This window comes from Phoenix dactylifera, unplaced genomic scaffold (assembly GCF_009389715.1).
Source record: "Phoenix dactylifera cultivar Barhee BC4 unplaced genomic scaffold, palm_55x_up_171113_PBpolish2nd_filt_p 000561F, whole genome shotgun sequence".
Lineage (NCBI taxonomy): Eukaryota > Viridiplantae > Streptophyta > Magnoliopsida > Arecales > Arecaceae > Phoenix > Phoenix dactylifera.
The window spans coordinates 84375-156463 of record NW_024067967.1 but is presented as its reverse complement, the minus strand read 5'-3'; the positions used below and the strand labels follow the sequence as shown (position 1 = coordinate 156463).

At 40.8% G+C, this 72089-nt stretch overlaps 3 protein-coding genes and 2 long non-coding RNA genes across 6 annotated transcripts; 4 read left to right on the top strand and 1 right to left on the bottom strand.

Moving 5' to 3' along the window:
- Positions 1 to 13892: 13892 nt before the first annotated feature.
- LOC120106534 lies at positions 13893 to 14270 on the top strand. The gene has a single exon (XM_039119488.1). The coding sequence runs from the start codon at positions 13893 to 13895 to the stop codon at positions 14268 to 14270; it is 378 nt and encodes a 125-aa protein (XP_038975416.1).
- A 16520-nt stretch (positions 14271 to 30790) lies between these two features.
- LOC103698879 (premnaspirodiene oxygenase-like) lies at positions 30791 to 32658 on the top strand. The gene is made up of 2 exons (XM_008780928.3): positions 30791 to 31746; positions 31859 to 32658. Exons 1-2 carry the CDS (start codon positions 30853 to 30855, stop codon positions 32471 to 32473), a joined length of 1509 nt encoding a protein of 502 aa, XP_008779150.2. The 5' UTR covers positions 30791 to 30852; the 3' UTR covers positions 32474 to 32658.
- Positions 32659 to 38956: 6298 nt separating this feature from the next.
- Positions 38957 to 41467, bottom strand: LOC120106540. The gene is made up of 3 exons (XR_005508676.1): positions 40937 to 41467; positions 40246 to 40314; positions 38957 to 39185 (listed from the first exon to the last, which is right to left on the bottom strand). It is a non-coding gene; the product is annotated as an uncharacterized LOC120106540 (long non-coding RNA).
- A 10173-nt stretch (positions 41468 to 51640) lies between these two features.
- LOC120106539 lies at positions 51641 to 52634 on the top strand. Its single transcript, XR_005508675.1, has 3 exons — positions 51641 to 52204; positions 52310 to 52422; positions 52509 to 52634. It is a non-coding gene; the product is annotated as an uncharacterized LOC120106539 (long non-coding RNA).
- A 59-nt stretch (positions 52635 to 52693) lies between these two features.
- LOC103715061 lies at positions 52694 to 56793 on the top strand. 2 transcript variants are annotated; one of them, XM_039119493.1, is made up of 9 exons: positions 52694 to 53110; positions 53244 to 53305; positions 53511 to 53608; positions 53785 to 54205; positions 55520 to 55723; positions 55802 to 55894; positions 55995 to 56096; positions 56183 to 56512; positions 56616 to 56793. In XM_039119493.1, the coding sequence occupies exons 5-9, from the start codon at positions 55628 to 55630 to the stop codon at positions 56664 to 56666; spliced, it is 672 nt and encodes a 223-aa protein (XP_038975421.1). In that variant the 5' UTR covers positions 52694 to 53110; positions 53244 to 53305; positions 53511 to 53608; positions 53785 to 54205; positions 55520 to 55627; the 3' UTR covers positions 56667 to 56793. The 2 variants fall into 2 exon arrangements, with proteins under 2 accessions (XP_038975421.1, XP_008800791.2); XM_008802569.4 differs by lacking the exons at positions 52694 to 53110; positions 53244 to 53305; positions 53511 to 53608; positions 53785 to 54205 and adding an exon at positions 55227 to 55402.
- The last annotated feature ends 15296 nt before the right edge of the window (positions 56794 to 72089 follow it).

The following is a 72089-nucleotide window of genomic DNA, read 5'->3' as shown; positions in this document are numbered from 1 at the left end:
TCCAATCCCCCTATCTTTCTTCCGGATGGCCCAGCTGGATCAGGAGTAATGTGAGGGAAGGAAAACCAAGACCAAAACCAAAAAAGAGAAGGGATGAAAGATAAAGAGTGGCTTCAGGAGTCTATCAAGCCAGCCAAATCCCTCCTCTCTCTCTCTCTCTCTCCCCACCCAAAACAAAACTGTGAGATACGGGGCTGAAGTCGGCAGCCCTCGCCGACTTCAGCCCCGATTCAATTCGGGAGGAACCGGAACAGAGGATCGCGATTGCGATCCTCTCCGGCTCCTCCGGGGGACAAACGGGGCAAGGGCACCGCGGGTATCTCGCGGCGCCCCCCCCAGTCCATCCGCGGCCAATTCACGGCCGCGGATCTCACTCGACCGCCGCGATTTTCGCGGCGGAGGGCTATTACGATGGGGAGATAAAGCCCATCTTTCCCTCCCTTAGGGCCACCACCGAGCTCCCTCTTCTTCCTCCCCCTCTCCTCCCTCTCCTTCCTCTGCCCTTGCCTCCCAAGTGGCTGGCGTACCGCCGGATCCACCACCATCACCACCCGTGCCTTCCCTTGTTTTGGAGATTCGCATCCCTCGGTTCCGAGCACCGCCGCCACTGCTTGACCTCCGGATCGAGCCTCCCTCGGCCGAGATCCGCCACTTCCGTCGACTGCCGGTAAGCCCTCTTCCCTTTGTGCTCTTCGATCTTAGCCGATGCATGCTTTCCTCCCTTGGTTTTGGCCCCATGAACCGAGACCATTCTTGGTTGATTATTGACCCCGGCCACCGCAACGACCGCCGGCCGCCACTGCGGCCGGCTGGCCGTAGACCGAGAGGTGGCCGGACCCATGAACCTAGACCATTCTCGGTTGATTATTGACCCCGGCCACCGCAACGACCGCCGGCCGCCACTGCGGCCGGCTGGCCGTCGACCGAGAGGTGGCCTCCGGCCACCCAGGCCGGCCACCCCGCCGATTCCCCCCTGGGTCCTTTCTTCCTCTTCATCTTCTTCCCCTGTCCGTGGGGGCTTGGGGAAGAAGAAGGGCCTTGTCACGGGTCCTGTTCACTGCGGGCCCAACTTGGGCCCGGTTCGAATCCGGAACCCGAAACAAAAAAAAAGAAAGAAAAAAAAAGAAAAAAAACCCGAAACCTGAAACCCAGTTCAGATCCGAACCCGGAACCCGAAACCCAAACCCATTTGGCCAATAAATGGAATTTTACAGTTAAGCCCTTGGCAGTATATTATTTCACAAAAAGGGTCTTCTGTAATTTGTATTTGATCCCTATAGGAAAGATTTATTACATAAATAAACCAATTAGAAGCCAACCTTGGGGGCCCTATTGGGCCGGGTCTATGCGGGCCCATTGGGCCGTGTTCGATGTGGGCCCTATCGGGCCATGCCCATTATGGGCCAACTCTGGGCCCTGTTGGGCCGTGTCCAGTAGTATTATTTTTAGATTTTGTTTAGCTCTGAAATTTACAAAGAAATTAATTAAATGTTAACAGGTGAACCTGATCCGCCTATCTGAAGTAGGAATTAAGCGAGAAGAGGTAAGTAACTTAATACTTCAAGTGTGATTTATAAATTATTTGATAAACTGATTAAGTTTTGACATATGTTTTGCATTCAGTAAATTGGGTCAGGCATGTTAAATTTTTTAAAAAAATCATCTTATATGCTCTGAAATCCATGAAATATGACTGGATAATTTATGAAAGCTATTTTTATATATATGCATTCTCAGCATGGATATGATCTGTTATATTCTGTTCTGGCCCCGCTAATGGGGATTATACGTTGGACCTGTCGACTTGTAATCTGTGAGGAACCGGTTTCGACACCGCGCCACCGGTGATTAGAATAGTAGTTTCTAGACACCGTTGCCACCGGTGACTAACAATAGTGGTTTCTGGCACTTTGTGCAATCCATGCCACTGGGTTACGTGGCCGTAGCCTATCATGTTGAGATTCTGGTATCAGAGTTTTTGGAAAAATGATAATAAGTTTTGAAAACAGTAAAACGATGTTATTTATGATTTATTCTAGTCATTATCCTGTATTTTGATCTCATATGCTCTGACCCCCACTTTGGAGTATTTTGTTGCTTACTGGGCTAGTGTAGCTCATTATTTTATTTTCTCTGTTTTTCAGATCCAGAAGCTTGATCGCACGGGATTGGGGAGTGCGTTAGATTTTTCGATAATTTTTCAGTTATTGGCATTTCAGTTAGATTAGTTTGGACATTTGAATTATGTTGGCATAGTTATTCTGAAATTTTGTAAGACTACTTTTGAATGATTTTAAGTATTTTGTCAATTTTAAGCATCTGCTATTAATCCTTAAATAAGTCTTGAACATCTGTATTTGCTTTGATGTAATCCATTGCCTTGCATGCCTGCGCGGCCCGTCGTGCGGGCGTGCGGCGTCTGCCACGCCTCGAGCTCGGGGCATGATAGATTTGGTGGTATCAGAGCTCAGGTTTCAGATTCATAGGGATTATGTTTGAAACAGTCATATTTGAGCCTAAGTTTTAAGATCCTTAGGATTCGTTGGAAAGTTAAGAGATGGGGTAGTAACTAGACAAAGGGATAATGTTCATTTGTTTTGTTAACTATTTTGTATTATTCTGTTTGGATAAATTTTTAAAATTTATATATTTTCACTGAATCAGGATGCCGCCTCGCCGTGTCCGTAGCTTGAATCGGATGGTTGGGCGCTCTCGGGGAAGAGCCCCCACTAACCAAGCGGGCGAGGCATCGCATAACTCAGGGCCCCAGGGTCAATCAACTCCAGAAGCTGCCGCCGGAAATCAAACTCGGGTGCTCGAACTGATCGAGGAGGTCGTCGGGTTAGTACGCCAACAGAGGCAACAACGTCAGCAACCAATCCAGCAGGATGTTGCTCCTCCTGAGCAAAGAAGAAGTATAGCAGAATTCAAGAGAATAGCACCTTCGGCTTTTAAAGGCACTACTAGTCCTCAAGAGGCCGAAACATGGATAGATGAAATGGGGAAAACCTTCAGGGCAATGGAGTGCACCGATGAAGAGAAGGTTAGATTTGCCACCTATATGCTTCAGGATCGAGCTCATCATTGGTGGATGTCTGTGGAGCGCACATTGGCACCCGAGCAGGAGGCACTTACCTGGCAAAGATTCTGCACAGCATTCTACTCCAAGTATTTTCCCTCCAGTTGCCTGAGGGAGCTAGAGAGGGAATTTCTCAATCTGAATCAAGGAACTACGACTGTGGATGAGTATGAGGCAGAGTTTGACAGGCTATCTCGGTTTGCTCCCACCCTCATCATGGATGCGGAGTCCCGGATGAGGAGATTTGAAGAAGGATTGAAGCCTCACTTACGTCGGAGTTTGGACGCAATACACTCGACGAACTATGATGATCTGGTAGACAAGGCTAAGAATCTGGAAATTGTCTGGAAAGAAACATATGATGCCAAAGATAGGAAACAAAAGAAGAGAAGCAGAGATTATGATGCTCGCAGTAGACAGAATTCTAGCAAGACTGCAAAATCACATAACCAATCTTGGCAATCAAGGAAGCAAGGATCTTATGGAAAGACTATTCAGCAAGAGAAGCATAAGTGTGATGCATGTGGTGGTATGCATAAGACCGAACACTGTAGACGATTATCTGGTGCTTGTTTCAGATGCAGCCAGCAGGGTCATAAGGTAGCTGAGTATCCTCAACAGGACCTTCGATCAGTTCAGAGGCCTCAAACTACAAAAAACCAGCAAGTGCAAGCTTCTCCTGTTCCGGCTCAGTCAGCTCAGCCTTCTTCTCCTAAGCAGCAGAAAGGGGGGAGACTGCGCACACACTGTCGTATTTACGCACTGACTCAGCAGGATGCTCAGGCATCCAACACGATGGTGTCAGGTACATTGTCAGTTGCTTCTGTTTATGCTCATACACTAATTGATTCTGGTGTTAAGCATTCCTTTGTGTCATCTACATTTGTGCAAAAACATGAGCTGCCTTGTGTGCAATTAGAGTATGATCTGCATATTAGCACTCCTGTCGGAAGTGGGATGATTGGTAATCAGGTCTGCAAGACTTGTCCAGTTCAGATAGTAGGTAGAGACTTGCCTGCTGACTTAATAGTTATAAATATGCATGACTTTGACATAATCCTCGGTATGGACTGGTTAGCATCACATTTTGCCACCATTAACTGCCATGAAAAATGGATAAACTTCCGGACCCCAGGAGATACTGAATTCAGCTTTATGGGCAGTGGTGCATATACCTCCCCTCGAATTGTCTCCGCTATGCAAATTGAGCGACTACTTAGAAAGGGGAGTATGGCATATATTGCCACAGTGGTTGACACTAGACTATCATATCAAAGATTTGAAGATATTCCAGTAGTAAATGAATACCCCGATATCTTTCCGGAAGACCTTCCTGGCTTGCCACCAGATAGAGAAATTGAATTTGCAATTGATTTGATTCCCAGTACCACACCAATCTCCAAGACCCCTTATAGAATGGCTCCAGCTAAAATGAAAGAATTAAAGGAGCAGTTGCAAAGATAAGGGTGTCTCAGACCTAGTGTCTCATCTTGGGGAGCTCCAGTCTTATTTGTAAAGAAGAAGGATGGTAGCATGAGATTATGTATTGATTACCGAGAAATAAATTGGGTAACGGTAAATAATAAGTATCCTCTACCAAGAATAGATGACCTTTTGATCAGTTAAAGGGTGCTCAGGTATTTTCCAAAATTGATCTTCGTTTTGGGTACCATCAGTTAAAGATAAGAGCTGAAGATGTGCCAAAAACTGCTTTTCGTACTCGGTATGGGCACTATAAATTTTTGGTCATGCCTTTTGGACTGACAAATGCCCCTGCAGCTTGTATTGATCTGATGAACAGGGTGTTCAGACCCTTTCTGGACAAATTTGTAGTGGTCTTTATTGATGACATCTTGATCTATTCTGGGAGTCAGGCCGAGCACGAGTAGCATTTGAGGTTAGTACTGGAAATCCTAAGGCAAGAGCAGTTGTATGGTAAGTTGAAGAAAAGTGAATTTTGGCTAGACAGTGTAATGTTCCTAGGGCATGTAATATCTAAAGAGGGTATCTATGTGGATCCAAAGAAGATCGAGACAGTGGTCAACTGGAGCAGGCCCAACAGTGTTACTGAGATTCGCAGTTTTTTGGGCCTAGCAGGATATTACAGACGATTTGTTGAGGGTTTTTCCTCTATTGTTGCACCTTTAACTCGACTAACTCGTAAAGAAGTTAAGTTCGAGTGGTCAGATAAATGTGAATAGAGCTTCCAGGAGCTTAAACAACGTTTGGTGTTAGCTCCCATCCTTACCCTTCCTTCTAGTGGTGAAGGTTATACAATCTACAGTGATGCCTTAAAGAAAGGATTGGGTTGTGTGCTGATGCAGAATGATAAGGTGATTGCCTATGCTTTCCGACAATTAAAGTCATATGAGGAGAACTACCCTGTTCATGATCTTGAACTTGCTGCTGTTGTGTTTGCATTAAAAATTTGGAGACATTATTTATATGGTGAATCTTGTAAGGTGTACACTGATCACAAAAGTTTGAAATACCTTTTTACCCGGAAGGAACTAAACATGAGACAGAGAAGATGGTTAGAGTTACTGAAGGATTATGATTTGTCTATTCATTACCATCCGAGAAAAGCTAATGTGGTAGCAGATGCACTGAGCAGAAAATCCACTGGTAGTATTGCTGCCTTACTCACCTCTCAGAGGAAAATTTTGGAAGATCTAAGAAGAGCAGAAATCGAGGTATGATGGCATGATCCTGATGCACTTTTGGCAAACCTACGTGTCCAACCTACCTTGATAGAGAGGATCAAGATTGCTCAAGCAGATGACCCTCAGTTGCAAAAGCTTAGAAGTGATATTGAATCAGGTTCTCAATCAGAATTCAGACTTCATGAGGATGGATCATTGAGATACAGGAACAGAATTTGTATTCCAAATAACTCTAATTTAAAGAATGAAATTTTGAGGAAAGCTCATAATACTGGATATACAGTGCATCCTGGGGATACTAAGATGTATAAGGATTTAAAAGGTACATTTTGGTGGAATAATATGAAGAGAGAAATTGCATAATTTGTGGCTCGGTGTTTGACATGTCAGCAAGTTAAAGCAGAGCATCAAAGACCGGCAGGGTTGTTGCAGCCCCTACCACTTTCTGAATAGAAGTGGGAACACATCACTATGGACTTCGTCTCCGGGTTGCCCCACACTCCTAGAGGTTATGATGCTATATGGGTGATTGTTGGACAGATTGACAAAGTCGGCACAATTTTTGGCATTCAAAGTAGGAATGACCTTGGAAAAGTTTGCAGAGCTCTACATTGAACAAATAGTGAGGTTGCATGGAGTACCCGTATCCATTGTTTCCGACAGGGACTCGCGGTTTGTATCTCACTTTTGGGGTAGTTTGCATAAAGCCTTGGGGACCACTCTGAGCTTCAGCACAGCTTTCCACCCTCAGACTGATGGCCAATCAGAAAGAACCATTCAGACCTTGGAAGATATGCTAAGAGCTTGTGTAATGGATATGAAAGGTTCTTGGGACCGTCACTTGCCTTTGGTTGAGTTTGCATATAATAATAGTTACCAGGCAAGTATTCAAATGGCACCTTATGATGCTCTATATGGAAGAAAGTGTAGATCACCTATCTATTGGGATGATGTTGGTGAAAGAAAAATTATGGGCCCCGAGATTGTGCAACAAACAGTAGAGAAGATCTAGCTGATCAGGGAACGCCTCCGGATAGCTCAGAGCAGGCAGAAAAGTTATGCAGATAATAGAAGAAGGGAATTGGAATTTCAGGTCGGAGATCATGTGTTTCTGAAAGTGTCTCCTACTAAAGGGGTGATGCGATTTGGAATACGTGGAAAACTCAGTCCACGCTATGTGGGCCCCTTTGAGATTCTGGAAAGAGTAGGAGCTGTGGCATACAAATTGGCACTCCCACCTTCACTGTCTGGAGTTTACAATGTTTATCATGTTTCCATGTTAAGAAAGTATATTCCAGATATGAGCCATGTGGCAGAGGTGGCTCCCCTACAGCTTAGAGAAGATTTGACATATCCTGAGCAGCTTGTACGTGTGGTTGATAGAAAAGAACAAGTGTTGAGGAGGCGCACGATTCCTTAAGTTAAGATTCAGTGGAGCAATCACTCAGAACGAGAGGCTACGTGGGAGTTGGAGGACGAGATGAAGGAAAAATATTCGGACCTTTTTGCAAGCTAAGGTATGTTAAATTTCGAAGACGAAATTTTTTTTTTTAGGGGGGGAGAATGTGAGATACGGGGTTGAAGTCGGCAGCCCTCGCCGACTTCAGCCCCAATTCAATTCGGGAGGAACCGGAACAGAGGATCGCGATTGCGATCCTCTCCGGCTCCTCCGGGGGACAAACGGGGCAAGGGCACCACGGGTATCTCGCAGCGCCCCCCCCAGTCCATCCGCGGCCAATTCATGGCCGTGGATCTCGCTCGACCGCCGCGATTTTTGCGGCGGAGGGCTATTACGATGGGGCGATAAAGCCCATCTTTCCTTCCCCTAGGGCCACCACTGAGCTCCCTCTTCTTCCTCCCCCCCTCCTCCCTCTCCTTCCTCTGCCCTTGCCTCCCAAGTGGCTAGCATGCCGCCGGATCCACCACCATCACCACCCGTGCCTTCCCCTGTTTTGGAGATTCGCATCCCTCGGTTCCGAGCACCGCCGCCACTGCTTGACCACCGGATCGAGCCTCCCTCGGCCAAGATCCGCCACTTCCGTCAACTGCCGGTAAGCCCTCTTCCCTTTGTGCTCTTCGATCTTAGCCGATGCATGCTTTCCTCCCTTGGTTTTGGCCCCATGAACCGAGACCATTCTCGCTTGATTATTGACCCCGGCCACCGCAACGACCGCCGGCCGCCACTGCGGCCGACTGGCCGTCGACCGAGAGGTGGCCTCCGGCCACCCCGCCGATTCCCCCCTGGGTCCTTTCTTCCTCTTCATCTTCTTCCACTGTCCATGGGGGCTTGGGGAAGAAGAAGGGCCTTGTCACGGGTCCTGTTCACTGCGGGCCCAACTTGGGCCCGGTTCGAACCCTGAACCCGAAACAAAAAAAAGAAAGAAAAAAAAGAAAAAAAATCCGAAACCCGAAATCTAGTTCAGATCCGAACCCGGAACCCGAAACCCAAACCCATTTGGCCAATAAATGAAATTTTACAGTTAAGCCCTTGGCAGTATATTATTTCACAAAAAGGGTCTTCTGTAATTTGTATTTGATCCCTATAGAAAAGATTTATTACATAAATAAACCAATTAGAAGCCAACCTTAGGGGCCCTATTGGGCCGGGTCTATGCGGGCCCATTGGGCCGTGTTCGATGTGGGCCCTATCGAGCCATGCCCATTATGGGCCAACTCTGGGCCCTGTTGGGCCGTGTCCAGTAGTATTATTTTTAGATTTTGCTTAGCTCTAAAATTTACAAAGAAATTAATTAAATGTTAACAGGTGAACCTGATCCGCCTATCTGAAGTAGGAATTAAGCGAGAAGAGGTAAGTAACTTAATACTTCAAGTGTGATTTATAAATTATTTGATAAACTGATTAAGTTTTGACATATGTTTTATATTCAGTAAATTGGGTCAGGCATGTTAAATTTTTTTTAAAAATCATGTTATATACTCTGAAATCCATGAAATATGACTGGATAATTTATGAAAGCTATTTTTATATATATGCATTCTCAACATGGATATGATCTGTTATGTTCTGTTCTGGCCCCGCTAATGGAGATTATACGTTGGATCTGTCGACTTGTAATCTGTTAGGAACCGGTTTCGACACCGCGCCACCGGTGATTAGAATAGTTGTTTCTGGACACCGTTGCCACCGGTGACTAACAATAGTAGTTTCTGGCACTTTGTGCAACCCATGCCACTGGGTTACGTGGCCGTAGCCTATCATGTTGAGATTCTGGTATCAGAGTTTTTGGAAAAATGATAATAAGTTTTGAAAACAGTAAAACGATGTTATTTATGATTTATTCTAGTCATTATCCTGTATTTTGATCTGATATGCTCTGACCCCACTTTGGGGTATTTTGTTGCTTACTAGGCTAGTGTAGCTCATTATTTTATTTTCTCTGTTTTTCAGATCCAGAAGCTTGATCGTACGGGATTGGGGAGTGCGTTAGATTTTTCGATAATTTTTCAGTTATTGGCATTTCAGTTAGATTAGTTTGGACATTTGAATTATGTTGGCATAGTTATTCTGAAATTTTGTAAGACTGCTTTTGAATGATTTTAAGTATTTTGTCAATTTTAAGCATCTGCTATTAATCCTTAAATAATTCTTGAACATCTGTATTTGCTTTGATGTAATCCATTGCCTTGCACGCCCGCGCGGCCCGCCGTGCGGGCGTGCGGCGTCTGCCGCGCCTCGGGCTCGGAGCATGATAGATTTGGTGGTATCAGAGCTCAGGTTTCAGATTCATAGGGATTATGTTTGAAACAATCATATTTGAGCCTAAGTTTTAAGATCCTTAGGATTCGTTGGAAAGTTGAGAGATGGGGTAGTAACTAGACAAAGAGATAATGTTCATTTGTTTTGTTAACTATTTTGTATTATTCTGTTTGGATAAATTTTTAAAATTTATATATTTTCACTGAATCAGGATGCCGCCTCGCTATGTCCGTAGCTTGAATTGGATGGTTGGGCGCTCTCGGGGAAGAGCCCCCACTAACCAAGCGGGCGAGGCATCGCATAACTCAGGGCCCCAGGGTCAATCAACTCCAGAAACTGCCGCCGGAAATCAAACTCGGGTGCTCGAACTGATCGAGGAGGTCGTCGGGTTAGTACGCCAACAGAGGCAACAACCTCAGCAACCAATCCAGCAGGATGTTGCTCCTCCTGAGCAAAGAAGAAGTATAGCAGAATTCAAGAGAATGGCACCTTCGGTTTTTAAAGGCACTACTAGTCCTCAAGAGGCCGAAACCTGGATAGATGAAATGGAGAAAGCCTTCAGGGCAATGTAGTGCACCGATGAAGAGAAGGTTAGATTTGCCACCTATATGCTTCAGGATCGAGCTCATCATTGGTGGATGTTTGTGGAGCGCACATTGGCACCCGAGCAGGAGGCACTTACCTGGCAAAGATTCCGCACAGCATTCTACTCCAAGTATTTTTCCTCCAGTCGCCTGAGGGAGCTAGAGAGGGAATTTCTCAATCTGAATCAAGGAACTACGACTGTGGATGAGTATGAGGCAGAGTTTGACAGGCTATCTCGGTTTGCTCCCACCCTCATCATGGATGCAGAGTCCCGGATGAGGAGATTTGAAGAAGGATTGAAGCCTCACTTACGTCGGAGTTTGGCCGTAATACACTCGACGAACTATGATGATCTGTAGACAAGGCTAAAAATCTGGAAATTGTCTGGAAAGAAACATATGATGCCAAAGATAGGAAACAAAAGAAGAGAAGCAGAGATTATGATGCTCGCAGTGGACAGAATTCTAGCAAGACTGCAAAATCACATAACCAATCTTGGCAATTAGGGAAGCAAGGATCTTATGGAAAGACTATTCAGCAAGAGAAGAATAAGTGTGATGCATGTGGTGGTATGCATAAGACCGAACACTGTAGACGATTATCTGGTGCTTGTTTCAGATGCGGCCAGCAGGGTCATAAGGTAGCTGAGTATCCTCAACAAGACCTTCGATCAGTTCAGAGGCCTCAAACTACAAAAAACCAGCAAGTGCAAGCTTCTCCTATTCCGGCTCAGTCAGCTCAGCCTTCTTCTCCTAAGCAGCAGAAAGGGGGGAGACTGCGCACACAGGGTCTATTTATGCACTGACTCAGCAGGATGCTCAGGCATCCAACACGGTGGTGTCAGGTACATTGTCAGTTGCTTCTGTTTATGCTCATACACTATTTGATTCTGGTGTTACGCATTCCTTTGTGTCATCTACATTTGTGCAAAAACAAGACCTGCCTTGTGTGCAATTAGAGTATGATCTGCATATTAGCACTCCTGCCGGAAGTGGGATGATTGGTAATCAGATCTGCAAGACTTGTCCAGTTCAGATAGTAGGTAGAGACTTGCCTGCTGACTTAATAGTTATAAATATGCATGACTTTGACATAATCCTCGGTATGGACTGGTTAGCATCACATTTTGCCACCATTAACTGCCATGAAAAATGGGTAAACTTCCGGACCCCAGGAGATACTGAATTCAGCTTTATGGGCAGTGGTGCATATACCTCCCCTCGAATTGTCTCCGCTATGCAAATTGAGCGACTACTTAGAAAGGGGAGTATGGCATATATTGCCACAGTGGTTGACACTAGACTATCATATCAAAGATTTGAAGATATTCCAGTAGTAAATGAATACCCCGATGTCTTTCCGGAAGACCTCCCTAGCTTGCCACCAGATAGAGAAATTGAATTTGTAATTGATTTGATTCCCAATACCACACCAATCTCCAAGACCCTCTATAGAATGGCTCCAGCTAAAATGAAAGAATTAAAGGAGCAGTTGCAGGATCTTCTTGATAAGGGTTTCATCAGACCTAGTGTCTCACCTTGGGGAGCTCCAGTCTTATTTGTAAAGAAGGAGGATGGTAGCATGAGATTATGTATTGATTACCGAGAAATAAATAGGATAACGGTAAAGAATAAGTATCCTCTACCAAGAATAGATGACCTTTTGATCAGTTAAAGGGCGCTCAGGTATTTTCCAAAATTGATCTTCGTTTTGGGTACCATCAGTTAAAGATAAGAGCTGAAGATGTGCCATAAACTGCTTTTCGTACTCGGTATGGGCACTATAAATTTTTGGTCATGCCTTTTGAACTGACAAATGCCCCTGCAGCTTTTATTGATATGATGAACAGGGTGTTCAGACCCTTTCTCGACAAATTTGTAGTGGTCTTTATTGATGACATCTTGATCTATTCTGGGAGTCAGGCCGAGCACGAGCAGCATTTGAGGTTAGTACTGGAAACCCTAAGGCAAGAGCAGTTGTATGGTAAGTTGAAGAAAAATGAATTTTGGCTAGACAGTGTAATGTTCCTAGGGCATGTAATATCTAAAGAGGGTATCTATGTGGATCCAAAGAAGATCGAGGCAGTGGTCAGCTGGAGCAGGCCCAACAGTGTTACTGAGATTCGCAGTTTCTTGGGCCTAGCAGGATATTACAGACGATTTGTTGAGGGTTTTTCCTCTATTGCTGCACTTTTAACTCGACTAACTCGTAAAGAAGTTAAGTTCGAGTGGTCAGATAAATGTGAATAGAGCTTCCAAAAGCTTAAACAACGTTTGGTGTTAGCTCCCATCCTTACCCTTCCTTCTAGTGGTGAAGGTTATACAATCTACAGTGATGCCTTAAAGAAAGGATTAGGTTGTGTGCTGATGTAGAATGATAAGGTGATTGCCTATGCTTCCCGACAATTAAAGTCATATGAGGAGAACTACCCTATTCATGATCTTGAACTTGCTGCTGTTGTGTTTGCATTAAAAATTTGGAGACATTATTTATATGGTGAATCTTGTAAGGTGTACACTGATCACAAAAGTTTGAAATACCTTTTTACCCAGAAGGAACTAAACATGAGACAGAGAAGATGGTTAGAGTTACTGAAGGATTATGATTTGTCTATTAACTACCATCCGGAAAAAGCTAATGTGGTAGTAGATGCACTGAGCAGAAAATCCACTGGTAGTATTGCTGCCTTACTCACCTCTCAAAGGAAAATTTTGGAAGATCTAAGAAGAGCAGAAATCGAGGCATGTTGGCATGATCCTGATGCACTTTTGGCAAACCTACGTGTCCAACCTACCTTGATAGAGAGGATCAGGATTGCTCAAGCAGATGACCCTCAGTTGCAAAAGCTTAGAAGTGATATTGAATCAGGTTCTCAATCAGAATTCAGACTTCATGAGGATGGATCATTGAGATACAGGAACAGAATTTGTATTCCAAATAACTTGATTTAAAGAATGAAATTATGAGGGAAGCTCATAATACTGGATATACAGTGCATCCTGGGGGTACTAAGATGTATAAGGATTTAAAAGGTACATTTTGGTGGAATAATATGAAGAGAGAAATTGCACAATTTGTGGCTCGGTGTTTGACATGTCAGCAAGTTAAAGCAGAGCATCAAAGACCGGCAGGGTTGTTGCAGCCCCTACCACTTCCTGAATGGAAGTGGGAACACATCACTATGGACTTCGTCTCCGGGTTGCCCCGCACTCTTAGAGGTTATGATGCTATATGGGTGATTGTGGACAGATTGACAAAGTCGGCATACTTTTTGGCATTCAAAGTAGGAATGACCTTGGAAAAGTTTGCAGAGCTCTACATTGAACAAATAGTGAGGTTGCATGGAGTACCCGTATCCATTGTTTTCGATAGGGACTCGCGGTTTGTATCTCACTTTTGGGGTAATTTGCATAAAGCCTTGGGGACCACTCTGAGCTTCAGCACAGCTTTCCACCCTCAGACTGATGGCCAATCAGAAAGAACCATTCAGACCTTGGAAGATATGCTAAGAGCTTGTGTAATGGATATGAAAGGTTCTTGGGACCGTCACTTGCCTTTGGTTGAGTTTGCATATAATAATAGTTACCAGGCAAGTATTCAAATGGCACCTTATGAGGCTCTATATGGAAGAAAGTGTAGATCACCTATCTATTGGGATGATGTTGATGAAAGAAAAATTATGGGCCCCGAGATTGTGCAACAAACAGTAGAGAAGATCTAGCTGATCAGGAAACGCCTCCGGATAGCTCAGAGCAGGCAGAAAAGTTATGCAGATAATAGAAGAAGGGAATTGGAATTTCAGGTCGGAGATCATGTGTTTCTGAAAGTGTCTCCTACTAAAGGGGTGATGCGATTTGGAATACGTGGAAAACTCAGTCCACGCTATGTGGGCCCCTTTGAGATTCTGGAAAGAGTAGGAGCTGTGGCATACAAATTGGCACTCCCACCTTCACTGTCTGGAGTTCACAATGTTTTTCATGTTTCCATGTTAAGAAAGTATATTCCAGATATGAGCCATGTGGCAGAGGTGGCTCCCCTACAGCTTAAAGAAGATTTGACATATCCTGAGCAGCCTGTACGTGTGGTTGATAGAAAAGAACAAGTGTTGAGGAGGCGCATGATTCCTTATGTTAAGATTCAGTGGAGCAATCACTCAGAACGAGAGGCTACGTGGGGGCTGGAGGACGAGATGAAGAAAAAATATTCGGACCTTTTTGCAAGCTAAGGTATGTTAAATTTCGAAGACGAAATTTTTTTTTAGGGGGGGTGAATGTGAGATACGGGGCTGAAGTCGGCAGCCCTCGCCGACTTCAGCCCCGATTCAATTCGGGAGGAACCGAAACAGAGGATCGCGATTGCGATCCTCTCCGGCTCCTCCGGGGGACAAACAGGGCAAGGGCGACCGTGAGGTGGCCTCCGTTCACCCAGGCCGGCCACCCCGCCGATTCCCCCCTGGGTCCTTTCTTCCTCTTCATCTTCTTCCCCTGTCCGTGGGGGCTTGGGGAAGAAGAAGGGCCCTGTCACGGGTCCTGTTCACTACGGGCCCAACTTGGGCCCGGTTCGAACCCGGAACCCGAAACAAAAAAAAGAAAGAAAAAAAAAGAAAAAAAACCCGAAACCCGAAACCCAGTTCAGATCGGAACCCGGAACCCGAAATCCGAACCCATTTGGCCAATAAATGGAATTTTACAGTTAAGCTCTTGGCAGTATATTATTTCACAAAAAGGGTCTTCTGTAATTTGTATTTGATCCCTATAGGAAAGATTTATTACATAAACAAACCAATTAGAAGCCAACCTTGGGGGCCCTATTGGGCCGGGTCTATGCGGGCCCATTGGGCCGTGTTCGATGTGGGCCCTATCGGGCCATGCCCATTATGGGCCAACTCTGGGCCCTGTTGGACCGTGTCCAGTAATATTATTTTTAGATTTTGCTTAGCTCTGAAATTTACAAAGAAATTAATTAAATGTTAACAGGTGAACCTGATCCGCCTATCTGAAGTAGGAATTAAGCGAGAAGAGGTAAGTAACTTAATACTTTAAGTGTGATTTATAAATTATTTGATAAACTGATTAAGTTTTGACATATGTTTTGTATTCAGTAAATTGGGTTAGGCATGTTAATTTTTTTTAAAAAATCATGTTATATGCTCTAAAATCTATGAAATATGACTGGATAATTTATGAAAGCTATTTTTATATATATGCATTCTCAGCATGGATATGATCTGTTATGTTCTGTTCTGGCCCCGCCAATGGGGATTATACGTTGGACCTGTCGACTTGTAATCTGTGAGAAACCAGTTTTGACACCGCGCCACCGGTGATTAGAATAGTGGTTTTTGGACACCGTTGCCACCGGTGACTAACAATAGTGGTTTCTGGCACTTTGTGCAACCCATGCCATTGGGTTACGTGGCCGTAGCCTATCATGTTGAGATTCTGGTATCAGAGTTTTTGGAAAAATGATAATAAGTTTTGAAAACAGTAAAACGATGTTATTTATGATTTATTCTAGTCATTATCCTGTATTTTGATCTGATATGCTCTGACCCCACTTTGAGGTATTTTGTTGCTTACTGGGCTAGTGTAGCTCATTATTTTATTTTCTCTGTTTTTTAGATCCGGAAGCTTGATCGCACAGGATTGGAGAGTGCATTAGATTTTCCGATGATTTTTCAGTTATTGGCATTTCAGTTAGATTAGTTTGGACATTTGAATTATGTTGGCATAGTTATTCTGAAATTTTGTAAGACTGCTTTTGAATGACTTTAAGTATTTTGTCAATTTTAAGCATCTGCTATTAATCCTTAAATAAGTCTTGAACATTTGTATTTTCTTTGATGTAATTCGTTGCCTTGCACGCCTGCGCGGCCCGCCGTGCGGGCGTGCGGCGTCTGCCTTGCCTCGGGCTCGGAGCGTGACAAAAACTACTGTCCCCAACTTCCCAAATTGCCCCTCTGCAGGTCAGGAAACTCTCCACCTCCCTTCCATCAAGGGGGAAGACTCGTAGCCAGCTCCAGATCCCATTTTATATGGGGCCTTTGCTTCCTTTTGGTCAGCCTCCCGGGGGCCTTCCATTGGCCCGGGGCCTTAGGCGACTGCCTCGGTCGCCTAAGGCTCGAGCCGGCCCTGATCATGGGCTGGGCCGTGTTAGCATCCCTCATATGCCATGAAAATTTCGAAATAATTTTCAGATTGCAGTGGAAAAACATATGCGGGATCCATTCATCGCATGAACGTATTTTAAAATCTTTCGTTTGTAGATAGATTAGAATTAAATTATTTTAAACTATTTTAAAATCATTAAGAAGATCAGATCTTTATCTTGTGCGGGTAGATGGTCTCCGCAAATCTGATTTACGTGGTATTTGATCAAGGCTTAGTGGAAGCCGCACACGCGTCCGGCCTCTACGTGTATCCACACGAAGTAATGAGTCGATCGAAGCTTTTAGATCTCCCCGGGGTGCTAGCTCCCTTGCAGAGAAGGCTATTGATGGCTGAAGTCCTCTCCTTTGAATCAACCTTTGATTGCTTTGAGAGGAGGAAGAAGAAGGAAGAGCCAAGGAAGAAGATCTAAAGGCCCTTTAGCAGCCTTTTCTTTTTCTTCACTTTGGAACCAAAAATGGGAGGAAGAAAGGACCACGCCACACTCTTTTTTCCCTTCTTCTCTCTTGCAGCTGAAAGGAGGAAGAGGAGTGGAGGGTTGCTGCCATGAACCACCAGAAAATTGCATGAATAGAGGGGCCAAAACCCCTTTCCTTTTAATGCCATAATAGATAAGGATGAGCTCCTACTTTTTAGGAGCTCATCATTATCATCCTATTTTCCAAGAGAGGAGGGGCGTAGCCCCTCCTTTTCATCTCACGCAAGCAAGGGAGGGGCGTAGGCCCCTCCCTCTTCTCCCTTCTATTCTCACACCCCACTTAATCACATTAAGTGGGGTGGGTTTAGCCACATTCATAGGGACTCAATCCTTTTCTAAAAAGGATTAGATGAACCCAATTCAATTCCTCCAAATCCTAATCCAATTAGGAGTCATTTAATTAATTAGATTAAAATTAAAAATTAATTAGGACTTAAAAAAATCCTAATCTAATCAGGACTTGTTCAAATTTCAGCCCTAAGATAATTAGGATTTTAGAAATCCTACTCCAAGTAGGACTCTAATTTAATTTGAAATCCTAATCCAATTAGGACTCCATGAATCCTACTCTAAGTAGGACTCGTGATCAAGTCCAATTAATTAAATTAAATTGCAATCCGATTGCAATTATTCCTTCTTCTAACCACTAACTCTTAGCGGATTTTCAATTTATCAATCTAATTGATCATATGTGATTCTTAATCACAATTCAACCATCGGATCGATCAATACTTCTAATGTGTGTGACCCCATAGGTTCTATTCTGACTGGTAGTGAGATATATTGCGATCTCTATCACAATATCATTGAAAACTCCTTTTAATGGGTTAAAACAATTCCAACTCAACTCGTCAGGGATCATCGACCATCAAGATGATCCCTGTGAGTCTCACCATCCACTAGTGACACCTAGCAGTATGTAGTGGCTACCCAGCAGAATAGAATGATGAACCTCTAGGTGCAGTTATCGTATGATACAGTCCTTCTATCGTGGATCCCTACAGACTCGAGGTCATGGATAACTCGTCAAACCCCATCGTCTGTCATATGTCTATATTTATTTGACTTGAGTTCAAGAGTAGAAAACTCTTTTCCACTATATATTCTGCCCTGGCCAAGGTCTTAGAACTCAATCTTATAAATCACATAGGATCTCTCCTCATCTATCAAGGTCGATAGATTCTATGTAAGTGCATACCCTACTCCTACAGTGAACCTACTGCAGCCAATCTACACAACAAGGACCTATATGACTAGAGACCATGTATATGTGCAGTCAAACTACAATAACCTCACTGTGAATAGCCGAAGCACCGCAGGTGAAAGGACCAGTCACACTACTGCAACATCAAGCAAGTCACTGACGAATGGATAGACATCCAAGTGACTTCTTGTCTTGGTCACGCTTAGTACCCTTGTTCTCTAACAAGCACCTGCACTATCACTTCAGTGTCCCTACACTGTGGACTCGAGTCTCGTCTATCCATAAGAAAAGCGATCTGTGCACTGATCGGATCGATCACCATCTCGTGATGATCCATTGATCAAGAGCATTTAAAAATTAATCACCAATGATACATGGCTCAAATTCTCAACTCTTGAGAATATGTATCATCATCTTATTAATTTCTTGGATGATTCATAGATACATAAACAATATGAATGAAAAGATGTCCATTTATTATTCAATAATAATAAAGTAAAGTACAAATTTATGTTCCAGAATTAATAATGTGTCCGCCAGATTGGCTTATAGGGCATACATCTAACAGGCCGGCCCTATTCATCCTATTGGGTTGCGCCCATTATGGGTCGTATATTCTTTAGGCCCTGTTCACTCTATTAGGTTGTGCCCATCGTGGGCGTATACCTTTTAGGCTCTGTTGGACCCTATTCACTATGTTGGGCCATAACCATCATGAGTCAAGTTTGGGCCGTGACCATCATGGGCCGAGTTTTGGCCCTGTTCATCCTGTTGAGTCGTGCTCATTATGGGTTACATACCTTTTGGGCCCTATTCACTCTGTTGGGTCGTGTCCACTGTGGGGCATATTTATTTTGGGCCGTGATCATTTATTTTGGTCTCTGCTCATCTATTGTGGGTTGTATTCCATTTGGGCTCTATTGGGCCCTATTCATTCATTGTGGGCTAAGTCCGTTCATTTTGGACTAGACACATTCATTGATCTAGGTCGACCTTGAACACATATCTCTTTCCAATTTTAGTCAAACCAGACTGAATAGGCCAAGCCTCTGATTGGACCTAACTAAGTGGATCAAGCCCAAAAGCTTAACTAGCTTTAGATCGTGTATCTCTTTCTCTCTTTAAGCAAGCCCACATTCTGACTAGGTCTAGACTTTTCCTCTGATGGTCGATCCAAACCACTCGAACCAAGCTCAAGACTAGGATCAGACCAAATCTAGACTTGAACTAAGATTCTTTCTCCTCTTCTTTTTCTCTCTCTAAACATGCTCAGAGAACCTAGTGTAAGCCTTGTTATTTTTGTTGCTCAAATCTAAGTTGATCCAGTTTGGAGACCCTAAACCACCCCAATATCCGGGCAGTAGACCGACCATTACTTCAACCTTAGTTAATTTGATCGTTTTTGATCATTATCTGACCTACTGAATCCTCCTGGCTCAAACTGACCTAAGCAGTCGGGCACTGTTATCTGACCAACTTGATGTGGGGTCATCAGATAGTAGTGTTTAATTTTGATTTCTAGAATGATATTAAAAGTTAGTAATATTTTAATAATATTAAACAGGTGTATTTGACACGTTTGTCTGAAGTGGAATTTAAAGCAAAAAGAGGTAAGTAACTTAATACTTCAAAGTGTATTTTTCCAAAGTACTTGGTAAAATAATTACTAGCAGATTTAATTTTGATATATGTTTTATAATTAGTTAAACGGATCAGGCATGTTAATAATCATTTAAAAATTATATTATATGTTATGAAAATTCTATTTTGTATACATGTATGTATTCTCAGTATGGCTATAATCTGGCCCCACTAATAGGAATTATTCGTTGGCCCTATCGACTTGTAATTTGTAAGAAATCTGTTTTGACGCCATGTCATCGGTGATTAGAATAATGATTTTTGGACACCTTGCGACCGGTGATTAGAATAGTGGTTCTTGGACACCGTTGTCATCAGTGGTTAACAATAGTGGGTTTTGGAACTTTGTGCGACCTATGCCACTAGGTTACGTGGCTATAGCCTATTGATGTTGGGATTCTCGTGTCAGAGTTTTTGTGAAAATGATAAGTTTTGAAAAAAAAATATGCTATTTGTGATTTATTTTTTCAGTCATGATTTTGTGTTTTGATTAAATATCTGGTATGCTTTCACCCCACTCTAGGATATTGTATTGCTTATTGGGCTAGTGTAGCTCATTATTATATTTTTTTTATTTTTCAAATCCAAATGCATAGGCGCCTGATCGCTCGGGACTTGGAGAGTGCACTAGATTTCCTAATGATTCTTTCATTTATTGGCATTTTAAATATATAAGTTAGAGTATTTGATTTATGTTGACATATGGTATTTTGAAACTTAAAAGTTTGCTTTGAATAAATTATTAAAAAATTAGGAATTTATCACTGCTTTGATATGATCTTCAATCTTGCATACCTGTACGGTCCGCCGTGCAAGTGTGCGGCGTCTGTCGTGCTCCGCGCTCAGGGCATGACACCACGACCACGCTCTAGCCCGTGATCGATAAACCATACACTACAAAAAGAATAATTTTTTCCTTCGCTTTTTAGAGCCTGTACTGATGCTTATAAGCATCAGTAATTTTGGCGGCGACGCTTTCAAAAGCATCGTAAAAGCGTCAGGTAGGTGGGATTCAAAAGTTTTTTTGCCAACGCTTTTAATTTGGAGTCCGCCGACGCTTATAAGCATTGTTATAATTAATATTTTTTTAAAAAAAATATTTAAAAATCCTAAACCTAAAGGCCTGATGATGCCGGACCAACTTAAATGGAGGTAGGAGAAGAGGGGAAGAGAAGGAGGAAGAAGAAGAGAAGAAGGAGAAGGGAGGAGAAGAGAAGAAGAGGAAACGTGGGGAAAAGAAGTCTTTTAATTCTGCATTAAAGCCCTAATCAACATAAGAGTCCCTTTTAAATAGGGCCCCATAAGAACAATTAAAATAAACCCCTTACATAAAATAATTCCCCACAAATAAGCCCTAAAATGCAAATAAGCCCAGAATAAAATAAACCACAAATAAATCCCTAAACACAAATAAACCCAGAAATAACAATAAGCAAATATGCAAATAAAATGGGGACCTAGCTGATGTCCCCATCAACTCCTCCCGGGTGAGAAAAAGTCGACCCCGTCGAGTGTAAATCGGGTCGGCTGTCGTACTGCTCCAGAAGATCCGAGTCAAGGCGCTGCAACTCAGCTCGCGAAATCCACGACACATCTGATTCGGGTCGACCTTTCCACCGAATAAGGTAACGTTGGTAGCTTCCTCTCCTGGTAGATATAACCTGCTCATCTAATATATGTTCTATGTGTTCTCTGCGTGCATGAAACTGTGGAGGTGGAGGCTCACTTGCAGGTGCTAGAGCAGGGTGATCAACAACAGTGGATGTATCAACAAAAGGGTCAGAAGGAATGAATGTTGATTTCTTGTATGGGACTAAATCTTCAATATTAAATGTCGCACTAATCCCATAGTCTTCAGGAAGATCTACAACATACGCATTCGAACTGATTTTCTTTAGGACTTTGAACGGTCCCGCACTACGAAATTGCAACTTTTTGAACGTCCCCAAAGGAAGTCGTTCAGGTCTAATTCTTACCATGACTGAATCACCTACATTTAATTCTTTATAACGTCGGTGCAAATCAGCAAAGGATTTATATTTTAAGTTATTAGAGTGAATAAGTTTGCTGATCTCCTGATGCAATGAATGCAGGTGTGAAGCAAATGATTGTGCAGACTCAGAGACTCTATGTTGATGAGACATGGGAATCAAGTCTATGGGTTGCCTAGGTTTATAGCCATTAACCACTTCAAAAGGACTCATGCTTATGGTCCTATTGACCGAACTATTATATGCAAACTCGGCAGTTGGTAACACGAGATCCCAAGTCCTAGTATGCTCACCTACCAGACATCTGAGAAGACTCCCTAGACTTCGGTTGACAACTTCGGTCTGGCCATCAGTTTGGGGGTGATAGGCAGAGGAAAATTTTAATTTGGTACCCATCATGTGCTAAAGAGTTTTCCAAAAATAGCTCATAAATTTAACATCCCTATCGGACACAATAGATTTAGGAAGACCATGGAGTCTAACGACTTCGTCAAAATAGAGTTTCGCAATCCTAGAAGCATCAGAAGTCTTAGAACATGGGAGAAAATGAGCCATTTTAGAGAATCGGTCCACTACTACAAAAATAGAATCGTGTTTGGTCGAGGTACGTGGAAGCCCTAACACAAAATCCATGCTAACATCTTGCCACGGACAATCAGGAACAGGTAGTGGAGTGTAAAGCCCAGTGTTCTGTTTACGTTGTTTGGCTAATTGACATGTGCGGCACTGAGCGACGATCTTGGCCACGTCTCTCTTGAGACTCGGCCAGAAGAAACGTCTTTCCACCATCTCAATGGTTTTGTCTCTCCCGAAATGCCCAGACAGTCCTCCAGCGTGTACTTCCCATACTAGAAAATCTCTCAAAGAAGTTCGAGGAATACACAAACGGTCGGAGCGAAAGAGATAATCATCGTGTAAAAAGAAATCATCGTGCTCTCTCTCTACTCCCTCTCGTAGGGTTAGGTATACATTACTAAAATCGGGACAGGTGGTATATTGTTCCCTGATCCTTTCAAAACCAATTACTTCAGTGCTCATCATGGATAGGAGGAAGATCCGTCGACTGAGCGCATCAGCAGCCTTATTCTCAACTCCAGCTTTATGTTTCAGCACAAAAGTATAGGCTTGTAGAAACTCAATCCATCGGCCATGTCGAAGGTTTAATTTCTTTTGAGAATTGAGATACTTTAAAGCCTCATGGTCTGAATACAGGACAAATTCTTGCGGTAGCAAATAGTGTCGCCAATGTCGCAAAGTTTGCACTACCGCATAGAATTCCTTATCATAGGTGGAATAACGCAACCTGCCGTCACTTAACTTTTCGCTAAAGAACGCGACAGGGTGACCTTCTTGGCTTAACACACCACCTATGCCAATGCCAGAGGCATCACATGCGACCTCGAATACCTTAGTGAAATCAGGGAGGCGCAAGACAGGTGCTTCGGTCATCCTATGCTTAATATCTTTAAATGCTTGGGATGCCGACTTAGTCCAGATAAAGTCTCCTTTCTTCATGCAATCTGTGATGGGAGACATTATTGAACTAAAATTCCTAATGAAGCGACGATAGAAAGTAGCCAGACCATGAAAACTGCGTACTTCGGCTAAGGTCTTGGGCTCAGGCCAGTCGACTATCGCGCTTACTTTTTTTGGATCAGCGGAGACACCCTTGGAAGATACTATGAATCCTAAGAAAGTGACGTGATCAGTTAGGAAGGCACACTTCTTAGGGTTTGCAAAGAAGCTTTCTCTCCGCAGGACTTCACAAACCTGCCTTAGGTGTGAGAGATGGAGCTCTTGAGTTTGACTATAAATGAGGATGTCATCAAAGTATACAACGACAAATTTGTTCAAGAAAGGTCGAAAGATCTGTGTCATCACCCTCATAAAAGTACTTGGAGCATTTGTTAATCCGAAAGGCATTACTAACCATTCGTAGAGTCCATCTTTGGTTTTGAATGCTGTTTTCCATTCATCCCCAGGACGAATCCGAATCTGGTGGTACCCACTCTTTAGGTCGATCTTGGAAAAGACTGTAGCACCAGACATGTAGTCTAAAAGGTCGTCCAGCCTAGGAATGGGAAAACGATACTTTACCGTGATTTTATTGATAGCACGGCTATCGACGCACATCCTCCAAGAGCCATCTTTCTTGGGAGTGAGGAGTGCAGGTACAGCACAGGGACTCAAACTCTCACGAATATACCCTCGAGTGACGAGTTCGTCAACTTGGCATTTCAGTTCAGTGTGCTCGTTTGGATTGAGTCTATGGTGGGGAAGATTTGGCAGTGACGCTCCAGGAATGAGATCAATTACGTGCTGGATATCACGCATTGGAGGGAGTGCCTCTGGAAGATCAGTTGGAAAGACAGAGTGAAACTCCTCCAACAGAGGAACTACGACGGCCGGATGTTCGACATTTGACTCCACATTAATAACTCTAGCCACAAGGGCGAACACAGGTGAATGGCTTTCGATATCTTTCATTACCTCTTTCGAAGTAATGATGTGGAGTGACTCTTCCTTTTGTGGTGTAGCACCCTTCTTCTCAGGTACGGGCTCTCTAGAAGGCAATGAATTCAATATAATTTTCCGACCCTGGAACATAAAACTACACGAATTTGACCGACCATGAAGTGTGACGTCCCTATCGTATAACCAAGGTCTTCCTAAGATGACTTGACCTACGTCCATCGGAAGGCAGTCGCACCAAATCTCATCTTTATAAGATAGAAATTGAATCGGGACAAGGCATCTTTCTGAAACCGAAATGGACGTCTTATCTACCCAGGCTACTTTATATGGATTAGGATGAGGGGTAGATTTCAGGCCAAGGCGAGAAACAACTCCAGACGCAATGGCATTGATGCAACTTCCGCTATCAAATAAGATTTTGCATGTTTTACCATTGATCTTAATAAGTGTATAAAATAGGGAGGTTCTTCGCCAGTCTTGTTCGGTCTTTGTTTGGGCTAGTGTGCACCTAACCACATGGAGCCTATGGTTTTGGTCATTCCTATCAGTGGGCTCATTTTGGTATTCAGTCTGAACAAATTCTAACCCGGTCTTTTCGTCTCCAAAGTCATCTACAAAATCCTCGATGTTTGGTTCATAGACTTCTTCGACACATTCAGTATCCTGGGTTCCTGCTTCCAGTTCAGTCATCAAATAGGTCTTGGCATTACATTGGGACGCAATATGGCCAAACTTTTGGCACCTGAAACACTGGGTTTGGTTTCTTAAGGGCGGGTTGGACCCTAATATGCCTTTTCCTTTATCAGTTGATGTACTTTGAGCAGGCACCGGGAACGTCCTAGTCGGTGTTTGGCTAGAACCGGGCTGGGAAGGATGGTTGGAGAGTGGTCTGGGTTGTGGGAGATGGCTTTGATTAGGTCGGGCTCCTGGGGGTAAGAACCGAGAGTCGGTACGTCTCACCACAGGGACTCGTAAAAAACTATCCACGTCTTGAGCCAATTGGTATGCCTGGCCAAGGGTAGTAATCTCTCGGAGGATCAATTCTTTCTGGATCTCCTCACGGAGTCCTGCTCGAAACCTAGAAAGAGTAACAGTCTCCTCTTCGATTACACCACACCTCATGTGAAACTCCTCAAATTGTGCAATGTAATCGGCAACAGTTGAAGTTCCTTGAGTTAGTTTCTGCCACCTATCCATGAGGCGTTGTCGGTAAGAGAATGGCAGATACTTCTCATTCAGTTTCTCTTTCATATCCTCCCAAGTGGTGACGCGTGGAAGCCTCTGGGTCTCACGCCGATGTTCAACGTTATGCCAGTACCAGTGAGCTTGCCCAATAAGCTTCATTTTGGCAAATCGTACTTTTCTATCTTCAGTCATATCGTACCACTCAAAATAATTATCCATGGCTGCTCTCCAATCGAGGTACACGCTTGGCTCTAATTGACCAGCAAATGTGGGGGCTTCTACTCGCACGGTACGAAGTAGTCGCTCGTCAAGATCGCGCTGGTGATCAGGATGATGTTGGTTCCTAGGGAGATGGGGAAAAGCTGCAGGCGGTGTGGTCAAACCAAACTCGGGATAAGCTGCGATTGGGGATGATGGTTCCGGAGTCCTAAGGTGTTGTATTTGAGCACGGATCTCACGTTTGAATTCGTCGTGATCAGCTCGTATTGCAGCTAATTGTTCCAGAATATCTTGTATAACTCTGGGGTCCATGGTGGATAAAGGGATCTGAGAGTCAGTGAGGAGGTACTCTCTACCACTACGGGTGGGCATACAGGAACTACTCTAGTTGGTGATATGATATGCAATGCTACTAATGAACCCTAATTGTCCAAATGTGATGCAGGACAACCTACTGATGCAACCCACTAATGCAACCTACCATGAATTCGGAAATCAGCAATTTTTTCACAAAAGTAACTTAAAATTAAATTTTACTAATTTGTACTTTGGTTATTTCAGAATTAAAGTAGAAAATTAGTCACTATAAGAAGTTAGATTGCAAACACGTTTTACAGTCATTCAAAGTCTGAAAGTAATCTGATCTATGGATGTTGATGATGTTCTGACACTAAGGTGTGCTAATTTAATATTTAGATTTAATTGGTAGGTAGGACAGGTGTGGTGGAAGATGTTCTAGGTTTTGCAGTTTGACAAGAAAATAAGTTTCAAAATAGGGCTGTCATGCAAGAGAACTAGAACATATTTAGATAAGCAAGTCCAAAGGAGGAAGAACCTATTACCTGTGGTGAATGCAGTTGACCAGAATCGTCTGCTCGTGGAGTCTTGAACACAAAGTTGGCGCCGGGCAGAGCTAGCTAGAGCTGTGGACCTAGATCTACAGCACAAGAGCTCCTGGGCTTCTGAAAGGGACTGAAGAAGACTCTGGATCAGGCCTGCAACAGGGCCTACGGCCAAGTGGCCTTGGGCCGCACTACAGGCCAAGCTTGTTTTGAGACCGCCTGGATCTGGGCCACACTCAAGGGAGTTTGGCGCGCGGGCCGAGTGCTGGAACTGGGCTTGCGGCCTGCTGAACACGAACTGGGGGGTCAGGCTGGCCGAGCTCGAGTGGGGTCTGATGGCACCGGCTCGGCTAGGAGAGAGGGAAAGAAGAGGGAGAAGCGTGCAGTGATGGCGTGCGGCAGCGGAGCCGCAGTGGCGAGGATGGCGGCAACTCCGGTGTCGGTGGACGAAGGTCGGTGGAGGCGGAACCTGGAGGAGGCGGCACAAACGGTGGAGTGGCTCTGCGGTTCAGAGAGAGAGCTCGACGGAGGGCTCGGAGGAAGCGGTGCCCGAAGGATGGAGGCGGCGGTGGTCTTCCGGCGGCGAAGATGGCTGTAGTGGTGATAGAAGCGGCGACGGGAAGGCGGTGAGGGAGGGAGAAAACGGGCTCGGGCGAAGGCGGATCTCGGCGGCGGCAAGAGGCGGCACGAGCGGAGGCGGCGAAGGTGGAGTGAGGCCCGAACGGCTCGGACACAGGGGCGGCGCGGCTCGGTTGACAGAAGAGAAGACGCCGGCGGCAGAGAGGCACGGCAGGGGCGGCGGCAACGACGTCGGCGGCGGAAACCCTAGGGTTTCCGTTCGACAGAAACAGAGGTATTTTTTTTTTTTTTTTTGAAGGGAAACACGTGCAGGTCACGTGATCCGACTTTTTTTTTTTTTTTTTTTAACTTACCGGATGTGGACCCGGGCTAACGGATTTTGGGGTAACGGGTTTAGAACTTACCCGTTACCGTAACTCCTTCTTCAACCTCTCGATCGATTCGGGAGGTCGTTCCGGCCGCTTCGGCGGTGGTTGCGGAGCGGCCGAACGGAACGGTGACAGTGGTTCTGTTGTCGGCGGCGACAGGCGGCGGCTGGTCGTGGTGGCGGCCGGGAGTTCCTCGTGCACGGTGGTCGGCGGGTGCGTCGACAGTGCCGAGGGACAAGGTCGACAGCAGGTCGGCGACGCTCTTCCTCTTTCCGGCAGCGGGAGTCACACGTGGCCCTTCGACGCGCTCCGGAGTCCGTGGTCGACGTACGGCGTAGTATTCGTGCGGCCACAGGAATCCAGGAATCTGGCGACGATCGGCCATACACCGGCTGCCGGTGGTTGCAGGTGGTGGGGCAACGGCGACGACCGAGGGATCAAGTCAGATGGACGCGAGGGGGAATCCGGCGCAGGGACTGTGGCTCTTTCTTCCCTCTCGGCTGCAGAACTTCTCTTTTTTTTTTTTTTTTTTTTTTTGCTCTGGTGAAAACACAGACCGAGAGAGAGGAAGGGTCGGATGCGGGTGGCTGTCGATCTGGGCCTTCACAGACTCGGCAGTGACCCTTTTTTTTTTTTGGCTCTCGGTTTGGAAGAAGTAGCCGGGAGATGGAAGTGCCCAACACAGTCTTCTCTATTTCACAAGAAGGCTTGGATGATCTGGATCGGGCTTTGGCAGCAGAGGCAAAGCCTCTTGCTCTGATACCAAGTTGATGCCGGACCAACTTAAATGGAGGCAGGAGAAGAGGGGAAGAGAAGGAGGAAGAAGAAGAGAAGAAGGAGAAGGGAGGAGAAGAGAAGAAGAGGAAACGTGGGGAAAAGAAGTCTTTTAATTCTGCATTAAAGCCCTAATCAACATAAGAGTCCCTTTTAAATAGGGCCCCATAAGAACAATTAAAATAAACCCCTTACATAAAATAATTCCCCACAAATAAGCCCTAAAATGCAAATAAGCCCAGAATAAAATAAACCACAAATAAATCCCTAAACACAAATAAACCCAGAAATAACAATAAGCAAATATGCAAATAAAATGGGGACCTAGCTGATGTCCCCATCACCTGAGGATGGCTATTTCGGTCTCTGGCAGCCGCCTTCGGAGAAACCCTAGCAAGGAGATCTCGGGATTCTTCTTCGCGAAGGAAGGGGATCGCGATGTGGACCCCCTCCTCCTCCTACTCGGTCCACGACATGGCCTCGAGGAACTGGATACAGTCATCGAAGAGGAGCTCCAGCACCACTGGAAGCATCTCTAAGGCATCGGCTATCGAGCGAATTGCGCTGGCGAAGTCGAGGGTGTGAAGGAGGCGGAGAACGGCGATGTAGGCGTAGAATGGGGGGTAGTAGAGGTTGCCGTAGGGGGAGATCTTGAGGAAAAGCTGCCGGATACCATCTCCACCGAGGTCAGGGTGGTGCCATCGGTCGGATAGGAGGGCGGAGAAGCAGCGGGAGTGGTGGAGTGGAGGTGGAGGTCGAGCGTTTGGACGAAATCGGGGATGTCCAGCTGGAGGAGGAGGAGGAGGACGTCGGCGGTGGCCAGGTCATTGAAGCTGCAAGGGCTGGAGGCGGGGTGGAGGGGGGGGGGGCGATGGCTGGGGGGAGGACTCTTCCGTTGGGCTTCTATCAGAGGAGGACTCCGACGATGCTTTAGAGAGTGCGTCGAGGGAGAGGTAGGTCATTTGCACTCCGACAATGCCTTTAAGCATCGTCTAATCATTTTTTTTCCCTTTTGGCCTCATAATATTATGACCGCCTATGCTATTTAAAAGCGTTGGCAAATTTTGGCCCTGAGCCAAAATTACCGATGCTTCTATCTAGCATCAGCATGTAAATATCGAGATAGCCAACTTTTTCTGTAGTGATAGTTCCAAATTTCTGCCTAAGGTAAGGCTCTGTATAGCATCACATTCTTGCTTGCGACTAGGCTATCCATAGGATCGCATTCGTGCGTACGATGAGGCTCTCCACACCATTATCACAATTTATCCTAATAGTATTTTATACTGAAACTCTAACAACCCCTAAGACCCAACACTACAAGATCTATTTGGTCTAAACTCTGAGCGACTGTATGGTTCTTCTAGGCAACTAGAGGATCTATTTGGTCTAAACTCGTGCTCATACACCATGACCCATGGTTCGTGGGTAACATTAGTCAAGGTTCAACTTAGAACATTAATTTTGGAATACTCAAAATCAGCTCAAATAGCTATCAATCACCTACTTTCCAAATAAATTGAATAAACCAGCAGACAAGTATGCTTTAGAGTTCAGAGTTCAGATTGAAGTGCACGTCGCCAATTCCAAGCGCCACAAAATCAACAATGGCTTTCTTTCGTTTATCACTGGGTCCTATGCTACAATTGCTGCTTACCTGATTGTCGAGTCTCCTGTCACCTTATTCAACACCTCTTTTGTTACGGTCAAGAACACAAGGCCCTAGATTCTAAATACACGGAGCTAAAAAGCATGGCTAACGATAATATATTCTTCCTTTGATTGTTACACCCCAGACTTGGCCACATTCCTATTAATGAGAAACTAATCAAAGCTGGCAAGTAGAAATTTTGGAGTCAAACTTTACCAGTATCTACTTTGAATGAATCTAATCTTTGACCGAAGGTGAGGGGAAGATACAAATGAAGATAGAAAATTCAACGAAAACACTAACCTTAACCTTCATGGAGCCTGTGATCCAAAAAAAAAGGAAATTATAAAAAATAAAACTATGGGACCGTTTAAACGATTATCTCTTTATGAAATTTTTTGAGATCTTATTCTTAAGTAAATCTAGTGAGAAAGCTTTTTTTCTTTCTTTTTTTGAAAAACTTATTAGAAAAATCATAAAAAAACTGTGCCAAGGGGAAGAAAAGAAAGAGACAAGGAAAAAAAAAGCTGGAGACAAAAATTTCCTTCCTTCCACCATTGATTCATTTTTCCAAGGAATATTATATACTGACACCCAAACAGCATCTATGACCCGGCACTGGCAGCCGTCCCAACACACACAACAATAATTAGAAACAAGCTTTTCCAACTTAAAATCTGATACCGCACCCTTTTAGCGACCATTTGGTCCATCTAAGCAACTGGAGGATCTATTTGGTCTAACCTCCCCATTGCCCCACCCAAAAGTCCAAAAGCCACTCAAATGACAACGTAAAGTCACCGTCAAACGTAACCAACCAACGAACCACAGCCATACGAAGGCGTAAAAAATCAAGAATAAGAACAAAAGTCAACATCGTTTGCGGAAATTTTGAAGCTTCATAGTCTTCAACAATCGCTTCGACTTTCACTTAAACAATCGTATCATTAGTTTTCCCATCAAACCTTGATCATTTTTTCGTCTCACTAGAAGAAAAACTTGACCATCACTTTCTGCACTGCTATAGTTTAGTCTCGTGGCTCTCCGTCACTTCCGTTGAACAATGGTGGCGAATCAAAACAACATGTATGATATTACTCCTTTTATTTTTACAGCCTCCTTTATCTTCAAAAAAAAGAAACAAAAAGAATAACGACACTAGAATCGTATGCCCCCTATAAATTAAGAAGAGCATCAGAGCACATTACACTCAAAAGCATCAGAGCACCAGCCATGGAACTCCAGCTCCCTTCCTTACCCTTCCTTTCCGCCTTCCTCCTCTTTGTACTCATAGTCATAAAGTTAACCAAATCCCCAGCAAGCCGAAAGCTGCCTCCGAGCCCATGGAAGCTCCCTATCATAGGTCACCTCCACCACTTGCTCGGAGCTCTCCCTCACCGTGCCCTCCGTGAGCTGTCGCGGAGGCATGGCCCTCTCATGCACCTCAGGCTTGGACAAGTCGATCACATTATCGTCTCCTCCCCGGAGATGGCAAGAGAGATCCTGAAGACCCACGATCTCATCTTCGCGTCGCGGGACAAAATACTAGCTTCCAAGGCGTTCTATGACGCCGCTGACATTATCTTCGCGCCCTACGGTAGCTACTGGCGGGAGCTGCGGAAGATATGCGTTATCGAACTACTGAGTGCAAAGCGTGTCAAGTCCTTCAGCACACTTCGACAAGAGGAGATGTCCAACCAAGTGGGATATATCTCCACGATGAACAATTCCCCAGTTAACCTCAGTGAGATGTTTCTCCTGATATCCAGTACTGTGACCTCGAGGGTGACATTTGGTACAAAATGCAAGCATGGGCCGAGATTCATCTCAGCAATGAAGAAAATCAATGAATTGCTCGTCGGATATAGCGTAGCTGATCTATTCCCCTCGTTGAGCTTTATTGACACTCTCAGTGGAATAAATTCAAGGTTAAAAAAATGTCACAGGGAGATGGATGAGATCCTCGGGGAGATCATCAAGGAGCATGAAGTGAAGAGAGCAACCAAAAATAGCCGCAACGTGGGACAACAACAAGGGGAAGATCTTGTCGACATTCTCTTAGAGCTAAAAGAAAATGGTGGACTTGAGTTCCCCCTCCCGCTTACCAGCATCAAGGCCGTAATCATGGTCAGTATGCCTAACTATGCATCTAGCTTGTTCTATAAAAATGAATAAATAAATAAATAAAAGGCATGGCAATACATATTGATTCGAGTACCCATCTTTCCATTATTTGTAGGATATATTCGGGGCGGGGACTGAGACATCATCGACGACGCTGGGCTGGACGATGGCAGAGTTAATGAGACACCCCGAGATAATGGAGAAGGTTCAAGCAGAGGTGAGGCAAGCTTTGAAGGGGAAGGCCGGGATCGAGGAGGAAAATATCAATGAATTCCATTACATGAAGTTGGTGATCAAAGAGTCTCTGAGATTGCACCCGCCGAGTCCGCTGCTCCTGCCGAGAGTCTGCCGTGAGACATGCCAAGTGGACGGCTTCAATATCCCTGCAGGGAGCAGGATTATCATCAACGCATGGGCTGTGGCAAGGGATCCGAGGTATTGGGAGGACCCGGAGAGCTTTAGGCCTGAGAGATTCGATGGCAGCTCGGTGGACTACAAAGGTGGCAACTTTGAGTACATTCCTTTTGGTGGAGGCAGAAGGAGTTGCCCGGGGATCACCTTTGGCTTGGCCCAGGTGGAGATGGCCCTGGCCAACCTACTCTACTATTTTGATTGGAAGCTCCCTAATGGGATGGGCCCCAATGATTTGGACATGACCGAGTCCTTTGGGTCAGACGTGGGCTTGAAGTCGCCTCTGTGGTTAATTGCTACTCCTTACGTGCCCATCTGAATGATATGTAGCCGAAGTAATTAGATGTTGCTTTTAGGGGAGCAGACTATGCTGCCAGATATCTATATGCACTATTGCAAGCCTGCCTTTGTGCTCATGATATAAAAAATTATTGTGTCTTTGCAATTAATATAGTGTTTTTATGGAGAAATAAAAGGTTTGGAAATAAAATAAAACGTTAGTTCTGCTGACCTCAAAGTCTTATGACTTTCCGTTATGCTATTGGGCATTTAATGTCGCTTGTAGATTGGGACATGTTATTGGGCACCATCCTTTTGTAGGTGATCTTGGTAATTACACATTTCAGTCTCATTTTCATCCCCATTGGCGATGTTTGCTTATGGCTTCCCATACTGATGCGTGGTGAATTTATTTTGCTTCAGCTGTGTGATCTCCATGTGACAGCAGTACTGTTTTTGTTCTTATAATGGGCCTTTCTTACGTGAATAAGCTTATTTCCTTAAATAGGTAGTGAAAATTGTTGATCTATATGACTATGCATGCATACCACAGAACATGAGAAATGATAAGGTTGCATACATACAGCAAACCACAGAATATATGACCTGCAATAGAACTTTTAAGGTAGTGAGATATCTTAGAGTCTGTTTGGATGATTGGGCTGAAAATTTTATTGGATTCATAGATTGGACCAGTACAACCAGCAAAATTATAGAATTATAAGCTGGCTAGGCATATATTCATAAGTATCTAGAAATAGAATAGGAGTGGGCTAGTCTGAATGGCCTAAATCCTATAGAAAGAAAAGAAACAGACTTGCTAAGGTTTTTTGTTTTTTATAGGACACCAGGACAAACTATTGAAGAAGACTATGTGAACTAATAGTCATCTAGCCTTACCTGAGGCTAATGAAGAATAATGGGATAGACGCTTTCTTCCAAGTTTCCGTATGCTCGATTGGAAAGTTCAATGATAATGATGTATCAGGAAGCAACTTTGCTTTCAAGCTTTATGAAGATGTTGCACTATATCAAGTAGAGTGGAGAGGGAAAGCTCTACCCCCTTCAGAATTCATGAAAATTCTTGGAAACATCATTAAAAAAAATGACAATGCCAATGTCATGAATTTCGAGCTATGTAGACTTTTCTTAATAAATTCCTTAGCCTCTTCAAACAAACCTCCTTTCCCGATCCCTGCTACTTCATTATAGAGATAGGGATGGAGATAATAAATTTCTGTTACATACGCTGCACAGCTTCTCAAAATAATAAAAATAAAAAAAAAGCATAGCTATTTTTACTTCATTGCATGGGCATCACACATGCCAACTACAAGGACAGATATAGACAAGTATTTATGAGGGTAAATGAAGCAAAGCGCATAAAAAGAATATATTCAAAGAGAGGTACCAAAACTGACAGGATTTTGAAATCATATACCTAAACAACCTTTCACTTGTTTAAATCTTGTGTGTCATTTAATAAATTCAGAAATTTAACATCGGTGTTAGATGTAGAAGGTATAGAAAAAAAATATTTGGTCATTAGCAAGTTTCAAGTGAAAAACAGGCAAATGGTTGTTAGACTATGTTATAATCATCTCTCTAGAAACATTTAAGCCTGTATTGGATATTCAATGTATTATTTTCCTCGTCACAACTTCAAGATGTCCTCCAAATCCTAATTTTGAATTAGTAAATTTTTCATGTTTAGGATATATGCTTTAAACTTGTTGGACACTATTACTTATGTATTCTGCAAACCTTAATTCTAAATATATTGGTCCACATAGCACCTTTGAGCGGATTAAAGTGTGTCGCGCCATGAGCCCCAAGCACGACAGACACCATACCTATACGGCAGACCATACAGGCATGCAAGGCTACCAATCATATCAAAGCAATAATAATTCTTAAAAAATTAATTAATTAACATCTTATTTAAATAATTCTTACAATATCTCCAAGGGGACATAAGTCAATTATTGCTAACTACTAACATAAACCAAATAAAATTTTCTAACTAGACTTACTAATACTCTAATCACTAAAAGTATCTTCGCAAAAACTAGCGCACTCCCAAAGTCCCGAGCAATCATGAATCTACATCTGAAAAATAAGAAAAATATGATAATGAGCTACACTAGTCCACTAAGCAACATAATACCCCAAAGTGGCGTCGAAGCATGCCAAATAATTTAGTTAAAAATACAAAATATTGATTGGGGAATAAATCATTTCTCGAATAATGCATATTTTTTTAAAAAATATCCTATAGTTTTTACAAGAAATACCAAAAACTCTATATCGAAAATCAGAAATCAGAAATCAAAAATCAGGCTATGGCCATGTATCTTAATGGCATGGATCGCCCAAAGTGCCCAAAATTACTATTCTTAATCACCGATGGCACAGTAGCCCAAATACCACTATTTTAATCATCGGTGGTGCAGTATCGAAACTAGTTTCTCATAGATTACAAGTCGACAGGATCAATGAATAATTTTCATTGACGGGGTCATAATAGATCATAGCCATGCTGAGAATGCATATTTATAAAACAGATTTTTTATGATTCGCTGAGTCACATTTTTCAAATTTTATAACATAGCATATAACATATTTTAAAATAATCATAATATTAACATGCCTGACCCGTTTAACTAAGTACAAAACAGATATCAAAATTAATAAATATTTTTTTAAATAATTTGAAAAGCATACTTTGAAGCATTAGGTTACTTACCTCTTCTTACTTCAAAAATCGTACTTCAGTTGGACGGGTCAAGTGCACCTATTTTAATATAATTAAAACATCATAAATTTCATCATCATTCGAGAAATCAAACGAAGTCAAAATCAAATACTACTAGAGAATGGCCTTATGCCCCCAAATTAGGTCGGTCAGGTGATATTGCTCGACTGCCCAAGTCAGTCTGAGCAAGGAGGATTCAACAGGTCAGGTGAAGATCAAAAGTGACCAAATCAAGCTGGGGCTGAAGTAATGGGCCGGTCTACCACCCGAATATCAGAGTGGTTTAGGATCTCCAAACTGAGTCAACTTAGATTCGAGCAATAAGAAAAATAGAGCCTACATTGGGATCTCTAAGCCGGTCTAGAGAGAGAAAGAGAAAGAGGAGAGAATCTCAGCTTAGATCCAGCCAGGGGTCTGGGTTTTGTCCGTCGATGGTATGGGTTTTGTCCATCCAGGATCATCAATGTATCTGGTCCACAGTCAAGTAGAGAGAGAAAATGTTTTCCTTCTTTTTTTTTCTTTTTTTATTATTTACAAATAGGGGACAAATGGAAAGAAAATAGAAGAAATAATAAGAAGAAGAATAATGGAGAGGAGGAAGAGAGGGAAGAGGAGGGAGAAGAAGCCCACGAAGAAAGTCCGGTGGCAGCCGAGCCTCGGTGCCAGGCTTATTCTAGCCTCCGGCAGCGTCCGTGGTGGAGGAGGACTCTTCCTCCTCTTCCACGTGGGTGAACAGGGGACTGCTCTGTTTTGAATGGGAAGAGGGCCTTCAGGCCCTCTCTTGGTGTCATGCTAGGCCAATGGGCCGGCCTAGTGAATCTAGGCCTCACAAAGTGTCCACAAATAGATGAAGATTCGATCTTTTTGGTCAATTCTCTGTTTTCCTTTGTTTTGATAAGATTTTCAAAGGTTGAATTGGGATGGGTTGCATTGATAACGAGTTACAATGATGCAAGTTCAGATAGGCCAGTTGGGTTAGGATAAATTTAAAGGTTGAGCTAGGCTAGTTTGTGTTAGGATACCACTTGCAATGATCCAAGCTTATAAAAGCAGGGCTGGGTCAAAATGAATTAGGAGGTCAAGTTGGGATGGTAGGATCAAATCATGTAGTAAAGTTATAGGTTAGTTGGTCATGCAATTATCATGCAATTATCACTGACAATAGGAGCCTTGCTAATAGGAGATCATCACATGTGACATCACAATTATAATAGGAGGCATGAATTTAAATTTGAATTTGATTTTGGGTGCACATCTTAAATAGATGTCTTTATAATTTCCATATATGCAAAACTTAAATTCGAGTTTAAATTTGAATTGGATTTTGTACTGACTTGCATACCGCAACAAAAATGCTACAAAGTCTATTTGTGCCTATCAACAACCAACAAAAAAAAAAAAACGTTAAAATCCTAGCGCTCTCCTGACTTTAGACACAACCAAATCTTTTCAAACTTGTCAGCCCTGACAAGAGGCGGAGACGTGGATCATGCATGTCCACATTGCACCCATCTGAAGTGTTGAATAGTCATCGCTTTTACAGTCCTAATGGTCAGGCTGTCCTTATGAATCAAGACGTAGGGTGAGTGCTACAATTAGGTCAAGCGAGGGTGATTCTGATCTTGTCCTGATATGAATTGGCGTAGGGCATATGATTTAGACGTCATCTGACCATTTCATGTTGGAACTAAGTCCAAGGCGACCAAAAAAATCGTCGGAAAAGGTTAAATTTTGTTGTGAGAAATTATGTTTTTGGTAAGCCTTTTATTTAGATTCATTTATTTCGTATCCCCGATTCATTCTAGTATTTCATCTGCGAGGACTTTTTGTTACGAAGCCAATTGCAGTTGAGTCCATTCAATTTAACAAAATAATAAGAAGATAAGGAATTTTGAAGGCTCAAGGACTAACATGGTTACAGCTTTCATGCCTTACACAATTAATTTTGTTACGGCCCTTGCCCATTAGATATTCGGAGCTTCTCTTCTGCAGGTTTTACTCTTCAAATGCCGTATACCTATCGAGTGGAAACTGTGCTGCGAATTGACTAGGGAGACATTTAATAGAGATAGAATCAGACTAGAAAAACGAAATAGACTGAACATATATGGTGAAATCCTTTTTTTGGGAAATTATTTGTAAAATTTTTAGATCTTTTTTTAATAGTTAAGTTACTTAAAGTAGCAATTACTTTTCAGAGCCATGATAGCAAAGATTTTTATGATTTTTAAGACATTTAATAGAAATAGTGTAACAATCCAAGACCTCACCCAAAATGACTATGCGTAAGGTATTATTTGGGTTCCTTGATTCGATATAAGTACCCAAAATCTATCCAGCGAATAACTGATATATGACTAAACATCCGCCTGCATGAGTCCCTACAGACTCACTCTATTTAAGCCCTGACGTCTGTTAGAAGTATGCCCTAGAAGCCAATGTGGCTAATGTATATTTGTAATCTGGGGCATAAATTTGCAATTTGACTCTTATTGATTAATAAGATTGGGCAATTTATTATTTATTCATGTTTGTATGTGTCTATGAATCGTCCAAAAAATTAATAAGATGATGACACATATTCTCAAGGACACTACAACAATTAAGGGCTGTCGCGACTCTATATTGCCGACGCTAAATGAAAGCGTCGGCAATTTTTTTTTTCCCGACGGTAACCGCCGACGCTTGTAAAGAGAGTCGGAAAAAAAACCATTACCGACGCTTATAAGCGTCGGCATAGAAAAAATACGACGACGCTTATAAGCGTCGTCGGACTTCACTCCTCCCACCACAAGACCTAATCGATCCCCTCCCCCACAGGCCACAGCCCTAAATCCTCAGCCCTTCCGTCCCCTTCCGGCGACCGACCCCTTCCGTCCTCAGTCCTTTTCACCGATCTCCGCCGCATCTCCTTCCCCTCCTCCCCTCTCCGTTGGCCTCCTCTTCGTGGACGACTTCCTCCTCCTCCGCCGCCGAGCACTCACACGGCGTTTGAAGTTTGGAGCCGGCAAGGATTATCTTCTTCTCTTGCTTCGATCATAGGATCATAGGATTATCTTCTTCTCTTTCAGAAGGAGAGAGCTCTGCCTGGAGATATTTATATATCTTTCTCTTTCTGTCTCCTTATTTTAGGAATGTTCATTCATTACTGTATTAGGTACTTGAGATCTACTGCTCTTCAGATCTAGATCTACTGCTCTTCAGATCTCTTCGTTGGCTTAGAAATTTGGAAAAGTTATCAAAGGAAGACTTGCTCTCTTATCAGGTACTTGAGAACTCATTTCCCTCTTTCCCTCTTTTAATCTCCGGTTTATGCTTTAGAATTCTCTGTAAATGTACAGATTCTGGCGTTTCCTTTACTTTGTTAGCTTATTTTCTAAGTTTTGAGGTGGTAGTCTTGGAAATATATGGTTTCGTTTGCTCTCTTACTTTTATTTCACTGAGTTTGTCCGATTAGATTATGCATTTGTTTTGCTATTTTGTAACTATTTATTAACTTTTATTAGGCACTATTTTATGCATACTGCTTGTTAATTTTGCTCTCTCATCTTGATAGCTATTTATTAAAAAGAACATAAAATCTCGGCTTGTGGGATCCCCTCCCACAGTAGGTTAGTCGGGTACAGTACCGAGCAGAGTTTCTATTAGCAGCTTGTGCCGCGGTTCACAAGTTACTATTAAAAACCTGTCAATTACTATATCCAACCAACCAATAAAATCAATACATCCTAAACCTGTTAGTTTAATTTATTTAACTCACTTTAATCATAACTAAAAGCAACCCAAGCTTTCATTGATAACTTAAAGTCTACTATACATAGCTCAAAATATAACAAACTTTACATCTGTCTCAAGTTAGTTTACATTCACACCCCAACTATATGCATAATACAAAGGTTTTTTTTCCTTTCACTCAGAGGGGCATGGCCAACCTTCTATGACAAACTTCTAGGATGATGCTGATGCGGTACTTTTATAATGTTATGACTCTGCCGATCTGCAAGAATTTACAGAAAAAGAGAGGGATGAGACCTAAGTCCCAGTGAGTGGACAATCTGTTAATCATGAGGAGATATGAGGTTTCAGCTGTGATACTTACATACATCAAATGTAACGTGTTTATGCCACATATGAAACATTTGCATTTGATCTTAAAGCACTTAGTTTCAACCACATAAGAAATCTGCTATTTGCCAATAGTACTACAACTAGCAGGAAATAAAGCTGTTGCTTTAAAATAAAGCATTAATAAAATCGCCTTGCTCAAGTCCTTTTTTTTTTTTCTGGACCGTAGAGTCCACTTTCCTTCCTTGAAGAATTTGATACATAGAACATTCACATAGGTTCTGAAATCATTATGCTTAAAAATAATACATTTGTTGCTCAGTCATATGTATACATAGCTTAAATATTGAAAATCATGGCTCCCGCGAGCCCTACTGCCGGCCACTCGCATGAGGCACCATTCTCATGAGTAGCTCGACAGTCCTATGCATGGTGCTACTACTACGCCCTCCCGGCGTCCCAATTCTGCCCCACTGGCACATATCATACTACGCCCTCCCGGCGTCCCATTTCTGCCCTACTGGGCACATATCATAGCTACGCCCTCCTGGCGTCCCATCTCTGCCCTATTGGGCACATATCATAAACTCTGATGTGATGTATCCAAGGTAAAAGTGCAAATATTAGTTACTGTAACAAGGTTGGAGTCGACTCTAGAGTATAGGGGTCAACTCCAGAATAGCTTGGTGTCAAACTAAAATGACTCTCTTGGCCGTGATAAGGGGTTTTAAGTGGTTCAGTCACTTTGGGTTAATCCATTCCCAAACAAGTTCATAAACTTATGAATCAACAAACATGAATTTAAAGTATTTTCAAGCATAGCATATATTTTCCAAATCAGATCATTTATCCACTGATAGAAAGCAATTTAATCATGAGAATTAATACTTCTTATTTTCATTCTTTAGCATATTCATTCTGAATTTGGAGACATCATTCATTTCTCTGGAATTACAAAATAAACTACCATGGTTAAGAAGAAAACCACTCACCTTGTGATGGCTAACGCACCACCCTAGTGCTTGATACTCCCGGCACACTTCCGGGACTCTCTTCTCCTCCTAAATAATTAAAAGAGTCAATCAAAATTATAACCTATATGATGCAACATGATTATGCATGTTCCAAAAAGAAATCCAACACCCTCATCTTAACTTTCTGATTTTTTTACCTTGCTTGTCTTATTTTAGGATAAATAAAACCTCTCAATTCTCAAAGGTTTCCAAGCTTTTATCTCCCTCTTTGATACCCTGGGTTAGGACTAGAAAACCTTCTATATCATCTATAAATTTTCAGCTGCCAAACAACTACTTAACACCAAAAATAAATCAGAATTCAATTCCCCTGTTTTCAGCTTGTTTGTTCTGTTTTCGAGCCAATTAAACCTCTTAACTCCCGGAGGTTCTTAACAATCAATTCCACCTATTAGGCTCTGTGTTAGGACTAGGAAATCCCGAACACAACCTACAAACTTTCAGCTTTAAATAACAATTTAATCACCTAAAACACAAAGAAATCCCATCGCTTCTTTCTGCAGAATTTCAGACTGCTTTCAACAACTTCGGAAGCATAGTTCAATTCCTTTTTCATACCTAAAAATTCATCTAGAATAACTAAAATCTTCTTTTATCACCCTCCTACGTGGGACTACAATTAGAATCACTAAAAGTTTGGAAAATTCACCTGAAATTTGCTAGGAAGCCTGGGTGCACCAAAAATTTCTGTATTTCTGTTCTGCAGCCCAACAGCAAGTTGCTCTTCCTCTTTACTTTAAACCTTCTTCCACAAATTATTTGGATTCCCCAAGTAGCTCTCTCTCTTCCCTAGCTTCCTCTCTCCCTCCCTGGAGCTTTTCCTGGCCTGATTTGGGCTGGCACCTACAACCAACCACTGAACTCCTAACGGTTGAACAGCAGCAGCACAAGTTGCTGCCTGCTGAAACATGCTAGACACCCCCCCTTTTGACACGTTAGCTTCCCAGACACCTAACGTGTCAAAAGAGTGGTTCCCAGGGGTTTTAAAAACTAGGTTTTAGGCCACGTCATGCTTCCTACTTTTTATAGAAATTTTGGACAAATCTAGGTCTGCAGTTTTCTGTAATGACAGGCTTCCGAGGGACTCACCTAACTTGCTTTGTTCCAGGCTGTAGGCTAATCCATTTGAGCTGAAATTTCAACAGTAAATCCCCTACTCAATGTATATTATGTGTTTAAAATTTTACTTAGATTCACGGACTATATCCAGAGTTATTGCACTCTCAATCTGTGGAACCGTAAAATTTTCTGTAACAGCTGAAATCCCGACATTTTTGAAATGATTTTGAATCTAACTTCCTGGAAAGTTTCCATCCAATTTACATCATAAAATTTTGATATTCCCTCACCTTTCATGTGCATTCAGATGCTCATAATAAACTAGGTTAAAATCATGAAGATGCTTCATAACTGGTAAAAATTACTTAAGCTACCCTAACCCTGGTTCGGGGTGTTACAACCTGAACCCGAGCCTAATTAAATTGGGCTAAGTCTGGACGAGCCCAAACTGCAAATTGGGTCAAATCCGAACCGAATTAAGCCCAAATTGATTTGGGTCCGAATCCAATTAAATTGAGTTAGTTCCAGCAGACCCAATCTGGTTTTAAATCGAACCCCAAAGGCTTCAAATTGGACTTGGGCTAAATCCTTGGATGGGATCCAAGCAAGTAAGTTCATAATATGATGAACTAAGAGATTTTATAATAAATAAATGGGGAATAATGTAATCCCTATTATGTTGTTTTAGGTGATTAAGGATTTGTCACCTGGACTTGAGCAATTTGGAAAGCGAATTGAAGTAAGTAATCTGTCTTAATCTTATCGTAGATCTTGTATTACGTTTTATAAGATGAACCAGTGTTTTTCATACAATTTGAATTGTATGCATGATTTGTGAAGAAAGTAAGTAACCTGTTCTAATCCTGTTATGGATCATGTCATGTTATTAATGTTTCCTACGCATTTATTTTAAGTATATATGTTTCATGCATGACATGTTACTATGCATAAATAACTTGCATGACCTCAGAAGCTATGACTATGCATGCAACATGATGATGCTGATATTTTAAGCATGCATGTAAGTTTATAAAGTCTTGGCTAGCCAAGAGGCACTATAATGGGCTCAAAGATGCTACTGCTCGAATGCAACTGAGATGGCCTTGCTAGTGGCCGAGAAAAACTTCGCTGGCCTTGCTAGTGGCCGAAAATGACTAGCTGGCCCCGCCAATGGCCGAATGGACTTCGGAGTAGCATCCGAGAGAATGGACCACGGCATGCTGGGGGCACGGTTTCATATGCATACTTTATGAAAATGATATTTGAAGCATGATCATGAGGCTCATTTCAGAGCCTGGGTATATGAGGCGGGTGTTTCCAAATCCTGCAGATGCGTTTTGGGGAGAAGAAAAATCGTTGAGGGGTGAAGAACGCTTGCGTGAAGCCCCGGAACCGGCCAACATCTGGCAGGGGAGCCCCGTGTTTCCCCCTCATGTAGGCCCGATAGTCACGTGCCCTGCGAAGGCGGGCCGTGACATTTATGAACGTGCCTGGCCAAAGCATACATTGTTTTACAACGGGTTTTTGAATATATCCTTATGAAATGTTGTATTTTGCTAAAACCGCTATCTCCTTTAAATGATGCTAATCGCATGAATTGTTATGTTTTATGAAAATTCTGTTTGACTGAAAATACTGCTTTGTTTTCCAAGCATACATATTTTGCCATGATAAATTGTGAGATAATACGCATGTCAGCTTCTCAAACCCTGCATAAACATGGTTACCATTATGTTCGATCTGGTAAGATTATGTATGATTACTTACTGAGCCGTGTAGCTCATATCCGTTCATTTACTTTTTCTTTCAGATCCTCATCACTGATAGCTGCCAGAGACACGTTAATTTGATATCAGGGCTTCTTTCTTTTGGGGTAAAGCAAGTGTACTTTTGTGTACATAAACTACATAGAAGCTCTGTATTTGGGTACTGACCAGCATGTTGTATTAAGAATGCTTTCATATGAAAAGATTTGGTTGGTTTGACTACCCTGTTACCCAGGTATGAGGCTGCGTGCTATTGTGGGCGGTAGTCGGCAATAGCACGGCCGTGTCACGGATCCGGGTCCGGGGCGTGACACGGCTAATGGTGGTGATTTTGGGATGTGGGAAGAAGAAAAGCAAAGGAGAGGAAATTCTGGAAATATAAATGAATTTTTAATACGTTTTCCATAAATTCTGGAAATTCTGGTTTTCCACAATATTGCACATCATAATACGTTTTTAATGAATTTTTATTTGATCATGATATTGTAAGTCTGGGTAACAAATACTAAAAGAACTGAGTTATTGTGAATGGTTACTTTTCTTATATGTATGGTTTTATTAATCAATTGTGTTGGAGGAAAACCAACTAATTTCAATTTCATATTTATGGTTTATACATGAATCAAGAAAGCGATATTTGGATATGGTATTTCTTTTCAATTACATGAGTGAAAAAAAAAACTTCAGATTTTTACTCTCCCTCTCTGCTGATGTTATGGTTGGACAAGAAACATATTTATTTTATTAAAAGCATTGACTACACAACTTCTTCACCGGCTACTTTTTTTTTTGACATTATTAATGCGTAGTATTTATTTGATGAAATGCCATAATTGCTGCAGCTATAGGGTGGCTGAATTTAGTTTTCGGATGCGAGTTGCCTCTTTTGTAGTGGAACATTTTGGAGACGTGCTTTGAACCGACTTGTTAACCGTCCCGATTGCATTGCACAATTTTTTTTTTTTTTTGATTTTATTAGATTTATTCATACTAAATATATATGATCCATTTGTCTAATCAAATAAATAAATAAAAACCTTAATTTTTGAATGGCTGGATTTGGCAAATGGGCTTGTAGGTTTTGGACTTATAAATTTATTGCATGTTCTGTTTGGGCTTCAATTATTATGTACTTTTTTTTGTTCGGGTGTTAAATTTGGGCTGTGTAAGATGTTAATTTGGTTCTGATTTGCCTGTTCAGAAGGTCCAAATAGTTTCTACAAGTGCTAGTTATAAGAAGCCCAGTTGCCTAGACTATCAGAACTGAAGACCACTCTATTGTGATATATTTATCTTCTTCTCTTTCAGAAGGAGAGAGCTCTGCCTGGAGATATTTATATATCTTTCTCTTTCTGTCTCCTTATTTTAGGAATGTTCATTCATTACTGTATTAGGTACTTGAGATCTACTGCTTTTCAGATCTAGATCTACTGCTTTTCAGATCTCTTTGTTGGCTTAGAAATTTGGGAAAGTTATCAAAGGAAGACTTGCTCTCTTATCAGGTACTTGAGAACTCGTTTCCCTCTTTCCCTTTTTTAAATGGATACAGTGTCATATGACTGTAAATGTGATACACAATGTAATAGGCGTCACTTTATTTTGTGATAAACAAAGAATATGTGCATTGAATTGATTGTATTGGAACTGTATTTGTTTAGGCTAACAGATATGAGTCTGTTCATCCATGGAACTGAATTTGTTTAGTGAAAGCAGAAATAAAAGCATATTGGTTCTATTAGTAGATGTGTAAAGTGATTCTTATATGCAGCCGTTAGCTGGATTGATTTTCATGTATGGAACTGATCAGTAATGGTAGCTAGATTGAACAGCAAGCTATTTACAATCAGCAAACTGTAATGCCTTGAACTAATTAGTAGGTCTTGAAAGCTGTTTTTAATCAGCTGTGGCTTGTAATGATAGATATTCAGTTAACAGATTGCCTTTTAAGCATCAATCCAACAATGAAAGGGTGTTTATATGCCCTTTTAGCCTCAACATGGATTGTTGTTTTTGTCCTTTGTAACAGATTGTCTCAACATGGATTTATATGCTTTGTGTTATAGTTGACTTGTAAATAGATTGGCTTTGTAACAGACTGGCTTTGCAATAAATTGGCTTTGTAACAGACTGGCTTTGTAATAAATTGGCTTTGTAACAAGCTGACTTTATAAATAGACATCAGTCTAATTACAATATAGGAAGAACATGATTACAATTTAAACACCAGCAACAAATCCATTGTCATTAACAGGTTTCACAATAAGTCAATACATTCTCATGGTAAGTAAGGTTGAGAAACAGATGCATTAGGCTTATATGGTAAGAAAATCACAATAATAGTGATCATCCAAGATAAGGCTACAAATCCAAGATAAGGCTTATAAGTAAGGTTGGAGCGTACCGTACCATACCGATTCAATACCGGTATCTAATACAGATGACATATTGTAATACATATATATAGCTCTTAAATGTAGGCTATGCAATCATTGAATTAATTGATTAAGTGCTATTTGTTTAACTTAATTTTGCTTGAGTCAGTGTACGCATGCATATTTTTGACTGTATCATTTACCTTGTTTTTTCTTAGAATGGACAAAAGTTGGATGAATAACCCGAGATACAGTGACGAATATTTGAATGGAGTTCAGAATTTCATTAAATTTGCTTTTCAGAAATCTAATATGAATGGGAAGATTTTATGTCCATGTCGAAAATGTGTAAATGCTTCTTCTCTTGCTCCAAAAACTGTTGAAGAACATTTAGTGTGGAATGGTTTTACAAGAGGTTATACTGAATGGGTATTTCATGGAGAGTTGATATTGTCATCTCCATGTAACCAACCCTCGTATATAGAAGACACCTCTAGTTTTGCATCCAGTAATACAGAAAAAAACCTGTAGGAGAAGATGATATAAGGGGCTTACTCAGAGATGCTCTTGGACATAGTATTAGAAATTTAACAGATATTAGTGGAGGACAAGAAGCAACTGAAATAGGTGATGAGCGTACAGCAACTGATTTTATGCATGTTGAAGAACATATACACTCTGATGATGACACAGCTCGGTATCATAACTTGCTGAAATCTTGTGATGAAGAACTATATCCGGGTTGTAAGAATTTTACAAAGATTTCTTTTCTTGTGCATTTATTCCATTTGAAGTATTTGAATGGGTGGTCTAGCAAGTCTTTTACTGTGCTTCTCCAATTATTAAATGATGCATTTCTGGAAGGCGTTACTTTGCCATCATCTTCTTATGAAGCCAAAAAATTAGTAAAAGAATTGGATCTTGGATACGAGAAGATACACAGTTGTCCGAATGACTGTATTTTATTCCGTGGTGGAAATATTAACGAAGAGTTATGCCAAATATGTGGATCTTCACGATGGGAGAAATCTAAAGATGAGCATGATTTTTTGAATGAAGTGGATGCTGCACAGACTAAGAAAAGACCGGCTAAAGTGTTGAGATATTTTTCTCTCATACCTAGATTGAAAAGAATGTATGCATCATCGAAGACGGCTTCCTCTATGAGATGGCATGACGAAGGCTGTACAAAAGATGGAATGTTACGACACCCAGCAGATAGTTTAGCATGGAAAGCATTTGATGATAGGCATCACGAATTTGCTTCTGATGCTCGCAGTGTTAGACTGGGTTTGGCTACTGATGGGTTTAATCCCTTTCGAACTATGAGTTCTACATACAGCACTTGGCCGGTTGTTTTGGTTCCATATAATTTACCTCCATAGATGTGTATGAAACAGTCTTCACTCATTTTGTCAATGGTTATTCCAGGTGATAAGGGCCCAGGTAATGATATTGATGTTTTTTTGCAGCCTTTAATAGAGGAATTGAAACAGTTATGGGAGGGTATTGATGCATTTGATGCTTTTACTGGTCAAACATTCAAATTGCGTGCAGCTCTTATATGGACTATTAATGATTTTCCTGCATATGCTAATTTATCCGGTTGGAGCACTAAGGGGCGTATTGCATGTCCTTCTTGTGGAGATTCAACCCATTCATATTGGTTAAAAAATGGAGGAAAGTTCTGTTATATGGGCCATCGTCGATGGTTAGAACCAAACCATCCATTTGGATTTCAGAATGATCTGTTTGATAGTACCACAGAGTTGCGTTCTGCCCCTATTCCACCAACTGGTACCGAAGTTCTTAGACAAATGCATGTCACAAATTACATACCTGGTAAGGTCTCCAAATGTTTAAAGAAGAGGGGAAGGGAGGATGTTGGTAGCTCATTAAATGAAGGGTTAATATCAGAGATTTTAGAGGATGCTAACTTTTTTGAGAATGATGACAATGCATATGGACAGAAAAATGATGATGACACATTGGTTGCTTCTACACAGAAACAGTTATGGAAAAAAAGGAGTATTTTTTTTGATTTACCTTATTGGGAGTATAATCTTTTTCGACATAATCTTGATGTCATGCATATAGAAAAGAATGTTTGTGATAACTTGATTGGAACATTGTTAAATCTTGATGGAAAGACCAAAGACAACTTGAAATCGCGTCTTGATTTGAAAGATATGGGCATACGACAAGAGCTTCATCCGAAAGAGCTTGATAATGATAAATTTTTTATACCTCCTGCATGTTACACAATGTCTACTCAAAATAAGGATCTTTTCCTAATGGTTCTGAAAAATATGAAGGTTCCTGATGGGTATGCATCGAATATTTCACGGTGCGTAAATCTTAAAGAGCGAAGACTTTCAAATCTTAAAAGTCACGATTGTCATATTTTGATGCAAGATATACTTCCATTGGCTTTAAGATCGTCAACGCCGAATCAAGTTCTTGTAATTGTTTCTCAGTTGTCATCATTTTTTAAAGCATTGTGTTCAAAAGTTCTTGATCCTAGGGCGCTTGATCAATTGGAGTCTAATGTTGCCCTTATATTATGCCATATGGAAAAGATCTTTCCTCCTGGATTTTTTACTATTATGTTTCATCTACTCATTCACTTAGCGGCGGAAGCTAAACTTGGTGGACCGGTTCAATACCGATGGATGTATCCTATTGAGAGGTGATTTTGCTAAACTCTAATGTCTATATTTATAAATCATATCGGTGTTGATATTGATCTTAAAAATTTCTCGTTGAAGGTTTCTGATGCACTTAAAGGATTATGTACGCAATCGAGCCTATCCCGAGGGCTCGATTGCTGAAGGATATATTGCTGAGGAGTGTTTGACATTTTGCTCAAGATATCTCGAAGGTGTTGAAACTGCTCTCAATCGACCTCCAAGGAATTTTGATATTGTAGAGAATGCAGAAATTTACAAGTTCTCATCTGCGGGAAGAGTTTTGGGGACAGTTAAAAGTGTTGTTCTTGACCAAAAATCATTAGCACAAGCACATCGCTATGTGTTACTTCACAGTGATATAATATCCGAGTATCGCAGGTTAGTATGATTGTAATCTTCTTATCTGTCATATCAGATATAAATGCTTAGCTAAAGAGTTTATGATCGTGCAGAGAATTTTTAGTAACTCAGCGAAGCATCAACAATAACATTCGTCCTACCCCAAGGATCGAGCAAAGATGGTTGGTTGAGTTATTTCCTGAATGGCTATTCAAACAGGTTAGACATTTAATACATTAGGTATTTTCACAATTTTTTAATACATTGTCATTGAATAATTAATCATTGCTTCTATAATTTTTTAGGTGCCCACGATGATGGAGGAAAATTGTTCCGATGAATTAATAGTCATTGCTCGAGGTCCGAACAATATTGTCAATAGATATGATGGGTTCATTATAAATGGTTTTAAATTTCATACTAAAGAACGTGAGAAATTTAGAAAAACCCAAAACAGTGGTGTTATGGTTGATGCGGAGGGAAAAACTTATTACGGTGCACTGAAGGATATTTATGAGCTGGATTATTATGGAAACTTAAGGTAGTACTATTTCGATGTGATTGGGTGGATATAAACTCATCTAGAGGTTTGAGACAAGACATAAATGGTTTCACACTTGTAAATTTTTCAAAGTTGATACATACCGGTGTGCTATTGAAAGATGACCCATTCATTTTTTCATCTCAAGCTCGACAAGTGTTTTTTGTACAAGACTCAAAAGATAAAGATTGGTCTGTTGTCATTAAGACTAAACCTAGGGACTTGTATGATATAGGAAAAGGGTTGGAAGAGGAGGATAATGAGACTTATACTCAATGTATGCCTTTTAATATTATGCCGACTGATGGACAATGAAAGAGTATAGTTTCGTAATGGTAAGAAAAATTTACTAGTCTGTTTCTATGTTACCGATACTGACTTTTCTACTAGTAGCGTATGAATATTATGTTGTCATTCCCTTAGCTTTGCAGTATGTTATTTTGGATTCTCTCCTTTCATAATTACAAGAATATTATGTTGTCATGTGTAATGAATGATCTTTGATCTTGGAATTATTTTGGTGGAGGCACCGGCTCTTATTGTACAAGTTCTGCCTATCAGACTGTGGACACAAACAGTGAACACCAATCATTCAAATTAGCCGGACAGGAACTATTAGTAGTATTATAGAATTTAACCTTCATATTTAAATTTGTTCTTGAAATATAAATTAGCCTTCAGTGATTATAGATGATAAGGAACTTCATACTCTGCATGCAAAAAGAGAAGAGAGGAAGTCGGGAGCTTAATGCAGCTTGCAAATCTCATGGGTAACTTATTAGTAGTTGTTGAAACTTCATTCTTCTACACCTCAATGTCTAGTTGGAGAAAAGGTTTGTGCTTCATCCACTGTTTGCAATTAGATGCTTGAAATTTTCTGTCTGCTCTGGCCTAATCTGCTTATTCTTTTTTTATGGATTGTGATTTATGTGTTTTGCTATGAGCTGGTTCAATAGTGATTAGGTAGTGATTTAGTGTGTTATTTGGATTTTTTCCCTGTTCTGGTGGAGCTTCTTACTCGGTAGAAGACCTGTGGATGGGTGAGAGGGTAAAGGGTGCAGGGACTTGGGGACATGGGGCTGATTCAGATGAAGTCGATGTGGCAATTTGGAATGAGGTCCAAGAGAAACAACTTGGGGTGGTTCTTGAGACACCATGCAAATGCATCAGCTTAGAACCGCGGCACAGGCCCTCACAGAGTTGGGTCTGATGCCTGATTCTCTTAAACCATTGTTTCATCTGGACTGATATTTTCACTTTGCATTCTTGTACATGATTGACAAGAAATCTCATGTCATTTTAATGTGACGGCAGGCTTAGTGGTCTCTAATTTACTGGCTAATAGACTCATGTCCCTTACTCAAAATCATTACAGCTGATTAAATGCATTGAACATTCAGGATGAGGGATAAACTGATGAGTACCTGAAACCAATAACTGTAATCGACGTAAAATTCATGCTAATGGATCTCAGAAATAAGGTTAAAGTTCTGCTTTTTGCAGAAGACATTAGAGAATTTTGTTTATCCTTTTTCAGCAAATTAAAATATGCTGATACATTTTGTTTATCCTTTTTCAGCAGAAGACATTAGAGAATTTTAAGAACATTATCCTATTATCTTCGCCACAGGTATCGTTTCTTTCTCCATTAATAATAATGGCTTCTTCTTTCTCAGATAGTTTTAGTTTGCAGTGAGAGATATGGGATGATTATGCTGTTAACGTACTCTTGAAGGCATGCCATAATACACAGAAATATTGATGCAGACCTGGAAATCTTGTTCTCTTTCCTTCATTTGACACTCATGGCCCCAAGCATTTTTACTTGCATTTTTATTACCTGGAAAATAATTAGAAATAATTAGTTACTCTTGCATTTTTAAATATTGATGCCAAATAAATTACTTGCAGAAATAAATTAGTTACTCTTGCATTTTTAAACAGATTTCAATTGCTTAAGTACTTGCTTAGGTAACAAAATGCACCGAGGAAAATGATTCAGAGATGTGGAGTTCCAGCAGTCTCAGGTGGGATCTTCTTCTGCTCAGTCCATGCGATCCCAGCAGCCTCAGCAGCACGAGTTCGAGTCTCAGCATGAGTTCCAGTCTCAGCAACATCCAGGCCAGGAGGTTATGGATGACTTGCATATCCAAGGTAATTTGATTTAAAGTGCATATATTAAGTTCATTTACAATCTAATTATTTTAATTAATTTGCCTCCAATGTTTTAATTATTATTTTTTATAGATGAACAAGTGAGAGTGAGGTTGACACGGGGTTCCTCTCGAGCACGGGATGTGTGGCAGCTTCGTGAGGATGAGAAGATGGTCGTCGAATGCAACGAACTAGGGCAGCCCATCAAGAGGGCTCACTGGTTTTGTCGACTCTATATTGCCGACGCTACAAAAGAGCGTCGGCAAATTTTTTTCTTGCAACGGTAACTGCCGACGCTTGTAGTAAGTGTGGGGACAAAACGTTCGGCAAAAAAATACGACGACGCTTATAAGCGTCGTCGGACTTCCCTCCTCCCCTCCACAAAACCCCGTCGGATGGAGGTGGGCTGTCTTCTTCTCTTTCGAACCCTCTCCTCTCTTCTCATTCGCCCTCCTCTCCGTCGCCATTCCTGGCCAGTCCCGTCCTCGCCTCTCCCTCTCCTCCCTCGGCTTTGGTGACAAGCATGAGGTATGAGATATTTGCTACCAGGCCCAAACAAGGCATCGGCGATTTGTGTGATTGCTATTCTCGACCACCGGATTTTGCATAGCGACGAAAATAACCATTCCCGACCCTTCTCTCCCCTCTCGTCTTCTTTCCGATTGGTGGTCGGTGGGCAGAAGGGGGACATGAGAGACGCCTTAAGCTTCAGTGCAGCAGCAGCGGCAACTGTACCGAAATTACCATTCTGCCAACTTGGTTCATTCCCCTTTCTTGATCTTACTAAACCCACTCTCCTCCCTTATAAAACCTTCTATTCACATCCCCTCCCCTCTTCTTCTCATCCTCCCCATCATCATCTGCCCTCTCGGAATCCCATTTCCGCCTCTCTCCGGTTCGTCGTCGCCGCCGCCGCCGCCGCAGAGCAAGCAGCATCCATGGCGGCGCCATCCGCTGCAGAGTCCAAGCCCTTCTCCGTGCTTTTCGTTTGCCTCGGTGAGCCTTCCCAATCCCAGACCCTGGAAAGCTATAGCTCCATCCTTACCTCTTCCTCCTTACTTTGGGTCTCCTTAGCATTAATTCTCCATCTTTTCCTTCCAGGCAACATCTGCCGAAGCCCTGCCGCGGAGGCCGTGTTCAGAGACCTTGTCCGCAAGAGGGGATTGGAGTCCAAATTCTGGATCGATTCCGCCGGCACCATCGGCTACCACGAAGTAACTCTCTGATAATTCCCTGCATTCCTTTATATATATATAAATACGATCTGCGATTAACTGGTTTGTTTCTCTTGGGGTTGAAGGGTAATCCAGCGGACTCAAGGATGAGGGCAGCATCCAAAAGGCGTGGGATCGAGGTGACTTCGATCTCGAGGCCGATTCGCCCCTCCGATTTCAAGGAGTTTGATCTCATACTAGCCATGGACATGCAAAACAGAGGTACGGAGTAGTAGAGGGACATGCAAAACAAGCCTCCTCTTCCCCTCCGCCTATTCCCTCTCCTCCCTCGGCTTATCCTCAGGTACGCAGCCGTACCCTCCTCTCTTCTCCTCTCTTCTATAACTTGGTTTCTTTGGTGCGAAGGGGGCTTACAGAGGCCCGAAACCCCGGCGGGATTTGGTAGGCGACTGGGTCTCCAACAACGATGGGTTCGTCCGGAGCTTGCCCATCTTCGTGGGCGGCCTCTCCTTGCTCGCTGTCCTCCTTAACCGCGCCTTCTCCGGCATCGCCCCCGAGTTCTTGAACGACGACGGCGACGAGAATTCTCCATAATATCTGTCTACTTTCTTCTTCGATCAACCTTATCTGTTACCAATTGAGTGATCAAAGATAATTCTCCATAATATCTGGTTCTATCTCTCAAGATACCAAGTCTCATGATTGATTTCTTTATTCTTTTTATCAGGTACCATGTTTATCTGGTTAAACCAATAATGAGAATTTATTTTTCTTATAATAATTGTCTTATTTGTTTATCATGCTTTTAATTATTTCTAGAATTTTTGTTTTATGATTAGTAATCCACTTAAAAATTGCAGGTGCTATCTGTGGCTGTGTACAACCACTATAAAAGAATCTATCATGCATCTTTACAGAAAGTGTATGTTTTCATGTGACCTTTATATCTATTTCAGTTTTCCGCTATAATGCTATGGCTTATGTTGATCTTGTCTTGTTATATATTGTTTCTTTAAGTTTAAGCATATCTAGATTGTTGACTTGCATTTATAAGCATCGAAAATTTGCTTGTTCTTGTGATGGTCTTCTGATGGTTATGCTGAGCTGAATTTACTGAAAATACACAGATCTGGAGCTGATTCAGGGAATTTTGAGGCTGAAAATGATGATGATAATGTAGAGTTAGAGAAAAGCAATGTGCTCTTGATGGGCCTTACTGGCTCAGGTATAATGTTTTCCTTTTTATTTGTTACATTTTTATCATGTGATGGTTTTGCTGAACATGCTGGCACTTGTTATGTCCTATCTATCACCATGAGAACTAAAAAGGAATTATCTACTGGATTTTATTGATTGATGGTCTGACCTACATATAAATTCTTGTGTTGTCTGTAAGGACAGGAAAGACATTACTTGCAAAAACATTAGCTCGCTTTGTGAATGTGCCGTTTGTTATTGCAGATGCAACAACACTGACACAGGTAAGTGCGCTACTGTTCTTTTAGTTCCCTACTATGTTGAAAATAAAAATTATATATTCTTTTCTTAGTATGTCCTATGATCCAAGTATCTTTACTGTTGCGATTTCCTAGCTTTTCAGATCTAATACTTCTTTTTTCTTACAGCATATATTTATGATTCAACAGCTAGCCATGACCTACTTGATAGCTTTTCTTTTGTTTTGCTTCTTCTGTTCAATTTCTTTTTGATAATAGGAAAGGGGACCAAGAGTTGAGAAAAGTAATGGGAGAAACAGCCAGATGACATACCGGGGGGAACCACCTCTCAAGCTTTAAACATGATGCCTCACCCAAATGAAGAGGTGCAAACTATTGGGCTGTTGCCCAATTTGTTTCTTGAGCATTTTTTTACTTAAAAAATTTGGTTACTTTCTAAATCGTATATGAAATAGCTCGTAGCAATTGCATATAATAATAACTAATATACATCTATGACTACTGTTTTGATGCATATATTGTAGCAATTGCATGCTTACAAGGGATTTCTATGAGGTGGCACTTGTAAATTGAGTAGATTTTGGACCTATTTGAGCAAAATGAAAAACAGAAGGTTGATATGCAGCAATACAAAATGCAAGAGGTATTCGCAACTCAGTACAAAATGTAATGGGGTATTTATTTTTATCTCAGTTTTATCAACTTTCTAGCTACTCCTTTAAAATCTATAGCTATGCTTAGAACCGGTTTCTTATGACAAACTCAAGGAGCATCATTGGCATTCTCTGATGAGATCTCAAGCTCCACTTATTCAACAACCTTCTTTGATGTTGCTGTTTCTCTGTTTGTATGGGTACTGTGGAGTGTTTGGAAGTAGATGTTTGGTTGATTTGTACTTTGATCTTGTGGGTGTTCACCTTTTTTTGGTGCATTGTTTTGAGCTATTGCCTACCTCAGACATATGATAGGTTGGGATTTTGTTGGTTTTGAGCAATTAACCATTTTCCTAGCATTGCCATAAATGCCGAATCATAATATTTAATGCCATAAATTTTTTTTTAAAAAAAAATATTCTAACGACGCTTTAAAGCGTCGTTGAAATCACGAAATTTTTTTTTAAAAAAATAATATTCTAACGACGCTTTAAAGCGTCGTTAAAATCATGAATTTTTTTTTAAAAAAAATAATATTCTAACGACGCTTTAAAGCGTCGTTAAAATCACGAAATTTTTTTTAAAAAAAATAATATTATAACGACGCTTTAAAGCGTCGCTAATTTCCGACGCTTTTGCAAGCGTCGGAAAACATTTTCTCCACTGTAGCATAGGCGACGTTTTGCCGACGCTTACGAAAGCGTCGGGATGGTTTTTAGCGACGCTTAAAAGCGTCGTTAAAGGCCAAACAAAGCGTCGCTAATGACCACTATTCTTGTAGTGGCTGGATGCCTTTTATCAAGTTTCTTAGGATCAGTTGCGCGTAGGGGTCAGTTGTGTCCGCTCAACTATCATAAGTGGAATGATATGCTTCCTTCTTATAAAGTTGAGCTTCTTAAATTTGTACAGGTAAAGAATTGAATTTAATATTGTTAATTTGATAGCTACTGTATGTTAATTTGCTTACTATTATAAATTTAATTTTTTGATTTAATATTATTATAACATTCTTTTGTTTTGGTGTAGAAAAAGTTTGTGCTCCCTCCAGAGAGCCATGATTGGGTGCTAAAGTCCCTCAACCGCAAATGAAAAGAATATAAGTCGAAGTTGAAGGCCGACTGGAAGCGTGAGGGTATGACAGAGGAGGAGGTTGCTCGTGTTTGTCCTCCTGATGTATACCATCATCAGTGGAGGGAGCTTGTTCACTATTGGTTTTTCGAGAGAGGACAGGTTGTGTATTCTCTCTCAATACCTTATATAATGTTTAATATATTTAATATATTACAATGTTTAATTTTTTCGTGGTAGACATATTCTGACATTGGTCGAGCCGCACGAGCATCTCAGACAATTCCTCACACTTCAGGCTCGAAGAGTTATGCGAGGCTCAGAGCTGAATTCGTAAGTTTTTTTGAAACTTTTTGAAACTCTTGTCTCATATAGCATGTAGCATGATATAGTTCTATAAGATGAAACTCTTCCAATATACTTTTTGTTGTAGATGGAAGACCATGGGAGGAAACCTGGTGAGGTGGAGTTCTATAAGATGACTCACACCCACCGAGATGGCAGCTTTGTCCGAGAGGAGTCGAGAGATATAGTTGTATGTATTTATTAATAATTTCTGCAATGATTTTTTATATATTTTAATTTTTCAAAAATTAATTTGATTGTTTTTGAGAGATATAGGACAGAGCTACATCCCTTATTTCAGAGCGTATCGGAGAGTCATCTTCAATCGGCAACACCAGAGGTGTCGAAGCTCAGGTGTTTACCGAGCTGATGGGCTCGGAGCGTTATGGTCGAGTGAGGGGTTATGGCGTTGGAGTTACCCCCACTCAGTTGTCTGCAGTGGGTAGATATACTCAAGATGTTAGACAGAGTAGTAGCACTGCAGAGGTTAATGATCTGAAGGCAGAGATAAAAGAGTTGAAGCAGAGCCACCAGACAGAGATGCAATCTTTGAGGGCTCAGATTAATCAGATTACATCTTTGTTGCATCAGTTTGTCTCTCCTCAGGTAAATTACTACATCTACTTGAACATTTTGCATAAGTATCATATTTTTCTTAAAGAGTTTAATAATTTTCGTATTCTTAACTGCTTTAGTTTTTTTATTACAGGTTCCTGATAGTTCATCTGCACGTAGAGATGGTGATGCTAGCGACCCCTGAAGCATTTATTTTGGAGTTTATATGTATTTTTTTATGCTTTTTGAAGTACATTGTAAACGTAAATTGATAGTATGAATGTAATTTGACAATATGAATGTTTAGATAAATATGTTTGATTTTGTGTATATCTCGCTTAGTTGTGTGGCTTTGATTTTGTAAACAGGGTTTAGAAATTTGGTGCCTCCCTTTTCAGGAATGGCCTGAAGAAGATTATCCACCATATGCAAATGGTCCTGGCTATGTTGTGTCTTCTGATATTTCAAGCTTTATTGTATCAGAATTTGAGAAACAAAAATTGAGGGTACGCCTTTTTCTTTTTTTTTAATCTTCTTATGCTTTGAACATTCTGGAACAGTTAATTTCTTTAGACAGGCTTAGGACTGCTTGAAACCAAATCTTACGTGTGTGCATGATGTTTTTCATCTTTGAAATGATCTTTGTGATGGCTGTCTGAAATCAAAAGACAGTCTCCCATGTTTTTGTGGATTTCTTTACTATTTAATCTGTTAAATAGTAGATTGGATCTAAAGGGTTGTGCTGTCTTGAATCTTTAAGAAATTATTTTGCTGATAAAATTTGTTTTTTCAAGTGTAAATGATGATACTGTTTTTTTTATTCTATGACAGGTAAAATTTCCTCTTAACATTCTGTCACTATAATCTGTAAATGAAACTTAGTGGGAAATGGATTACTGTTGGCTCCCACCTTCAAACTAAACTCATGGTATATTAAAAGTTCTTCATGTGTCAGGAACCCAGGCTGCTGTCCATATGACGCTTTGATTTTCTGATATATGTTAAACAGAAACAAACCAGCTCACGTTCTTTGGAGGTTTGGTTTATGTCCACTTCGTTTTACTCGTTATGAAACTTGGAAACTAATGGCTACTTTCCTTACGACAAAGGAGAATAAAGGAAGATGAACTTTCACTATTCAACCAAATAGTGATAAAAATTCCAACATCTCAAGAAGTTGGCTGATGAATAACTTGATGGTCATATGCTCAAACTTATAAACCTGCTTCTATAGAAGCTTTTTTTTTAAGGTACATCTATATAGAAGCTTTCAGATCTGCAAATACTGCAAATAACTTTATCAGATTACCTGATTATAAGAGCATTGACATAAATCATCAGCCTGATTAGATCATTATCAGAAGAAAGAATCACAAATCGTGTTCCAAAGCTTTATCATGGCTGTCTGCTAGATTCTGCAGCAATAAATTCAGGTATTTGGTTCGTTCCAGGGTGAGAAATGCAGGCATTTGTTGCTTCTGTTGTTGTATCAGTTACTAGTCACTGACAAGAACCTACTACAAATGAAGACACTCAGGATATGGATGTTTACTGCTTTCTGTTTCTCCCTAGCTAACCAGAATAGAACTGCAATTGAAACACTGATGCTACGCGCTGAACCAGTAGATTGGCTTAGTTTGTACTCTTTGAAAGACCGGCTTTTTTCATTTGGTTAAAAAAACTATAATGTGTAGTATTTTTAAACAGGGTTTAGAAATTTCAAAAATTATTTTTTAAAAAAATTATTTTCAATTAGCGACGCTTTAAAGCGTCGCTAAATTGTCGACCAGAAATCAATTAGCGACGCTTTAAAGCGTCGCTAAAATGTTGACTAGAAATCAATTAGCGACGCTTTAAAGCGTCGCTAGCTACCGACGCTTTAAAGCGTCGTTACATTACAGCTAGCGACGCTTTAAAGCGTCGCTAAGTTTGAAATTGCCGACGTTAAAAAGCGTCGGAAAAGCCTTCGACGCTTTTCGATGCATCGGAAAACATTTTCTCCACTGTAGCATAGGCGACGCTTTGCCGACGCTTACGAAAGCGTCGGGATGGTTTTTAGCGACGCTTAAAAGCGTCGTTAAAGGCCAAAAAATGCGTCGCTAATGACCATTATTCTTGTAGTGGGAGTTAAGAATTTGAGGCATGTGTCATTAGAAATAATTTCTAAATGTTCCTGATCGATGGATCCATCATGAGGGCGGTGATCGATCCGCTGAGATTAGTGCACAGATCACCTAGTCAGATGGATGAGTCTTGAGTCCACAGTGTAGAGACACTGGAGTGATTGTGCAGGTACTTGTTAGAGAATAAGTGTACTGAGCGTGACCAAAGAAAATAGTCACATGGATGTCTACCCACTTGTCAGTGACTACTTATGCTGCAGTTGTATGACTGGTCCTTTGACCTGCGATGTCTCAGCTATTCACTGTGAGGTTACTATAGTTTGACGAGCATGTAAACTTGGGCCCTAGCCATTCGGGTCCTTGTGGTGTGGATTGGTTGCAATGGATTCATTTTGGAATAGGATTGTATCTAGATGGGATCTATCGACCTGGATAGATTAGGAGTGATCCTATGTGATTTATGAGACTAAGTTTGATAAATTTCTGGCCAGGCATTTTGGAAAAAAGAGTTTTCCATATCTCGAACTGAAAGTCGAATAAATTTGACATATGACAAACGATGGGATTTGACGAGTTATCCATAACCTCCATCCTATCGGGATCCATAATAGAGGGATTGTATCATACGCTAACTGCACCTAAAGGTTCAGACATTCCATTCTGCTGGGTTGCCACCACCTACTGCTAGGTATCACTAGTGGATTACGAGACTCGAAGGCATTCATTTGGTGATCAGTGAATCCTAAGAGCATAACTGAAATTGTTTCAGTCCACTGAAAGAAGTTTCAGTGATATTGAAATGAAGATCCCAATATGTCTCACTACCAGACAGAATAGAACCTTTGGGATCACACACATAGAGAATTTGATTAGTCAAACTATCGTAATTGTGATTTAGAATTACAATAGATGTCAATTATCAATATGATTGGTGATTTAATTAACCCACTAAGTGTTAGTGAGTTAATGGAAGAAGAATTAAGTGGAATTGATTGCAATTAAATTTTAATTGGGCTGATTTGATGAGCCAAATCAATTTGGGTTCGACCCAAATTGAGTTGGGCTCATGATTGGGTCAACCCTAATTAGATCAGGGTATATGCCTTAAGTCGTATTCACACTATGCGGATTTTAAAGTCCACATGGCATCGTAGGATGAAAATGCATTAAGTCGTGTTCACACCATGCGGACTCTAAAGTCCACATGGCGTTGTAGGATGCATGGCGCTCCATCTAGTTCTCCTAATGTGATTAGGAGTTAGCCTAATTAAGGGACAAGTCCTAATGTGATTAGGACTCAACCATGGCGCCATGAAAGACTATTGGAGGCGTTATGAAGAGTTTATCTCTTGTCATGATAAGCCTTAGAAAAACCCTAGGCCATCAATTACAAAAGGGGCGTTGGAGGCATGTGAGAGCATGAATTGGAGTCTCCTACTCCATGCCTCCTCTCTCTTCCTCTCTTTCTCTTCTCCCATAGCAGCAAGGAGGCATTCTTCTTCTTCTTTCAAGGTGCCATTGGAAGCATGAGAAGAGAACCCTAGAGAGGAGCCCACACGCCAAGGAAAGAACCCACAGCAGCAAGGAGGCATTCTTCTTCTTCTTTCAAGGTGCCATTGGAAGCATGAGAAGAGAACCCTAGAGAGGAGCCCACACGCCAAGGAAAGAAGGGTTCTTTCCTTCCCACGCCCAAGCCCTCTCCTTCCTCCTTCTCCACGGCAGCAAGAGGCCCTCTTCATCCTTTTCTTCTACGGCAGCAAGGCAAGGAAGATCCATGGTGCAAGCTTTCTCCTTGCTCCTCCTCCATCACGAGCAAGGTTGAAGAAGAAAGAGTTCTTCTTCAAGGAGGTATGTTGCTAATTTTTCTTAATCATCATTGATAGTCCGGTGAGATCTGATCTCAGATAGTTAAGTCCTCGTGTGGATACCTATAGAGGCCGGACGCTTGTGCGGCTCCAACAGGAACCTCCAAAGATCATCATGCTGCGGTGTTTATCCACCCACATAAAGTTTAAAGATGGGATCTTTGAATCTTTGTTTCTGATTTTTGTTTCAGTTTTTATAATATTTAATCAACCACTTTCAGATCCTAATCTTTCCTCCCTCATGAGTTCAAAGGTCTTCTGGATTTGGATCCAGAAATTTTTTTTAACTTTACTATCTGTGGCGCGTTCATATGATGAATGACGTGCCGTGCAATATTCCGCTGCGATCGTTGCATCGTGCGGGGCGTATCTCAATAGTGGTATCAGAACCACATTTTTTATAGTATGATTAGAATTTAAGGATTCGTTAAAAATATTTTTAGATCTGATTTTAAAATATTATGCTTGCTAAATTTTCTGCGTGCTGAAATTTCAGATTGCTGAAATTTTCAGCATGCAGATTTTTCTGTTTCTTTGATCTTGCAACTTATTTTTAGAATTACAATTAGATTATAATATTTAAAATCAATTAATGCATGATCTGAAATTTAGAGAATAGCATAATAGATTAAAAGTTTCAGATCTGAAATACATGTATAAGATGCACATATACTTGATCATGTTTAGTTTATGTTTAAAATTAATATATGCATGAGATGTATGTATAATTTAAACAAATTTTATTTACATGAGATGTGAATAAAAATCTTAAACAATAGGTCATTTACATAAGATGTAAACTGAAATAATTATGTCAATTACATAAGATGTAATCGCATAATATATGAAAGAGTTTCATATTTACATAGGATGTAAACATGAACCAATGTGACATTTACATAAGATGTAAACACATGACATTTGGTATGTGGTAGATTATTATATTAAATGTAAAATTTCATGAGACCTAAAATCTCTCTAAATCAGTCGAGAATGAATGATACATTGAGCTAGCCCTATTTGGATAATTGATCTAATTGGTGTCTAGGAAAGCTTAAAGGTGGTTACTTAATTAGGACCTTATTCTCTGAGTAAGGGAAGCTTCCCACCTGCTTACCTGACTAATTGATCGATTATCTTCGATAGAAAACTCAAAGTTGTAATCACTAAGACTACATTACCCAATATTAAGTCCATTATTCTTCCACCGTAGTAGAGTTGTTAAGGTCTTCCTGGCGTTGATTTGTCTCGGCTGGACACAATGGGCAAATTGCATCGGAGGGCTGGACCTCTCAATTGACATGTGATGTTGTGGGGTAAAGATGGGTTTGGGCTCCAATAACTACTAGGTGAGGAGCCAATCACAGTTTTATTTTCTGTGGGATATACGGTGGGTCTGACTTAACCAAAGAACGGGGCCAATAATTGTTAGGTAAGGACCTTATGACTTGGAGACTAGATTAGCTGTAATTTGCTTATGAAACATTGTACAAGAGTTGTACACTCATCGTCTATGTATCACCAATAACTGTTAGGTGAGGTGGCATGTAGATTGGTGGGACCGCAGCACCCCACTCGAAATCTTAAGCTATAGGTTTTGGTATCTTTACCAGGGTAGTGTGAGAGATCCGAAAAATAGTGGAAGGATTAACCCTATTTTATTTTAAAAGCCTCTAAAATAAATTGATGTCAATTACAAATTTCTAATTAGAATCTTTACTCTCGGCAGATGATAATGGCTTTCAACCCATTAACTCGAATCCTAGATAACAATAGGTTGACCGGACCAAATTATAAGGATTGGCTCCGCAACTTGAAGATTGTCTTGAGTTGTGAGAAGATAGCATATGTTCTAGACTATGAACTCCCAGTGTTACCAGCCCGTCCAACCAATAAACAGCATGAGTATTAGAAATATGCCCTAGAAGCCAATGTGGCTGATGCATATTTGTAATCTAGAGCATAAATTAGTAATTTGACTCTGATTGATTAATAAGATTGGGCAATTTGTTATTCATTCATATTTGTGTGTGTCCATGAATCATCCAAGAAATTAATAAGATGATGACACATATTCTCAAGGAGTTGAAAATTAGAAGCATGAGTCATTAGGGATTAATTTCTAAATATTTCTGATCAATGGATCCATCACGAGGGCGGTGATCGATCCGCTGAGATTAGTGCACAGATCACCCAGTCAGATGGATGAGTCTTGAGTCCACAGTGTAGAGACACTAGAGTGATTGTGCAGGTACTTGTTAGAGAACAAGTGTACTGAGCGTGACAAAAAAAAATAGTCACATGGATGTCTATCCACTCGTCAGTGACTACTTGTGCTGCAGTTATATGACAGGTCCTTTGACCTGCGATGCCTCAGCTATTCACTGTAAGGTTACTATAGTTTGACGAGCATGTAAACTTGGGCCCTAGCCATTCGGATCCTTGTGGTGTGGATTGGCTGGCAGTAGGTTCATTTTGGAATAGGATTGCATCTAGATGGGATCTATCGACCTTCATAGATTAGGAGTGATCCTATGTGATTTATGAGTGTGGAGTGATTGATTATACCCCTATTTAATTTTGATGAGCTCAAAGCATTTGAGTATATTTCATGTGGTACTAATGAATTCAATCTAGTGTTTCAGGCGAATATATGTGAATTTATGTTTAAGTGCCTCGAGCTTTGGTTCAAAGTATTTTGGCTAAGTGTTGAACTTAGTTTAAACCAAAGTCTGAAGCTCGAGTCGACTCGGAAGATTACGAGTCGACTCCAAGTATTTCAGAGGTTCTGACGCAAGCTCGAGTCGACTCTGATACACTGCGAGTCGATTCTGACTGAGAACAGACAGAAGGACAGAAAGATGAATTTCAGACCCTGTCACCGAGTCGACTCCGAAGATTTCGAGTCGACTCCGATGCTTGCCGAGAGTCGACTCCCGACGGTTCCGAGTCGACTCCAAAGGGTAACAGACAGAAAGACAGAGAAGTATTTTCTAGACCCTATTACCGAGTCGACTCCAGAAGGATGCGAGTCGACTCCAACATTTGGCGAGTCGACTCCTAAACATGCTAGAGTCGACTCTCAGAGGAAAGCGGACTGAAAGGCAGAAAACCGAACTCAGTGACCCTGTGAATGAGTCGACTCCAAGAGTTCCAGAGTCGACCCTCCCAAGTCAGCCGAGTCGACTCTAACAAGGTGCGAGTCGACTTCGAGGCAGTTCAACTCTAAAGACAGAAGATCAGTTTTCGGTCTCTGAGAGCCGAGTTGACTCCAAGAGGATCCGAGTCGACTCGAGAGAGAAAAGCAGAGAAATGAATTTCTGAAACCCTGAGAACAAGCCGTCTCCAAAAGTGCCAAGTCATCTCCGGATATTGGCGAGTCGACTCCAGGTTTGGTGCGAGTCGACTCCAGGACGGGACGGTACTTTAATTCAAATCCTGAATAGTGGACGAGTCATCTCCAGTAAAGCTTGAGTCGACTCCAGCAACAGCCGAGTCGACTCCAGATCGCGCGAGTCGACTCCGACCCCAACGGATACATTGTCAGGATGTGCAGACTGTACAGAACGGCTACAAATCAGTGTCTAACGGATATTTTTTAAAAGGGACTGTTTAAATAGCTAGAGTAAACAGTAGTAGAAAAAAAAGAGAGTTACCCCATCTGAGTATGAAGTGTTTTCCAACTACCAAGAGTACATTGTGAGAAAAGACAAGCAAAAGAAGGAAGAAACGTATTCAATTCATTCCCAAAAGTTTTTTCTTCGCATTCAAGGCTCTTCTTCTGACATCAAATCTTTAGTGCACTCAAAGAGGAGACTCAGAGTTCGAGAAGCCCCTTCTTCCTCTTCTGAAATCTGTTTGAGGGCTTCTAACTTTACTCTATTCATATTGATTCATATTTGCTTTTTAAGAAGCTTTTCTTGTATCTTTTCCCCAACTATTTATCTTATTTGATTCAATCAGGGGATTGAATCAAGGGTTGTAAGGTTTGTTGGTGAGCCAAGTATAAAATTAACGGTGTAAGGTTGTGGTTGGTGAATCGAAAAAAACCAACTGGGTTTGATTGTGAACCCGGAAAAACAATTGGGTGGTTCTAGTCGGTGAGCCTGTGAAAACCGACCGAGTTCGTTGTGATCTCGCGAAAACAACAAGTTGGGTTGTGAACTTATAAAACAACCGGCTGTAATCCTAGGGATTATAGTAAACTCCCAAGTGCGGCTTGGAGAGTGGACGTAGGAGCAAGAGTTGGCTCCGAACCACTATAAACTCTCTTGTGTTTGTATTGATTAATTATCTCTTCCATCCTCTCCATTCACTACAACTAGTAATCTAATTAATCTGCTTGCAATAATCTTAATTAATTACTCATTAAGTTTTTATTTGCCAATAATTACTTAAAACCCAATTCACCCCCCCTCTTGGGTTGTCTCTTTGGGCAACAAGTGGTATCAGAGTAGGTGCTCTTATATTTAAAAGAGTAAAAGACAAAAAAATGAAAACCCCTTTTGGATCTTCTCTAAGTGAGGGGCAATCCACCAATAGGCCTCCATTCTTCAATGGAACCAACTACACCTATTGGAAGGCTAGGATGAGGATATTTATCCAAGTCCAAGACTATGATGTTTGGAGCATCATAGTTAATGGACCATACATTCCTTCTATTTATGTAGATAACATTACTATACCCAAGCTTGAAAAAGATTGGGATGACAATGATAGAAGGAAGGCACAACTAAATGCCAAAGCAATGAATGTACTTTATTGTGCCCTAGACCATAATGAATTCAATAGAATCTCTACTTGCAATTCTGCAAAAGAGATATGGAACAGACTTGAAGTGACCCACGAGGGCACGAATCAAGTCAAGGAATCCAAAATAAACATGCTAGTTCATAAGTATGAACTATTTAAAATGGAATCTAATGAAACTATCACTTGCATGTTTACTAGATTTACTGATATTGTCAATGGCCTAAAAAGCCTTGGCAAAAGTTATATTAACAGTGACCTTGTCAGGAAGGTTCTTCGATCTTTACCAAGGTCATGGGAGGCCAAGGTAACAGCGATGCAAGAAGCCAAAAACTTGAACAAGCTGCCACTCGAGGAGCTCCTTGGATCTTTGATGACACATGAGCTTATAATGAAGCAACACAGTGAAGAAGAGTCTTCCCACAAGAAAAAGGTAATTGCCCTTAAATCTACTTCTTCTAACAAGGATCTCTCTTACAGTAGCAGCAATGAAGAAGAAGACAATGAGGAAGATGATGAAGAAGCCCTTCTTGTGAGGAAATTCAGAATATTCATCAACCGAAAGAAGTCCTTTCATCAGAAGAGAGGTTCCTCAAGTTCCTACAACAAGGATTAAGGTAAGAAAAGGAAAAGTGAGGGAATCATATGCTATGAGTGCAAGAAGCCGGGACATTTCAGAGTCGACTGTCCCTTGCTGAAGAAGGTGATGACCCAAAGATTGATTCATAGATTGATTTTGATGATCACAACACCTTGAAGTATAGATACTAATGTTTATGTTGCAAGGAGAAAGATATTTATTTTGCAAGGAACATAGCAAGTTGGAAGAGCACAAGAAGGCCTCCAAAAGCACTCAAGAAAAGTTGGAAGAAAGCTACAATTTATTGGCCCAAGTCTCGAGTTCAAAGGATTCAAATTAGAGGAACGAATTCAAAAGAAAATTCAAGAGAATAGTCTTCGAGTCGACTCCTGAGGATTTCGAGTCGACTCCAGAGTGTAACAGGCAGAAAAGTCAGAGAGGGATTTTCGACCCTGAGATTCGAGTCGACTCCTGAGGAATGCGAGTCGACTCCAAAGGTTGCCGGGTCGACTCCAAAGAAAGCGAGAGTCGACTCTCAGTGGAACACAAAGAAAAACTCAGAGAGGCAGTTTTTGGACACTGAGATTCGAGTCGACTCCCACAAAGTCCGAGTCGACTCCAAAGACAGCGCAACCCCAAGACAGAAGACGGTATTTTCGTCTCTGAGAAGCGAGTCGACTCCAAATCAAGTCGAGTCGACTCCAAAGCAGCGTGGGCCCAAAATACAGAGGATCAGTTTTTCGGACTCTGAGATTCGAGTCGACTCCCAGACAGCTCGAGTCGACTCCAAGGCAGCGCTACACCAAGATGGCAGAAGACCAACTTTCGGAAACTGAGAGCCGAGTCGACTCCAAGGAAGTTCGAGTCGACTCCAAGACTGGATGAGCCAAAAGACAGAATCGGGAGTTCGGGCTCTGAGATTCGAGTCGACTCCCAGGACAGTCGAGTCGACTCGAGTGGACAAAATTCAAATTTGGATCCACGGACTTCAGAGGATGAGCCGACTCCAAAACTGCCAGGTCAGCACCAGAAGTTGGCGAGTCGACTCCAGGTCAAGACGAGTCGACTCCCAGTTTAGACGGCAACTTTAATTCAAATTTGGAACAGTTGCCGAGTCGACTCCGGAAAAGCTTGAGTCGACTCCCGCTACAGCCGAGTCGACTCCTGATCGCGCGAGTCGACTCCAACCCACCAACGGTCATATTGTCAGGAGCTGCAGACTGGTTCCAACGGCTCTATTTTTGTCTCTAACGGCTATATTCTTGTTTCCACGCCATCTAAAGCTATAAAAACAAGAAGAGAGCTAGGGGAGAACTCATGGAAGTGGGTGAAAACATTTAGGGAAGAGATTCCAAGGGAAATCTCCCAAAAAGCACAAAAGGGCCATTCAAAGTGAAATAGAGAGAAGAAGAGCATCCAAGTGAATCCCGAAGCTACCTCTCCATCCGTGTGCTGCCTCCGTGATCCTCCACTTCATGCCGAATCAGAAGAGGGTCAAGTAAAGAAGAAGTCGAGCTCCTTCATCTTCCAAAATCCGTTTGAGAGCTTCTCTTTACTCCTTTTGTTTATATTGTTATATCTGCTTGTTTAAGAAGCTTTGATTTGTTTCACACTTTCTTTTAATATCTTGTAACTTGATTCAATCAAGGGATTGAATCAAGGGGTTAAAGGTTTGTTGGTGAGCCAAAGGGAAAACCAACGGTGTAAGGTTTGTTGGTGAGCCAAAGGGAAAACCAACGGGATTAAGGTTTGTTGGTGAGCCAAAGGGAAAACCAACGGGGTTTAGGTTTGTTGGTGAGCCGAGGGTAAAACCAACGTGTAAGGGTTTGATTGTGAGCCCGGGAAAACAATCGGAGGTGGTTCTAGTCGGTGAGCCTGGGAAAACCGACCGAGTTCGTTGTGACCTCGTAAAACAACAAGTTGGGTTGTGAGCTTGTAAAACAACCGGCTGTAATCTGTAGGATTATAGTGAAATTCCCAAGAAGTCTTGGAGAGTGGATGTAGGTGCTGGGGTGCGCCGAACCACTATATGTCTGTTGTGTTTGTGATGCATCTTGTCTTTGTCTAACTAACACACTTACTCACTTAGATAAGTTGCTTGCGTTACTATTATCCGCATATCCTTTAGTTGTAAGCATATTCGATCAAGTCAAATTCTATACATCAAACCGTTGCTAAGTTTGACTTTCACTGTGCATCCATACACCTTGGCATAATAAATCAAAAAGTTTTAGAAGTAGCATAAAAGTTTTAAAAAGACCCAATTCACCCCCCCTCTTGGGTTGTATCTACTGGGCAACAAGTGGTATCAGAGCAGGTGCTCAAATATTATTTGTAGTCTTAACCGACTAGAGCCAAAGATCATGACAACTCAAATAGATAGTTTTCTAGGAGAAGGACAAGCAATTGACACACCTCCACTATTTAATGGCATAAACTATGCACATTGGAAAATACGCATGCGCATCTTTATTCAATCACAAAACTATTACTATTGGAAAATCATAATAAATGACCCTCACACACTCTCTCAAACTTTTAATGAAAAGGACTTAGCACAATTAAATGCTAATGCTATGAACATATTATATTGTGCGATTCAAGAAACAATGTTTAATGAAATTTCTGCATGCTTATCTGCAAAGGAGATCTGGGATACTTTAGAAAATATTTATGAGAAATCTCAGAGTAGCTCACATGTACTTCAATTGCATACTAACAATGAGACTGCAGAAAAAGGTGTTGAAACTTCCATCTCAGTCGAGTCGACCCCAAGTATTTCAGAGTCAACCCTCAAGTTAACCGAGTCGACTCCAATAAGGTCCGAGTCGACTCCAAGGCAAATCAGCTTCCTAAAGACAAAGAAGAAGAGGAAGCAAGAAGAAAGGAAGAAAGAGGTAAAACGCAAGAAAGCCTTGACCAAGAGAAATTCAGACAAGGAATTGAAAGTTAGGAGCAACAGTGAACTACAAGAGGTAACTAATTTATGTTTTATGGCATTAGAAGAAAAAGTAAAATCTGAATCTAATTTTAAACCAAACGAATCTCATGAAGAATTTTCTTATGATGAACTTTTAAATGCTTTTTCATGAGTTGTATGGTGAATGTAGAAAATTAGCTATGAAAAATAAAAATCTTAAAAAGCTAAATTTGGAAATTTCAAAAGAAAGAAATTCTAATGATGAAATACAAGATAAACTAAATTCTGAAAATAAAAGCTTAAGGTCATTTTCAGAAGAATTGATTTAGAAAAATCATAGCTTAATTAAGGAAAATCAAAACTTAAGTAAAGAAATTAATCAATTAAAGTCTTTTATTAACAAATTCACCATAAGTTCAGAACGATTAAAGATGATGTTTGAAAGCCAATATGCTGACTTTGATAAATCAAAATTTAGCTTGACTCCTTCACTTAGCCATAAATCTCTAGAGAAGAAGGTTATCAATTCACCAAGCAAACCATTAAATAAGATAACTTATTTCAAACATGAAAAGAATGGGCATGACAACTTTACCTATCGTTCTAACACAATTAAATCAAATGGTAAAGTTATTACTATTAAACGGATATGGGTTCCAAAAGGAACCATATGTCCTAACTCTCAAGGACCCAAGCAAGTTTGGATACCCAAAATGAGAAAATAAGGATGTACACATAGGTGTGCCAAGGTATCCATGGAACATAAAGAAACTTAAAAGATTATCAACAAAAATAATGAAATCAACAATCCTTGCATCTCATCATTGTTTTTGATTTAATATTTGATATGAATTGCTAGTATTGATTAATTTTGTGATATAGAAAATACTTTTGGAAATATAATCAAATCACTACATATTATAAGATACTTTACTCATCATTGGATAAAGTTGCTAAATGATTAATTTATTAAAGATAACTCTATGAATTCTCTATATGCTTGATTAAGAATTATTATCCGTGGCATTATTATTTATTGATCATAGATATGATAATGTGTACTTGGTATGCTTTTGAATATATGCACTAAAAGTACCAAGATTCAAGAAACCATCTTTGGCATATAAAATCAACTCATGCTAGTATGTACTTAATCTCAAAAGACCTTGCCATTACCTTACTTAGATTATCTTCGGAAAGGTCAAAATCTACTATGCATGTTAACTAAGGAAACAAACAAAAATCATTTCTAAATCTAAAGATGTTGTTTCCATCTCTAAGTTTTCAAAAGCTTACATTGGATTTATTTTTGAAAAAATAAAACTGAAGTATTTTTCTGTATTTACTAAATCTTGTAAAAGTGTTTCAAATGATAAAGGTTTCCAAACTGTGAAGATGGAGAGTATCATGGCACAGTGTTGAAAACCAAAATTCTGATTAAGGTTATACAGAAAATAATATTAAATCCAAAGATTTCAGCACCAAGGACACTATAAGTAAAATAGAGTTAATAGAATTCTTGAAGAAATGAAAAGGACAATTATGTATGATAGTCATCTATTTTTAAAAGGACTATCATCACTGCTTGTCATACATATGATTTCTATTAAATCTATTGTTGATGAAAATTTTGATCTTCTGAAAAATGGAAAATGAACCATTGAATATCCTTCATATTTTTCAGTCGCACATGTTATGCTTGATAAGTTCTTGTGAAAATAATGCCAAATCTGATAAAGATATTTCTATCCTTGGATATCATTCATCAAGCAATGCATATAGAACATTCATGAAAACTTCTAGTTGTAGAAGTATCAACTCACTTTATTCTTTATGAGACTAATGATTTATTATCAAAATACTAAAAACAAATTATATATATGCATATGGTTAATCTTTTACATATAACAATCTGAAAAACTTGTTAATAATTAGAACCAAAATTGGATTTTTCAGATATGCTCTTGATGAAGAAAAATTGTTGACTATCAAAAGACTAAATCAAGAAAAGATAGATCTTGATAAGATTCATGCATAATTAGAAGTAAAAATCACCATTATCATTTATTTTCTTTATGAGCGTTATATTCTATCAAATAAATGTGTAGAACACACTCTTGTGTGGTTATCTCATTAAAAAGGAGATCTATGTAAAATAACCACCATACTTAAAAATACACATTACATGTGTGATAAAGCAATATGAGATTTGATACAACCATCAAAAACCTAATATATAAAAGCTTAAGTAAACTTTTTGATAGAAAGCAATAGTGATAAATCTATGCATCAAAAAGAAGAATTTGTAATAATTTATTTGCTCAAAGTATGCATTGATGACATCATTTTTGGTTCTACTAATGAAGAGTTATATGAAGTTTTTACTTAGCTCATGTAAGGTGAGTTTGAAATATGTGTGATGAATGAATTAACATCTTCTCTCAAACTCCAAATTAAGACAAACAAGAAAGGGGATCTTCATTGACCAATGATAGTCCACAAGAAAACTCTTATAGAAGATTGGCATGAAGAAGGTATATCTATGACCCCATCTTGTAGAATTTTAAAAGGATGAGCAAAGTTGATCTATTGTTTAAAGCTGTATTGAAGCATGATTAGTTTATCATACAGCTAATGGACCAAATGTATGCTCATTATGTGACCTTGTGCAAGACTTCAATCCAACTTTAATGATTCTTATCTTTAACAAATAAATCATAATCTGAATTTTTGAAAGAAACAACTGTTTAAGATAAAGTTGACTAAAACATAGCTAACATATCATAGTGATAATTATATTAAGCAAATAGAATTTAAACTAAAATAATTTTGGAAAGAAGAAATTGATTTGACTTTGATAAATCTTTCTATTGCCTCACATGCTTGTCCTTGAACTATCTTTGTTAATGAAACTATCTCTTTAGTTCAAGAGATATGTGCTTGCTTATATTTAGGCAATCTCTTGAGTAAAGTGACTCAACATACAAGTTTTTTTTTTTTTGTCATATCTTATTTTGAGTCATCTAGTTAAAAAAAAATATATGTTGGATGAATGTTTTGTATCTTGAAGAAACTAATGACTCTCCTTCAAGAAAGAAAAGGAGCTTGTTAATAATGCAGGATCCTTGAGCAAGAAAAAGAGAGATCTCAACTTGAAGGATATCTCCATGTAAGATACAATAAACATTCACATGCAAACAAGAGAGAGGACCTTCTTCAGCCAAAAGTTCATACATAAGACATCTAGTAGGTATTTGACTGAAGAATGCAGAATGAATTGGTAATTCTAGATACTTCTCTCATAAATTAATTGAGCAAAGTCAATAACTTAAATCTTATTATGGCATGATTAAGGTCTTTAATTATTAATTTTTGATATCATGTTTATATA

What these genes read in the sequence shown, in the direction of transcription:
- LOC120106534 (XM_039119488.1), top strand. Translation starts at nt 13,893, where the DNA reads ATGCGATTTGGAATACGTGGAAAACTCAGTCCACGCTATGTGGGCCCC.
- LOC103698879 (XM_008780928.3), top strand. Translation starts at nt 30,853, where the DNA reads ATGGAACTCCAGCTCCCTTCCTTACCCTTCCTTTCCGCCTTCCTCCTC. An exon ending in GCATCAAGGCCGTAATCATG is followed by an intron (nt 31,747 to 31,858) that starts GTCAGTATGCCT and finishes CATTATTTGTAG; the next exon opens with GATATATTCGGGGCGGGGAC.
- LOC103715061 (XM_039119493.1), top strand. Translation starts at nt 55,628, where the DNA reads ATGACAGAGGAGGAGGTTGCTCGTGTTTGTCCTCCTGATGTATACCAT. An exon ending in AGGAGTCGAGAGATATAGTT is followed by an intron (nt 56,097 to 56,182) that starts GTATGTATTTAT and finishes TGAGAGATATAG; the next exon opens with GACAGAGCTACATCCCTTAT. An exon ending in ATCAGTTTGTCTCTCCTCAG is followed by an intron (nt 56,513 to 56,615) that starts GTAAATTACTAC and finishes TTTTTATTACAG; the next exon opens with GTTCCTGATAGTTCATCTGC.